The 72,089-nt window shown below is 45.2% G+C and overlaps 2 protein-coding genes across 2 annotated transcripts; one reads left to right on the forward strand and one right to left on the reverse strand.

Moving 5' to 3' along the window:
- The first annotated feature begins 46,476 nt into the window (after window positions 1-46,476).
- LOC125536807 (uncharacterized) lies at window positions 46,477-49,524 on the forward strand. Its single transcript, XM_048700074.2, has 5 exons — window positions 46,477-46,733; window positions 46,963-47,109; window positions 47,228-47,303; window positions 47,541-47,742; window positions 49,179-49,524. The coding sequence occupies exons 1-5, from the start codon at window positions 46,707-46,709 to the stop codon at window positions 49,276-49,278; spliced, it is 552 nt and encodes a 183-aa protein (XP_048556031.1). The 5' UTR covers window positions 46,477-46,706; the 3' UTR covers window positions 49,279-49,524.
- Window positions 49,525-49,618: 94 nt separating this feature from the next.
- Window positions 49,619-54,553, reverse strand: LOC125536806 (putative pyruvate, phosphate dikinase regulatory protein, chloroplastic). The gene is made up of 4 exons (XM_048700073.2): window positions 53,749-54,553; window positions 51,578-52,214; window positions 51,404-51,500; window positions 49,619-50,018 (listed from the first exon to the last, which is right to left on the reverse strand). The coding sequence occupies exons 1-4, from the start codon at window positions 54,289-54,291 to the stop codon at window positions 49,931-49,933; spliced, it is 1,365 nt and encodes a 454-aa protein (XP_048556030.1). The 5' UTR covers window positions 54,292-54,553; the 3' UTR covers window positions 49,619-49,930.
- Between the last annotated feature and the right edge of the window lie 17,536 nt (window positions 54,554-72,089).

Consider the following 72,089-nt stretch of genomic DNA (forward strand, 5'->3'; position numbering starts at 1 on the left):
ATCAAGTGTTTGTACAAAAAGTAATGTACAGAACATACCTCATTGGTTGACCAAACGTGTATACGGTAAAGGTGTTAATACCAATCCGGAATGTTGATAACTCCATCTGAATAATGCCGGTCTATATATTAAACCGGGCCGGGATAACCACCGGATTTTCTGTATAACACTGGCGATTTTGTCAAACCAGACCGGGTTAATGAACACCGGTTTATAATTGATCATGTGCCCACAACTTGTAGTTGAAAAGCATGCCGGGTCAAGGTCGCCGGTTTATCAAAAAATACTTATGATTTTCAACAAACAAAATTCAAATAGGAAACTATGCAAGGCTTTTTACGAGCTGCTAGGCTCCAAATCGAGGCTTTTCATGGGCTGCCAGGCCTCTGAGTTAAACCATTTAACAAAGACTTTTAAGATGGGCCTCCAATTAACCAATCATTGTTTTAACTGTGACAAGTTCAGGGTCTGTGAAAGATTGACCTGTCAAACGTTCGATGGGTCATACCAGGATTACCTGGACAGGAGTGGCTTACTTGATGAAGGCATGTTAACCCGGGTTTTTAGGTGAATACACCAGGCTTCCAAGCCATGGCTTGATAGCCAATTACGAGGGTCCTTTCAAACTCTTTGTTGCGTTGCAAAAAGAGCCACCAAGTAACTTTGTGAGCGATGCTCAGTGTGTGCCCATGTTTGAGGCTGTACTATGTACAACACTCTCTTTGGCTCCACAAATTTTTTCCCTTGTGGCTTAAATGCCTATCAAGAGGTGTAGCTATGGTGTGAGGACAACCAAGCCCCCTAGTGATATCCCTTCGTGGTTTAAAAACCGATCAAGAGGTGTAGCTGTAGTTCAAATATGACCAAGCCCCCTAGTGATTTTCTTGATATCTATGCAGCTGATAAAGCCGGATTAACAAAAACTTCACTTTGTCAGTTGACTTGTAAAAGCACACACAAGATATAAAAAGAACAGATACCCCACTTATAACGGAAGCTCCGGTTTATTATATGATATATACACTGTCATAAATATGTACAGATGAAGAGCCTATGGCTTCAAGTATAGTAAGGCCGAAGGAGAGCTATGTTCCATGGCCGCTTGGTCTCCTCCTCCGATTGACATGAGTCTTCATGCTCTCGAACATCAATGAGGTAGTAAGATCTGTTGTGCAGATTTTTGCTGACCACAAAGGGTCCTTCCCAAGGTGGGGATAACTTGTGCATATCAATCTGATCCTGGATGAGCCGGAGCACCAAATCACCTTCTTGAAAGGTTCTGGTTTTAACCCGGCGGCTGTGATAACGTCGGAAATCTTATTGATAAATCACCGATCGTGCTGCTGCAAGATCACGCTCTTCATCCAATAGGTCCAGTGAATCCTGACGTGCCTTCTCATTATCAGCTTCAACATAAGCTGCCACACGGGGCGAATCGTGACGGATGTCACTAGGAAGAACCGCCTCCGCTCCATAGACCATGAAGAAAGGTGTGTAACCCGTAGACCTATTGGGTGTGATGTTGATGCTCCATAACACATAAGGTAGCTCCTCAACCCAACAACCCGGCGTCCGCTTTAAGGGGACCATAAGCCTTGGTTTGATACCCCGTAGAATTTCTTGATTTGCCCTTTCTGCTTGACCATTAGATTGGGAGTGAGCCACCGACGCTAGATCAAGCCGGATGTGCTCACGTTGACAGAATTCTTCCATCTCCCCTTTTGACAGATTAGTACCATTATCTGTTATAATGCTGTGTGGAAAACCAAACCGGAATATCACCTTCTTGATGAATTAAACCGCCGTGGCTACATTACACTTGCTGACTGGCTCTGCCTCCACCCATTTAGTGAATTTATCAACTGCTACTAACAGGTGGGTCTTTTTGTCCTTAGAACGTTTGAAGGGTCCAACCATATCAAGCCCCCAAGTTGCAAATGGCCACGTAATTGGAATCATCCGCAACTCTTGAGCCGGAACGTGCGCACGGCGGGCAAATTTTTGACATCCATCACATCTCTTGACTAAATCCTCCGCATCAGCATGCGCCATCAACCAGTAAAAACCGTGGCGAAAAGTTTTGGCAACCAACGATTTTGAACCGGCGTGATGACCACAATCCCCTTCATGGATTTCTCGCAAAATCTCACAACCTTCTTGAGGAGAAACACAACGTTGAATTGCTCCTGAAACACTGTAACGATGTAACTCCCCGTTGAGTATGGTCATTGTCGGGGATATACCCCGCGGTGTAAACCGGCCGGAAGTATAACCCGGCTGGACTTGGCGGTTTACTTGAGACCCGGCTGAGACTTGACGATTCACGGGTGACCCGTTTGGACCTGGTGGTTTATGATTCACTGGTAACCCGGCGGGGGGGGGGGGGGGGGCAGACGGTGACAAGGCCCAAGGCCCAGAAGGCCGGCTCATGTTATGGTGGGCCGGTTTAAGAGGAAAGGCGTGAGGAATATTTGTCTTACAAGGAGTTAAGACCTGGACTTGTATCCAGTTTGTATTAGAGATAGACTAGTCCTAATCATAATAGGACTCCACATGTAACCCGCCCCTTCAACATATATAAGGAGGGGCAGGGCTCCCCAAAGAGGGACAAGCAAGAGAAAATGATCTTAGGGCTAGACACAAAGAGGAGAGCCGGTTTACGGCGACTCCCTTGTGATGATAATGAGACCTATCCTCAAACAGCATGTAGGGTTGTTACCGGATGATGTTTCCCGGGGCCCGAAGGTGTCTAAATCCTTGTCTTGTGTTGCGTCTCTCGATTCCGCTCAACCCCTCTCAAGCTACTACAAAGATGCATTGGCCTCACGACTAAGTCCTGATACTAAGGACATCTGCCGTGACAAATGCATGACAGTTGGCGCCCACCTTCGGGCTTGCGCATGATGGTGTTGAGTTCTTGGAGGGCGCTATCCCAGGGATCGAGATGCTCTGTCCGACTTATTGAAGAAGTTCCGGCCGGTTCGTCAGAGAGTTCCAGCTGGTTCGCCAAAAAAGTTCCGTCAGACTCATCGAAAGGTTCCGCCGGTTCATCGAAAGGTTCTAGCCGGATTATTGAAAAGTTCCGAGCACTTCGACATAAGGTTCCGTCTGAATCACCAAAAGGTTCCGATCGCCTCGACGAAAAGTTCTGTCCGAATCGCCAAAGGGTTCCAGCCGAATCGCCGAAAGGTTCCGTCTGAGTCGATAAAGAGTTCTGACCTAGATTATGAAAAAGGTTCCGACCGGATTATCAAGAGGTTCCGGTTCAAAAGTTATGGATGATCAAAAGTTCCGGACGGATTATCAGGAGGTTCCGGTTCAAAGGTTCCGGGCGGATTATCAGGAGGTTCCGGTTCAGAAGTTCTGGATTATCAAAAGTTTCAGACGGATTATCAAGAGGTTCCGGTTCAAAAGTTCCGGATGAACAAAAGTTCCGGACGAATTATCAAGAGGTTCCGGTTCAAAAGTTCCGGATTATCAAAAGTTCCCGTCGGATTATCAAGAAGTTCCGGTTCCAGAAATTCCGGCTGAAAAAGTTCCGGCCGGGTTATGTGGAGACCTCAGGCACTAGAAGACATAGAACCAATCAACTCTTTTATCAAAAACAAAAGAAGCACTATGCGTTATTCAGCGCCAGCATCCGGCAAAAAAAAATACCAGGTGCTATTTTTCCTATGTATTTTATCAGTACATGTTAATTCATTCGACAACAATTACTCTGGCCTGCAGTATTTTTACGCAGGACAACTATTAAAAGAAAAAGGGGTGATGTTATACCACGGATGCACGTTTGGTTGTGTCGCGCGGCTTCACGGACAGGCGTGTCGCGGTCCGGTTTACGTCAACATGCCAGCCAACTCGCCCGTACGCACCGCCTTGCAACGCCACGGACGACTCGCCCGTCAGCTCTAGCGGCCGGATCACGCGCCAGATTACAACATGGAGCACAATTTGCTCGGCCGCACCGGCTTATAAACATTGTGGTCGATTCATCTATGAGGGATTTGAGTTTCACCTAGTGATCATCAACTTCAGGTGATGTCCATCTAAAATATATTTTATTAGCACATATTATTTTTATCAAAGATCAGTTTATCTTTGTCTTGATATGCAATATTGTTTATGCAGGACAATTATTCACTCCAAAGGCTATGGTTGTGTCATGGATGTATAACCCGCACCACCATTATAATGCGCTAGTATCTTACCATGCCATCAAGATCGATGAATATATGTGCGAGCCTCCATTCTGCAGACCGGTTTACATCAATATGATGTGGCTAACTCGCCCATCCACGCCAGTTTACAACGCCGCGGCCGATTCAAGTGTCTGTGCCGCCTCTGAAGTCGCGGTCATATTTGTTGTCCGTCTCTCACGACCTGGTCTACATCAACCCACCGGATCACACCTGTCTGCATGAGCTATTTATTGAGTATAAAGCCAGTCACTGCTCGGGTAGCCCAGTTTTCTTTCAAATCGGAGGCAAATTATCATCAACCGCCGTTTGCACTGGATGGCTCAATGAGCAGACGCACAAGTCGCCGCCACTACAGTTTGGTTAAACTTTAAATAGCCAGTTGGAAGGAATCATTGGCCGAGTTGCTGACACGGCTCATACGGGATCATTTATAACCCGCTGCAGTCACCTCAACCTTCTGTGGATTCACATCATGCTGTCAAACACCAATGATATACAACTTATGCCGGTTTATATCATGGTCAAATAAGGAGAATCTCAAGCCAACTCCTTGAGTCGCCTTAAGACTCGGGGGCTACAATGATATGACTTAGCAAATGCTGCCGGTTTTCAGTGAAGTCAAGGGCCATCTGAAAAATTCCGGTTCAAAATGAAGAATGCTGGTTTAAAATCCGGCTGAAGGGACATATGTTCTCCCACAAAGCTCTGAAGCTTTCAAATCCGGTTTAAGAATTTCCGGTTCAAAAAAGAATTAACTTCTCGCAAGTTCGAGTTTAAAGGCCGTCAGAAAATTTCCGGCTGAAAATGAAGATTCCGGTTCAAAATCCGGCTCAAGGGAAAGATGTCTCCCATAAAGCTTTGAAGCTCTTAATATCCGGTTTAACATCTGGTTCAAGAAGAAATATCTCTCGCAAAGTTTGAGTTCTCGGAAAAGTTAAAGGTTGCCGAAGAGGACCTGTTGCCATGATGCGTGGTTCAAACATGGGTTATCCTACCTTATTGGCTTATCATATTATTGATCACATGGGGGCTTCTGTTTATAAAGCGGAGTTCGGATTACATATTGATCCGGCTATCAAGCCAATATTATCATAAGAGCACAGCTCTGGTTACTTCGGTAATCCGGCTATCAAGCCAATATTTTCACAAGGGGCCAAAGAGAGTCTGTTGCACATCACAGCTCAAACATGGGTATCCCTTGAGCACAACTCACAATATCACTTGGGGGCTATGTTCGAACCATAGTCACACCTCTTGATAGGCTTAAAGGCTGCCAGGGAAATCATTTAGGGGCTCTGGTCGTATCCGAACCATAGCTACACCTCTTGATAGGCATAAGGGCACCAGGGAAATCACTTGGGGGCTTGGTCATATCCGAACCATAGCTACACCTCTTGATAGGCATAAGGCCACCAGGGAAATCACTTGGGGGCTATGGGTTCGAACCATAGTTACACCTCTTGATAGGCATAAGGGCACTAGGGAAATCACTTGGGGGCTTGGTCGTATTCGAACCATAGTGACACCTTTTGATCCGCGCAATGCCACAATTATGACTACATAGGGGCTCTGGTCGTATCCGAACCATAGCTTAAACCCTCTTGATCATACACATACATCATCATATATTGCATCATACGTTGCATAATCATTACATCATCATAGCATTAATCATATGTGCATGGATATACCGGCGTTCATTAACCCGTCTTAGCTTTCAACTAAACTAGTTGTCACTACATAATCAATTATAATTCGGTGCTTATTGACCCAGTCTGGTTTTGACTAACAAGTCACTAGTATTATAAGGATAATCTGGTGCTTATTGACCTGGTCTGGTTTTGACTAACAAGTCGCCGGTGTTATAAGGAAAATCCGGTGTTTGTTATATCCCGGTACGGTTTATTATCATAATCCGGCAAATTAAGGAAGGAGTTCTCAATACTCAAGATTGGAGTTACCACCCTTACTACAAGAATTGGTTAAACCAACGAGGTGATTCAATGTCACAGGTATCATCTATGTCATATTTGATTATCTTTAATTACAGCTTTGGTTATAAACCCTGGCTATTTATATGGGCATTATGACCTGCCCTGCGGTAAACCGCCAAGGATTCTTGTGATCTACTTGTGTGCAAGATAAGAATGCATTCGGGTGGCTACCCACCCTGGCTTTCGAAGCTTAAGTCGCCAGGGCATATGTTATTTACACTTTGAGCAGGATTTGCAGAATTATGACATATAAATTCAAGCTCATCATCAAAATTGATGCTTCAAAAGGATTATCCATTTTGGATTTTCTCAAAGGCTATCAGCCGCCGGGTTATAAAAATTCCGGCGTACAATGGAGGCGTATTAAATCGCCATCGGCCAAGAGCCGCCGGGTATTTAAACTCTAGATTTACTTATCAACAGATGAGGTATTCAAAGTCGCTTTGGCGCAATGGCTATTATTTTATCAATGGATATGATTTATTCTACAATGGAAGGAATAGTCCCGAGTTGCTGCAGGCTTACGACCCGGCACTTGGGGGCTACATTATTTAAATTGAGATTAAATCAAATATGCAAGTCCCATGTCACTGCCAGCATGCACCATGGCACTTGGGGGCTAATGCAAAGTCATTTTTACTAGCCTTATTGAAGACCCGACTCATCACATCATAATGAGCTGGCCCTTGGGGGCTACCAATTACTCTTGTCAACAAATCAAGGTACATAGATTTTCATCTATCATTGAAGGATCCACTGCTCAGTTGGTAAAACACAAGGCTCTTAACCTTGTGGACGTGGGTTCAAGCCCCATGTTGGGGGTTACATCATATGATGTTATTTTCATTGAATATATCAAAGTCCCTGCTCATTATTGCATAATGACCCGGCCCTTGGGGGCTACACTGATTGAAGTTTTTATAAGAAATTACAAGTCCCAGGTTGCTGCAAGCATGACAACCCGGCACTTGGGGGCTACATATATGGAGTATTTAGTTTATATGATTGAGATGAACAAACCGGATTTCTTCAAAGTTGAAACACTTATTGGAGCAAGTCTTAAGTTATCACTATGTTCTCCTCTTAAGACTTGGGGGCTACAGGTATTATGCATATAAAGGAGGAATGTCTTCAGTTTATCAATTTTGAGCAAATCAGGAAGATCAATTACCTGACCCGGTGTCGACAACAATTATGACCCGGTGCCATCAATATTTATAAACCAACAATTTTGGTAATATTAAACCGGCAAGTTTTACATCTTCAAACCGGCTGAATAAACAGATAAGTATTTCAAGACCCATATTTCTTAAAACCGGCGCTTTGGAAGCCGACTCAAGTGGATTATTCTTCACAATATTTCTCTGTGAGAAACCAATGTCAGCAAATTGATTATGAAGCTGGCTTGTTAACCCGAATTTTCTAGAAGGAGGAAATGACAAGGACTTAAGGATGATCAGGTGCCGGTTTACAAGAATTCTTAATCCAGAGCACAACCTGTCAAATTTGTTCTTGTATTTATTTTGCAGCATAAGTTTATGATGGATAAATCCAAGCTAAACTTGGGGGCTAATGTCGGGGATATACCCCGCGGTGTAAACCGACCGGAAGTATAACCCAGCCGGACTTGGCGGTTTACTTGAGACCCGGCTGAGACTTGACGATTCACGGGTGACCCGTTTGGACCTGGCAGTTTATGATTCACTGGTAACCCGGCGGGCAGGACAGACGGTGACAAGGCCCAAGGCCCAGAAGGCCGGCTCATGTTATGGTGGGCCGGTTTAAGAGGAAAGGCGTGAGGAATATTTGTCTTACAAGGAGTTAAGACCTGGACTTGTATCCGGTTTGTATTAGAGATAGACTAGTCCTAATCATAATAGGACTCCACATGTAACCCGCCCCTTCAACATATATAAGGAGGGGCAGGGCTCCCCAAAGAGGTACAAGCAAGAGAAAATGATCTTAGGGCTAGACACAAAGAGAAGAGCCGGTTTACGGCGACTCCCTTGTGATGATAATGAGACCTAGCCTCAAACAGCATGTAGGGTTGTTACCGGATGATGTTTCCCGGGGCCCGAAGCTGTCTAAATCCTTGTCTTGTGTTGCGTCCCTCGATTCCGCTCAACCCCTCTCAAGCTACTACAAAGATGCATTGGCCTCACGACTAAGTCCTGACACTAAGGACATCTGTCGTGACAAATCCACGACAGTCATGGACTTGGAACGCCGGATTATCTGGAGCCAACGTTTCATCGTCTGGTAACTCACCCCGATTCATGTAAGCCAGATATGGGATCGTCCAGTCCGGTATGGCATGCATAGCTGCCACCAACTGAGCCTCCGGATCATGAACAGCCAAGTCTTCTTCGGTTGGCACTTTGACTGACGGATTATGCAACACATCAAGAAAGACATTAGGCGGGACCGGTTTACACTGAGAACCAAGACGACTTAAAGCGTCCGCCGCTTCATTCTTCCGCCGATCTATATGGTCCACCTGATAACCTTTAAAGTGACCAGCCACTGCATCCACCTCTGGACCGATATGCAGCCATGAGTGGGTCCTTAGAATCCCAAGTGCCAGACACCTGCTGAGCCACTAGATCTGAATCGCCGAAGCACTTAACCCGGCTCAAATTCATCTCCTTAGCCATCCGAAGACCGTGGAGTAAAGCCTCATATTCAGCTGCATTGTTAGTACAAGGGAACATTAAACGGAGGACATAACAAAACTTGTCACCTCATGGGGAAGTTACTGTGACTCCAACCCCCGAGCCCTCCAACTGTCTGGATCCATCAAAATGAATAGTCCAATATGTATTATCTGGTTTCTCTTCAGGTGCCTGTAACTCCGTCCAATCGTTGATGAAATCTACGAGTGCCTGGGATTTGATCACTGTGCGGGGTATATATTTGAGTCCATGAGGTCCAAGCTCAATAGCCCACTTGGCAATCCGGCCAGTTGCTTCTCTGTTTTGAATGATGTCGCCCAGAGGAGCTGAACTGACCACTGTGATAGGATGGCCCTGGAAATAATGTTTAAGCTTCCGGCTTGCCATAAACACCACATACACCAGCTTCTGCCAATGCGGATACCTCTGCTTTGACTCAATGAGCACCTCACTGATATAATAAACCGGTCGTTGAACCGGATATTCCTTGCCAAGCTCCTTGCGTTCTACCATAATGGCTACGCTAACAGCCCGGGCATTAGCAGCCACATATAATAATAATGGCTCTTTATCGATCGGCACTGCAAGCACGGGCGGTTCAGCTAGCTGCCTCTTCAGATCCTCGAACGCTTTATCAGCTGCCTCGCTCCAGACAAAGTTATCTGTTTTCTTGAGCATCTGATGTAAAGGGATGGCCTTCTCGCCAAGGCGACTGATAAACCGGCTCAAGGCTGTAATCCGGCCAGCCAAACGTTGAACATCGTTAATACACGCCGGTTTAGCCAAGGATGTAATTGCTGCAATCTTTTCCGGATTAGCCTCAATGCCTCTGTTTGATACCAGAAAGCCTAAGAGCTTGCCTGCCGGGACACCAAAGACACACTTCTCCGGATTGAGCATCATCTTGTAAACCCGGAGATTGTCAAAGGTTTCTCGTAGATCATCTATCAATGTCTCTTCCTTTCTGGACTGGACTACAATATCATCCACATATGCATGAACATTGTGCCCAATTTGTTTATGAAGGCAATTCTGAACACATCGCTGGTAAGTTGCCTGGGCACTCTTGAGTCAAAAAGGCATGGAAACATAGCAGAAGGCTCCAAAGGGAGTTATGAAAGCTGTCTTCTCCTGGTCCTTAACCGCCATTTTGATCTGATGATAACCAGAGTAAGCATCCAGAAAACACAAACGGTCACAACCCGCCGTAGCATCAATTATCTGATCAATGCGAGGGAGAGCAAAGGGGTCTGCAGGGCAAGCCTTGTTTAAATCTGTGTAGTGCACACACATGCGCCAAGTGTCGTTTTTCTTAAGAACCAGCACCGGATTAGCTAACCACTCTGGATGAAAAACTTCGACAATAAACCCTTCGGCCAACAGACGGGCTACCTCTTCACCTATAGCCTTACGTCTCTCTTCATTGAAACGGCGGAGGAACTGCCGTACCGGTTTAAACTTAGGATCAATGTTGAGTGTGTGCTCAGCGAGTTCCCTCGGTACACCTGGCATGTCAGAAGGTTTCCATGCAAAGATGTCCCGATTCTCACGGATGAACTCGATGAGCGTGCTTTCCTATTTGGGATCTAGGTTAGCGCTGATGCTGAACTGTTTGGATGAATCGCCAGGAACAAAGTCAACCATCTTAGTGTCTGTAGCCGATTTGAACTTCAACGATGGATCATGTTCTGTAGTTGGCTTTTTCAAAGAGGTCATGTCTGCCGGATCAACTTGCTCCTTATAGAATTTCAACTCCTCCGTGGCACAAACCGACTCAGCATAAGCCGCATCACCTTCTTCACACTCCAAAGCAATCTTTCTACTTCCATGTACTGTGATAGTCCCTTTATGACCTGGCATTTTAAGCTATAGATAAACATAACATGGCCTTGCCATAAACTTAGCATAAGCCGTCCGCCCAAACAAGGCGTGGTACAGACTTTTGATCTTTACCACCTCAAATGTCAATGCTTCCGACATTGAATCATAGTCATCTCCAAAAGCCACCTCCAGAGCTATCTTGCCAACAGGATATGCAGACTTACCAGGCACCACACCATGAAAGACCGTATTTGACGGTTTAAGATCCTTATTTGTCAGCCCCATACGGCGGAATGTATCATAATACAAAATATTGATACTACTTCCTCCATCCATGAGTACTTTGGTGAACTTGTATCCCCCAACTTGAGGGGCCACCACCAGGGCCAAGTGACCTGGATTATCAACCCGGGGTGGGTGATCATCTCTACTCCACAAAATAGGCTACTCGGACCAGCGTAAATACTGAGGTACTGCTGGCTCAACAGAGTTTACTGCCCTTTTGTGAAGCTTCTGATCATGTTTGCACAAACTAGTAGTGAAGACATGATATTGCCCGCTATTCAGCTATTTGGGATTGCTCTGATAACCCGACTGCTGCTACTGTTGATTCCCCTGATGGTTGTAACCTCCTTGGTTGCCTTGGTGCCCTTGATTGATGTGTCTGGTTTGGCTGCCTTGAAACCCTAAACCGGAACCACCACCTCCGTAACCCGGTCCATGGAAACCTCCTCCTGAACCGCCGGGCGGGCCGTTGTCATATTGGAACATATTGGAATTCTTAAAATCCCGCATGATATAACAGTCCTTCCAAAGATGTGATGCCGGCTTCTCCTTCGATCCATGCTTTGGACAGGGCTGATTTAACAAGCGCTCCAAATTGGGGCCTGAACCTCCACCCCTCTGGGGCTGCTTGCCCTTACGGCGCTGGCCATTCTCCTGCGCGTTGGTATTTGCAACAAAGTCCAAGCTATTGTCGGCCTTGCGCTTACCACTGTTTCCATGGCCTGCCGGATTATGCTGTTGGCCCTTGGCATTGCCATTCTTCTTACCTTTCTCCGGTTTGTGCTCCTCTGAATCCGGATCCTTGGTATTATCTGAATCGGCGTATTTGACCAAAGCAGCCATGAGTGTTGACATATCATTGTAGTGGCGTTTGAGCCTTCCCAATTTCTGTTTTAATGGTTTGAAACGACAATTGCCCTCTAATGTTAACACTGCAGTGTCTGCATTGATACAATCTGATGAATGCAAAATTGCTGAGACCCGTTTGACCCAATGGGTCATGGATTCCCCTTCCTCTTGGACACAAGCGGCCAGATCCACGATTGACATCGGCTGCTTACACGTATCCTTGAAGTTCTGGATAAACCGGTGCTTCAATTCGGCCCATGATCCAACAGAGTTGGTTGGCAAACTCTTCAACCAAGTGCGAGCTGTTCCTTCCAACATCATGGTGAAATATTTAGCACATACTGCCTCATCCACATCTAACATCTCCATTGCCATCTCATAGCTCTCCACCCACGCCTCTGGTTGCAAATCGGCGGTGTAATTTGGTACCTTACGAGGCCCCTTAAAATCCTTGGGCAGTCTCACATTACGCAAAGCGGGGGTTAGACACGGCACCCCTAAGGAACTGAACATCACTCCTGGCTCCACGGAGGCCGTGGGGTGAACCGGAGTATGCTGTCGTGCTCCATGTCGAACCGCCAACTCGGCCTCCCAACATGTGCGGCCATGGTCCACAACATCTTGCGCATTAGAGCCTCCCCCGGCCGGGTTGTTCCCCCGTGGTGAATTTCGACGGCGTGCACTACTGGACACGGCCGGTTCATCCTCCACGTGTCTGCTATAGCTCTGGCTTGGACGGGGAGTGGAATGAATCCTCTCACGACTGTGTGAATATGCCTGCTGTTGATTTAGTGTTGTTTGAAGGAGATCCCTGGCCCGACGTGCTTTCACTGCAACTGGTGACTCGCCGTCGGTTGGAGGGCCGCCAGGCGTGAAGCGGCGGCCACAATGTTGTACAACGGGTTGGCATAATGCCCAGGCGGTGTTGGTACATACTGTGGCACAACGTTGTTCTGGCGAGGCGGGTCCGTCGTGCGCGGTTGAACCGGCACTCCTGTTCCCGACGCCCCCGCCCGGTTTAGTGTGGGTTGGCTACCAGCTCCTGCTCCTGGTGTGTTGAAGAGATTCTGCGGCTCATAAACCGACGAGAGATGTGATAGATACCTTCTTCTCATGACTTCCTCTGAAGCATTCTGATCCAGTCTAATCCGGTAGGCCTGTGCTTCCAATTCAGCCCGCTCTATAGCCATCCTAGCATTCTCTGTTGCCAGGTCCGCCTTAGCCTGGGCTATCTGATCTTTTACTTTTGCAATCTCCGCATTGTGCTGATCCCTGGCTGCTGCATCCACCTCCGCGGCCATCAACGTTGCCAAAGCATCGAACAAATCAAACAGGACTTGGGCCGGAGGTGGCGCCAAGCTTCCTGCCCCTGCTGGTGTGGCCGTTGTTGAACCGGAGAGCATTGCTGCGGCGGTAGATGAATGAGGCGCCGATTGTGTGCCGGCCATGAAGATGGCGTCCCGGTTTGGTAGATCGGGGGAATCCGGAATACTGTTGCCCTCGGATCCTCCATCAATCCGGCTGTCCTTCAACTGGTAAAGTGATTCGGTCTCTCCAGAAGACTCGTCATCAGAACAGACCACGGTCTCTCCATCGGACACCGGTCCATCCTCGTACCTCGATCCATGGATGACACCCACGAAAACATGCCTTGCCTCGGGCTGAACCGGCGAAGGACTTGCACGCCGAGCTGTTTCGATGATGTCGGTGCAGATGTCCGGCTCAGGGGCCGGTTCGCCGATCTTGCCGATGAAGACGTGAATCCCACCAAAGGGGACCCAATACCCGTATTCGATTGAATCGGCCTCGGGACCCCATCCTGCGTTGTCGATGTAGAGCTTGCCGCGACGACTCTTCATCATCCGGCCCACAGCGTATCCCTTAAGTCCATCAAAGTTGCCCTTCAAGAACTCAAAACCATCGTGCGATAGCCCCGCGGTGGGCGCCAACTGTCGTGGGTTTTTCATGGCAGATGTCCTTGTGAAAGGACTTAGTCGTGGAGCCATCGCTACGGGTTAGCTTTAAGGGGTTGAACCGGACAAGGGGACATGGGGAATTTTATACTAGTTCGGCCCCTTTGAGGAAGGTAAAAGCCTACGTCTAGTTGTGATTGTTATTGCTAGGGTTTCGAAGGCCAGGGAGCGAATCCGCTTTGTCTGGCTCTCGAGTTATTATCTGTCCCTAAACCGCTGTCGGGTCGTCCCTTTATATACATAGGTCGACGCCCGCCAGTTTACAGAGTCCCGAAGCCGGATCATAAACGTATCCAGTTCGGTCTCTATCCTTCCTATCTTACAATACAAGTTACACGACTAAGCCGGTTTACATTTACAGGCTTTAACCCGCCTTCGGGCCTTGGGCCTCCATGAAGCGCCATCATCCTTGCATCTTTATGGGCTTCTAATCATCAGGGAGTCAACCCGGCTACATAAGGCCGGTTTACCTCCAGTAGTAATATCCCCAACACGTACCGTAGGATGTCAACCAGATGAAACAAGTCCCCTGGCTTGTCACCGCGAAGATGCGGCCTAGATGGCGCACGGCGTCTTCGAACGTGTAGGAGTACAAATCTGCCGCCGCCAACATGCACTAGCCTCTGCCGTTACTGCCTCCTGCATTGATGGCAATCCTTATGTCGAACACCGCGATGAGATAGTAATCGTCGAAGCCGCGTTGCTTTGTTGGCGGGTCTGCAATTGCTATCTTCTTCAATCTCATGTAGGCATCATCATACGTATTCTTGCCCAGCCAGCCCGGAAGGCCGATCCCAATGGTGGAGAAGGGGTCTACCGGAACGGCCGCACTGATGTGGATGTTGTGCAAAATCATGGTGGTATCCGGACGGAGGTATGCAAGCCAATCTTCGTTGGCACCGACCCAGACCTATATATAAGACGGTGGGCAGCGGAGAAATTACGGGATGGAAATGGAATAACTAAGTACTACATGATCAAACTCCATTACTAACCTGCTCATCGGCAAAATCTGACTACCTCTCAACATCGTCAACTCTAGCGGAGTCAATGTGCAACCATGGCCAGGGAGCGGTGGACTATTTGAAGAATTGTCCCATAGAAGAACCTTCTCCTCGAGGACGCATGGAAGACCAACAAGCATGGCATTTTCCCAAGCCTGTTTAAGCAGCGTCTTGAAAAAGTTGGTGCAGGAAGCACCGACTCTTGCGGCGGTGAGGACGTCGGAGCGGCGTGCGATTTCTCCTAGAGAATCATCGTCCAAGGTCTCCCAGCCCCGACGAGGAGGAGAACCGCCTGGCGGATCCATGGGAGCAGCGACGAACTGCCTTCTCTTCGGGGGGAGGGGAACTGGCGAGGAGGAGATAAGAGCGTAGTAACCGCACGGCCTCGTCCCTTCCAACTGTAGATCGTTCCTCAACGAAGGGGTGAGGCTATTATTTACTACTCTAAATAATAGCACTAGTAAATGATAGCACTAGTAAGAAATTTTTGGCACTAGGTAGTAGTTTTTGGTACCATGGAGTACTAGTACTAGCATTATGGAACGTTATGGGATTGCATTATACTGTAAATAATAGCACTAGTAAGAAATTTTTGGCACTAGGTAGTAGTTTTTGGCGTGGATTAAGAAATTTTGGGTATGTTTTTGCCATTTTTTGTACACGCCAACTAGTGTCAAAAAACGTCGTACATTATGTGACGGAGGAGTACGTACTCGTACAATAGCAGTACTAGTACTACTTTTCTCAACTAGTAGTGCGATGTACTGTACTTCTAGTCTAGTCTTGTATAGTGCACCAGTTTTGAACTCTTGAATCTCAGGGCCAAGGAGCTACAGTTGGAAGTCGAGGGTACTACTGTTCTCTAGAACCATCGTTGTACTATCAATGCAGGGGAAGTACACCTGCGTAGTGGACTAGTGGGTACTCTCGGTGCTCTATTCAGCCGCTCCTCTCACGTAGCTGGCCTACTCAGCCGCTCCTCTCATGCACACACTAGCAGCCTGTTTATCAGCGACGGTTACTGCGGGGGCAGAACATTTGAGTTATTTGATACAGCAAGACTAGGCTTTTCGCTTCCATTTGTGGAGGTGTAATGGATCTCGTCGAACTTTGTTAGTAGTTCCTTCTTTATGAATGAGATGAAGCAAAGATTTTGCCTCCGTTTCAAAAAAAACACGGCAAGAGGAATTTCTTTTATAGTAGAGCCGATAATGGAGTGAAGTCCATGCATGCAACGCCACAAGCTACAGAGTAGTAGTAGAGCACTTTACGTACAGAGCCATATTGCACAGTTCCCAATGCCCCGCCAGGCTTTTCCGACTCCTCGGGCTTAATTGGGAGGCGCTAGTTTAAATATGCTACTAGCCGGAAGCTGCAAGCGAGGTGCGGCTAGGGCGAGCACGCGAGCCACGGGATGCTGGGAAGGAAAACCTGTTCACGTGGCTAGGCTGTCCAGTGCACCCAGATTGTGGGGCCGCACGTCCGTTTGACTTCAAAACTCAAACTACACGTGTAAAATATTAGCTCACAGCGAAGTGTAGTAGTACTATTTTTAAAAAAAAGGCCGTCGTGCGTTGGGCCGGGATCGAACCCACAAAACGAGGTATACACTCCCGCGACCACTAGTAGTACTCGTTGGAGTACAACGCAACCTAGAATCGCCTTTTGTCGCTAGTAGTACGTACATTGTTCCTTACAAGAAACCCCTAAGAGCATGGTTAATAGTATAGCCAGCTGCTGGCTATAAGCCAGTGCCATGTCATCTACAGCCCATCTTATAGCCAACATGTAGTAGTAGTTTATTTCTTATAATGTTATGATAAGAAAGACTTTGTTGCTAGGAAACATGGTAAAGAAAGAGAGCCTTGGGTTCAGAAACCCATGCCTTTTCCTCCCAAACCATCCAAGAAAAAGGATGATGAGGATATTGAGCGCTTTGCTGAAATGATTAGACCTATCTTTTTGCGTATGCGATTAACTGATATGCTCAAAACCAATCATTATGCTAAGTACATGAAAGATATAATTACAAATAAAAGAAAGATACCGGAAGCTGAAATTTCCACCATGCTTGCTAATTATACTTTTAAGGGTGGAATACCAAAGAAACTTGGAGATCCTGGTGTACCAACTATACCATGCTCCATTAAAAGAAACTATGTTAAAACTGCTTTATGTGATCTTGGAGCCGGTGTTAGTGTTATGCCTCTTTCTTTATATCGTAGACTTGATTTGAATAAGTTGACACCTACTAAAATATCGTTACAAATGGCTGATAAATCAACTGCTATACCTGTCGGTATTTGTGAGGATGTGCATGTTGTAGTTGCAAACGTTACTATTTTAACGGACTTTGTTATTCTTGATATTCCCGAGGACGATAGTATGTCTATTATTCTTGGAAGACCCTTTTTGAATACTGTAGGGACTGTTATTAATTGCACTAAAGGCAATGTCACTTTTCATGTTAATGGTAATGAGAATACGGTACACTTTCCGAGGAAACAACCTCAAGTTCATAGTATCAACTCTATTGGGAAGCGCGCCGAACCGGATCCAGATCCAGATCCAAATTTGGATCGGTTGACTTTCTTTGCCCAAAACCCTAATTTTTTAGCAATGTTCATCGCATCGTAACTCCGCATCCGTAGCTCCGTTTTGGACATATAGCATATCAAAATGTTCATCTCAGAGAGTACATCATTTCATCTCATTGCATCATTTTCATTTGAGTTCATCTTGGTGCCCGAAATGCTGTTGGAATAGTGCTATTTGAGATAATTGTCAGATCTGCTGCTCCAATTAGATATTTGTCATTTTTGCCATGATTATTGTGTGCATGATATGCCCCTGAGCTCTACATGTGTTTTGTTATATGTTTTGCCATCTATCCAGAGGTGCAACCCATGTATTTTTGTGATGTGTGTGGTGACTAGCACAATCTTGCAAAGTGGAGCATTCGTTAATGCTGATTTCAGGGACTTAGCTTTTCCACTAAGTCCTTGGACTGTTTATCTCATTATGCCATATGTTCATGTTGTTTCCTAGTGATCCGTGCCTCTTTTGAGTATGATCACTAAGGATGTTTTGTTAATCTTGTAGTGCTCTATCCATAAATGTCTTTGTTTGCAATTATGGAGCACCCTAGCTTGAGTGAATCGAGCTCTACTTTTGTCATTTCGTGAATCTGGGCAGATTGTCTACTTGTTAGCGATTTTGCCGAGGATGTTGTAGTTGATCCGTGCATGCTATGTTATTGTTCTTGCCATGTCTAGCTTGCATTTTGTGTATTCTTGATGGGTGTATACTTAGATTGTCATGAATTGCTCTGTAGTGAGTGCATCGAGCTCGTAAACATGCCTACTTGATATCTGTTTTCAGCATGCTCCGGTTTTCACTAAGTCTGAAAACTGATTATGTTTTTGCCATGTTCACATGCTTGCAAATGTATTTTCTGATCCCTTTTGGCTCAAGGTAACTAAGGGACTTTTATTAAGATCTTTGAGTAGCTCCATGCCATGCTTTACTTTGCCATGTTCAGGTCCTGTAGCATATTGTTGTCATGCTCCAAAGAGTGCTACCTGATCTGAAATTCCAGACAAGTGGGAGACTGAAGGAAATATGCCCTAGAGGCAATAATAAAGTTATTATTTATTTCCTTATATCATGATAAAAGTTTATTATTCATGCTAGAATTGTATTAGCCGGAAACATAATACATGTGTGAATGCATAGACAAACAGAGTGTCACTAGTATGCCTCTACTAGACTAGCTTGTTAATCAAAGATGGTTATGTTTCCTAACCATGGACAAAGAGTTGTCATTTGATTAACAGGATCACATCATTAGTTGAATGATCTGATTGACATGACCCATTCCATTAGCTTAGCACCCGATTGTTTAGTATGTTGCTATTGCTTTCTTCATGACTTATACATGTTCCTATGACTATGAGATTATGCAACTTCCGTTTTCCAGAGGAACACTTTGTGTGCTACCAAACGTCACAACGTAACTGGGTGATTATAAAGGAGCTCTACAGGTGTCTCCAAAGGTACATGTTGGGTTGGCGTATTTCGAGATTAGGATTTGTCACTCCGATTGTCGGAGAGGTATCTCTAGGCCCTCTCGGTAATGCACATCACTTAAGCCTTGCAAGCATTGCAACTAATGAGTTAGTTGCGGGATGATGTATTACAGAACGAGTAAAGAGACTTGCCGGTAACGAGATTGAACTAGGTATGGGATACCGACGATCGAATCTCGAGCAAGTAACATACCGATGACAAAGGGAACAACGTATGTTGTTATGCGGTCTGACCAATAAAAGATCTTCGTAGAATATGTAGGAGCCAATATGAGCATCCAGGTTCCGCTATTGGTTATTGACCGGAGACGTGTCTCGGTCATGTCTACATTGTTCTCGAACCCGTAGGGTCCGCACGCTTAAGGTTACGATGACAGTTATATTATGAGTTTATACATTTTGATGTACCGAAGGTTGTTCGGAGTCCCGGATGTGATCACGGACATGACGAGGAGTCTCGAAATGGTCGATACATAAGGATTGGTATATTGGAAGCCTATGTTTGGATATCGGAAGTGTTCCGGGTGAAATCGGGATTTTACCGGAGTACCGGGAGGTTACCGGACCCCCCCCCCCCCCGGGAGCTATATGGGCCTAAGTGGGCCTTAGTGGAAAAGAGAAGGAGAAGCCCAAGATGGGCCGCGCGCCCCTCCCCTCCCTTGGTCCGAATAGGACAAGGAGAGGGGGCCGGCCCCCCTCTCTCTTTTCCCCCCTCCGCGAATCCTATTCCAACTAGGATTGGGGGGGGATCCTACTCCCAGAGGGAGTAGGACTCCTCCTGGCGCGCCTCTCCTAGGCCGGCCGCACCCCCCCCCCTTGAGCCTTTATATACGGAGGCAGGGGCACCCCAGAGAGACACAAGTTGATCCATGTGATCATATTCTTAGCCGTGTGCGGTGCCCCTTCCACCATAGTCCTCGATAATATTGTAGCGGTGCTTAGGCGAAGCCCTGCTGCAGTAGTACATCAAGATCGTCACCACGCCGTCGTGCTGACGGAACTCTTCCCCGACACTTTGCTGGATCGGAGTCCGGGGATCGTCATCGAGCTGAACGTGTGCTAGAACTCGGAGGTAACGTAGTTTCGGTGCTTGATCGGTCGGGCCGTGGAGACGTACGACTACATCAACCAAACGCTTCCGTTGTCGATCTACAAGGGTACGTAGATCACACTCTCCCCTTCTCGTTGCTATGCATCACCATGATCTTGCGTGAGCGTAGGAATTTTTTTGAAATTACTACGAAACCCAACAGTGGCATCCGAGCCTAGGTTTTATATGTTGATGTTATATGCACGAGTAGAACACAAGTGAGTTGTGAGCGATATAAGTCATACTGCTTGCCAACATGTCATACTTTGGTTCGGCGGTATTGTTGGACGAAGCGGCCCGGACCGACATTACGCGTACGCTTACGCGAGACCGGTTCTCCCGACGTGCTTTGCACATAGGTGGCTTGCGGGTGACAGTTTCTCCAACTTTAGTTGAACTGAGTGTGGCTACGCCCGGTCCTTGCGAAGGTTAAAACAGCACCAACTTGACAAACTATCGTTGTGGTTTTTGATGCGTAGGTAAGATTGGTTCTTGCTTAAGCCCGTAGCAACCACGTAAAACATGCAACAACAAAGTAGAGGACGTCTAACTTGTTTTTGTAGGGCATGTTGTGATGTGATATGGTCAAGACATGATGCTAAATTTTATTGTACGAGATGATCATGTTTTGTAACCGAGTTATCGGCAACTGGCAGGAGCCATATGGTTGTCGCTTTATTGTATGCAATGCAATCGCGCTGTAATGCTTTACTTTATCACTAAGCGGTAGCGATAGTCGTGGAAGCATAAGATTGGCGAGACGACAACGATGCTACGATGGAGATCAAGGTGTCGCGCCGGTGACGATGGTGATCATGACGGTGCTTCGGAGATGGAGATCACAAGCACAAGATGATGATGGCCATATCATATCACTTATATTGATTGCATGTGATGTTTATCTTTTATGCATCTTATCTTGCTTTGATTGACGGTAGCATTATAAGATGATCTCTCACTAAATTATCAAGAAGTGTTCTCCCTGAGTATGCACCGTTGCGAAAGTTCTTCGTGCTGAGACACCACGTGATGATCGGGTGTGATAGGCTCTACGTTCAAATACAACGGGTGCAAAACAGTTGCACATGCGGAATACTCAGGTTATACTTGACGAGCCAAGCATATACATATATGGCCTTGGAACACGGAGACCGAAAGGTCGAGCATGAATCATATAGCAGATATGATCAACATAGTGATGTTCACCAATGAAACTACTCCATCTCACGTGATGATCGGACATGGTTTAGTTGATTTGGATCACGTAATCACTTAGAGGATTAGAGGGATATCTATCTAAGTGGGAGTTCTTTAAGTAATATGATTAATTGAACCTAAATTTATCATGAACTTAGTACCTGATAGTATCTTGCTTGTTTATGTATGATTGTAGATAAATGGCCCGTGTTGTTGTTCCGTTGAATTTTAATGCATTCCTTGAGAAAGCAAAGTTGAAAGATGATGGTAGCAATTACACGGACTGGGTCCGTAACTTGAGGATTATCCTCATTGCTGCACAGAAGAATTACGTCCTGGAAGCACCGCTGGGTGCCAGGCCTGCTGCTAGAGCAACACCAAATGTTGTGAACGTCTGGCAGAGCAAAGCTGATGACTACTCGATAGTTCAGTGTGCCATGCTTTATGGCTTAGAACCGGGACTTCAACGACGTTTTGAACGTCATGGAGCATATGAGATGTTCCAGGAGTTGAAGTTAATATTTCAAGCAAATGCCCGGATTGAGAGATATGAAGTCTCCAATAAGTTCTATAGCTGCAAGATGGAGGAGAGAAGTTCTGTCAGTGAGCATATACTCAAAATGTCTGGGTATAATAATCACTTGATTCAGATGGGAGTTAATCTTCCAGATGATTGCGTCATTGATAGGATTCTCCAATCACTGCCACCAAGGTACAAGAGCTTCGTGATGAACTATAATATGCAAGGGATGAATAAGACTATTCCCGAGCTCTTCGCAATGCTGAAAGCTGCGGAGGTAGAAATCAAAAAAGGAGCATCAAGTGTTGATGGTCAACAAGACCACTAGTTTCAAGAAAAAGGGCAAAGGGAAGAAGAAGGGGAAGTTCAAGAAGAACAGCAAGCAAGTTGCTGCTCAAGAGAAGAAACCCAAGTCTGGACCTAAGCCTGAAACTGAGTGCTTCTACTGCAAGCAGACTGGTCACTGGAAGCGGAACTGCCCCAAGTATTTGGCGGATAAGAAGGATGGCAAGGTGAACAAAGGTATATGTGATATACATGTTATTGATGTGTACCTTACTAATACTCGCAGTAGTACCTAGGTATTTGATACTGGTTCTGTTGCTAATATTTGCAACTCGAAACAGGGACTACGGATTAAGCGAAGATTGGCTAAGGACGAGGTGACGATGCGCGTGGGAAACGGTTCCAAAGTCGATGTGATCGCAGTCGACACGCTACCTCTACATCTACCTTCGGGATTAATATTAGACCTAAATAATTGTTATTTGGTGCCAGCGTTAAGCATGAACATTATATCTGGATCTTGTTTGATGCGAGACGGTTATTCATTTAAATCAGAGAATAATGGTTGTTCTATTTATATGAGTAATATCTTTTATGGTCATGCACCCTTGAAGAGTGGTCTATTCTTATTGAATCTCGATAGTAGTAACACACATATTCATAATGTTGAAACCAAAAGATGCAGAGTTGATAATGATAGTGCAACTTATTTGTGGCACTGCCGTTTAGGTCAGATCGGTGTAAAGCGCATGAAGAAACTCCATACTGATGGACTTTTGGAACCACTTGATTATGAATCACTTGGTACTTGCGAACCGTGCCTCAAGGGCAAGATGACTAAAACACCGTTCTCCGGTACTATGGAGAGAGCAACAGATTTGTTGGAAATCATACATACAGATGTATGTGGTCCGATGAATATTGAGGCTCGTGGCGGATATCGTTATTTTCTCAGCTTCACAGATGACTTAAGCAGATATGGGTATATCTACTTAATGAAACATAAGTCTGAGACATTTGAAAAGTTCAAAGAATTTCAGAGTGAAGTTGAAAATCATCGTGACAAGAAAATAAAGTTTCTACGATCTGATCGTGGAGGAGAATATTTGAGTTACAAGTTTGGTGTACATTTGAAACAATGCGGAATAGTTTCTCAACTCACGCCACCGGGAACACCACAGCGTAATGGTGTGTCCGAACGTCATAATCGTACTTTACTAGATATGGTGCGATCTATGATGTCTCTTACTGATTTACCGCTATCGTTTTGGGGTTATGCTTTGGAGACGGCCGCATTCACGTTAAATAGGGCACCATCAAAATCCGTTGAGACAACGCCTTATGAACTATGGTTTGGCAAGAAACCAAAGTTGTCGTTTCTGAAAGTTTGGGGCTGCAATGCTTATGTGAAAAAGCTTCAACCTGATAAGTTCGAACCCAAATCGGAGAAATGTGTCTTCATAGGATATCCAAAGGAGACTGTTGGATACACCTTCTATCACAGATCCGAAGGCAAGACTTTTGTTGCTAAGTTCGGAAACTTTCTAGAGAAGGAGTTTCTCTCGAAAGATTGAGTGGGAGGAAAGTAGAACTTGACGAGGTAACTGTACCTGCTCCCTTATTGGAAAGTAGTGCATCACAGAAAACTGTTTCTGTGACACCTACACCAATTAGTGAGGAACCTAATGATAATGATCATGAAACTTCAGAACAAGATACTACTGAACCTCATAGATCAACCAGAGTAAGATCCGCACCAGAGTGGTACGGTAATCCTGTTCTGGAAGTCATGCTACTAGATCATGATGAACCTACGAACTATGAAGAAGCGATGGTGAGCCCAGATTCCGCAAAATGGCTTGAAGCCATGAAATCTGAGATGGGATCCATGTATGAGAACAAAGTGTGGACTTTGGTTGACTTGCCCAATGGATCTTCAAGAAGAAGACTGACGCCGACGGTAATATTACTGTCTACAAAGCTCGACTTGTCGCAAAAGGGTTTCGGCAAGTTCAAGGGATTGACTACGATGAGACCTTCGCACCCGTAGCGATGCTTAAGTCTGTCCGAATCATGTTAGCAATTGCCGCATTTTATGATTATGAGATTTGGCAGATGGATGTCAAAACTGCATTCCTGAATGGATTTCTGGAAGAAGAGTTGTATATGATGCAACCGGAAGGTTTTGTCGATCCAAAGGGAGCTAACAAAGTGTGCAAGCTCCAGCGCTCCATTTATGGACTGGTGCAAGCCTCTCGGAGTTGGAATAAACGCTTTGATAGTGTGATTAAAGCATTTGGTTTTATACAGACTTTTGGAGAAGCCTGTATTTACAAGAAAGTGAGTGGGAGCTCTGTAGCATTTCTGATATTATATGTGGATGACATATTACTGATTGGAAATGATATAGAATTTCTGGATAGCATAAAGGGATACTTGAATAAGAGTTTTTCAATGAAAGACCTCGGTGAAGCTGCTTACATATTAGGCATAAAGATCTATAGAGATAGATCAAGACGTTTAATTGGACTTTCACAAAGCACATACCTTGACAAGATTTTGAAGAAGTTCAAAATGGATCAAGCAAAGAAAGGGTTCTTGCCTGTGTTACAAGGTGTGAAGTTGAGTCGGACTCAATGCCCGACCACTGTAGAAGATAGAGAGAAGATGAAAGATGTTCCCTATGCTTCAGCCATAGGCTCTATCATGTATGCAATGCTGTGTACGAGACCTAATGTGTGCCTTGCTATAAGTCTAGCAGGGAGGTACCAAAGTAATCCAGGAGTGGATCACTGGACAGCGGTCAAGAACATCCTGAATTACCTGAAAAGGACTAAGGATATGTTTCTCGTATATGGAGGTGACAAAGAGCTCATCGTAAACGGTTACGTTGATGCAAGCTTCGACACTGATCCGGACGATTCTAAATCGCAAACCGGATACGTGTTTACATTAAATGGTGGAGCTGTCAGTTGGTGCAGTTCTAAACAAAGCGTCGTGGCGGGATCTATGTGTGAAGCGGAATACATAGCTGCTTCGGAAGCAGCAAATGAAGGAGTCTGGATGAAGGAGTTCATATCCGATCTAGGTGTCGTACCTAGTGCATCGGGTCCAATGAAAATCTTTTGTGACAATACTGGTGCAATTGCCTTGGCGAGGGAATCCAGATTTCACAAGAGAACCAAGCACATCAAGAGATGCTTCAATTCCATCCGGGATCTAGTCCAGGTGGGAGACACAGAGATTTGCAAGATACATACGGATCTGAAGGTTGCAGACCCGTTGACTAAGCCTCTTCCACGAGCAAAACATGATCAGCACCAAGGCTCCATGGGTGTTAGAATCATTACTGTGTAATCTAGATTATTGACTCTAGTGCAAGTGGGAGACTGAAGGAAATATGCCCTAGAGGCAATAATAAAGTTATTATTTATTTCCTTATATCATGATAAAAGTTTATTATTCATGCTAGAATTGTATTAACCGGAAACATAATACATGTGTGAATGCATAGACAAACAGAGTGTCACTAGTATGCCTCTACTAGACTAGCTTGTTAATCAAAGATGGTTATGTTTCCTAACCATGGACAAAGAGTTGTCATTTGATTAACAGGATCACATCATTAGCTGAATGATCTGATTGACATGACCCATTCCATTAGCTTAGCACCCGATCGTTTAGTATGTTGCTATTGCTTTCTTCATGACTTATACATGTTCCTATGACTATGAGATTATGCAACTCCCGTTTGCCAGAGGAACACTTTTTGTGCTACCAAACGTCACAACGTAACTGGGTGATTATAAAGGAGCTCTACAGGTGTCTCCAAAGGTACATGTTGGGTTGGCGTATTTCGAGATTAGGATTTGTCACTCCGATTGTCGGAGAGGTATCTCTGGGCCCTCTCGGTAATGCACATCACTTAAGCCTTGCAAGCATTGCAACTAATGAGTTATTTGCGGGATGATGTATTACAAAACGAGTAAAGAGACTTGCCGGTAACGAGATTGAACTAGGTATGGGATACCGATGATCGAATCTCGGGCAAGTAACATACCGATGACAAAGGGAACAACGTATGTTGTTATGCGGTCTGACCGATAAAAGATCTTCGTAGAATATGTAGGAGCCAATATGAGCATCCAGGTTCCGCTATTGGTTATTGACCGGAGACGTGTCTCGGTCATGTCTACATTGTTCTCGAACCCGTAGGGTCCGCACGCTTAAGGTTACGATGACAGTTATATTATGAGTTTATACATTTTGATGTACCGAAGGTTGTTCGGAGTCCCGGATGTGATCACGGACATGAAGAGGAGTCTCGAAATGGTCGAGACATAAAGATTGATATATTGGAAGCCTATGTTTGGATATCGGAAGTGTTTCGGGTGAAATCGGGATTTTACCGGAGTACCGGGAGGTTACCGGACCCCCCCCCCCCCCCCGGGAGCTATATGGGCCTAAGTGGGCCTTAGTGGAAAAGAGAAGGAGCAGCCCAAGATGGGCCGCGCGCCCCTCCCCTCCCTTGGTCCGAATAGGACAAGGAGAGGGGGCCGGCCCCCCTCTCTCTTTTCCCCCCTCCGCTAATCCTATTCCAACTAGGATTGGGGGGGAATCCTACTCCCAGAGGGAGTAGGACTCGTCCTGGCGCGCCTCTCCTAGGCCGGCCGCACCCCCCCCCCCCTTGAGCCTTTATATACGGAGGCAGGGGCACCCCAGAGAGACACAAGTTGATCCACGTGATCATATTCTTAGCCGTGTGCGGTGCCCCTTCCACCATAGTCCTCGATAATATTGTAGCGGTGCTTAGGCGAAGCCCTGCTGCAGTAGTACATCAAGATCGTCACCACGCCGTCGTGCTGACGGAACTCTTCCCCGACACTTTGCTGGATCGGAGTCCGGGGATCGTCATCGAGCTGAACGTGTGGTAGAACTCGGAGGTGCCGTAGTTTCGGTGCTTGATCGGTCGGGCCGTGGAGACGTACGACTACATCAACCAAACGCTTCCGTTGTCGATCTACAAGGGTACGTAGATCACACTCTCCCCTTCTCGTTGCTATGCATCACCATGATCTTGCGTGAGCGTAGGAATTTTTTTGAAATTACTACGAAACCCAACAGTGGCATCCGAGCCTAGGTTTTATATGTTGATGTTATATGCACGAGTAGAACACAAGTGAGTTGTGGGCGATATAAGTCATACTGCTTACCAGCATATCATACTTTGGTTCGGTGTTATTGTTGGACGAAGCGGCCCGGACCGACATTACGCGTACGCTTACGCGAGACCGGTTCTCCCGACGTGCTTTGCACATAGGTGGCTTGCGGGTGACAGTTTCTCCAACTTTAGTTGAACTGAGTGTGGCTACGCCCGGTCCTTGCGAAGGTTAAAACAGCACCAACTTGACAAACTATCGTTGTGGTTTTTGATGCGTAGGTATGATTGGTTCTTGCTTAAGCCCGTAGCAGCCACGTAAAACATGCAACAACAAAGTAGAGGACGTCTAACTTGTTTTTGTAGGGCATGTTGTGATGTGAGATGGTCAAGACATGATGCTAAATTTTATTGTATGAGATGATCATGTTTGTAACCGAGTTATCGGCAACTGGCAGGAGCCATATGGTTGTCGCTTTATTGTATGCAATGCAATCGCGCTATAGTGCTTTACTTTATCACTAAGCGGTAGCGATAGTCGTGGAAGCATAAGATTGGCGAGACGACAACGATGCTACGATGGAGATCAAGGTGTCGCGCCGGTGACGATGGTGATCATGACGGTGCTTCGGAGATGGAGATCACAAGCACAAGATGATGATGGCCATATCATATCACTTATATTGATTGCATGTGATGTTTATCTTTTATGCATCTTATCTTGCTTTGATTGACGGTAGCATTATAAGATGATCTCTCACTAAATTATCAAGAAGTGTTCTCCCTGAGTATGCACCGTTGCGAAAGTTCTTCGTGCTGAGACACCACGTGATGATCGGGTGTGATAGGCTCTACGTTCAAATACAACGGGTGCAAAACAGTTGCACACGCGGAATACTCAGGTTATACTTGACGAGCCAAGCATATACAGATATGGCCTCGGAACACGGAGACCGAAAGGTCGAGCGTGAATCATATAGCGGATATGATCAACATAGTGATGTTCACCAATGAAACTACTCCATCTCACGTGATGATCGGACATGGTTTAGTTGATTTGGATCACGTAATCACTTAGAGGATTAGAGGGATATCTATCTAAGTGGGAGTTCTTTAAGTAATATGATTAATTGAACCTAAATTTATCATGAACATAGTACCTGATGGTATCTTGCTTGTTTATGTATGATTGTAGATAAATGGCCCGTGTTGTTGTTCCGTTGAATTTTAATGCGTTCCTTGAGAAAGCAAAGTTGAATGATGATGGTAGAAATTACACGGACTGGGTCCGTAACTTGAGGATTATCCTCATTGCTGCACAGAAGAATTACGTCCTGGAAGCACCGCTGGGTGCCAGGCCTACTGCTGGAGCAACACCAAATGTTGTGAACGTCTGGCAGAGCAAAGCTGATGACTACTCGATAGTTCAGTGTGCCATGCTTTACGGCTTAGAACCGGGACTTCAACGACGTTTTGAACGTCATGGAGCATATGAGATGTTCCAGGAGTTGAAGTTAATATTTCAAGCAAATGCCCGGATTGAGAGATATGAAGTCTCCAATAAGTTCTATGGCTGCAAGATGGAGGAGAGCAGTTCTGTCAGTGAGCATATACTCAAAATGTCTGGGTATAATAATCACTTGATTCAGATGGGAGTTAATCTTCCAGATGATTGCGTCATTGACAGGATTCTCCAATCACTGCCACCAAGCTACAAGAGCTTCGTGATGAACTATAATATGCAAGGGATGAATAAGACTATTCCCGAGCTCTTTGCAATGCTGAAAGCTGGGGAGGTAGAAATCAAAAAAGGAGCATCAAGTGTTGATGGTCAACAAGACCACTAGTTTCAAGAAAAAGGGCAAAGGGAAGAAGAAGGGGAACTTCAAGAAGAACAGCAAGCAAGTTGCTGCTCAAGAGAAGAAACCCAAGTCTGGACCTAAGCCTGAAACTGAGTGCTTCTACTGCAAGCAGACTGGTCACTGGAAGCGGAACTGCCCCAAGTATTTGGCGGATAAGAAGGATGGCAAGGTGAACAAAGGTATATGTGATATACATGTTATTGGTGTGTACCTTACTAATACTCGCAGTAGTACCTGGGTATTTGATACTGGTTCTGTTTCTAATATTTGCAACTCGAAACAGGGACTACGGATTAAGCGAAGATTGGCTAAGGACGAGGTGACGATGCGCGTGGGAAACGGTTCCAAAGTCGATGTGATTGTAGTCGACACGCTACCTCTACATCTACCTTCGGGATTAATATTAGACCTAAATAATTGTTATTTGGTGCCAGCGTTAAGCATGAACATTATATCTGGATCTTGTTTGATGCGAGACGGTTATTCATTTAAATCAGAGAATAATGGTTGTTCTATTTATATGAGTAATATCTTTTATGGTCATGCACCCTTGAAGAGTGGTCTATTCTTATTGAATCTCGATAGTAGTAACACACATATTCATAATGTTGAAACCAAAAGATGCAGAGTTGATAATGATAGTGCAACTTATTTGTGGCACTGCCGTTTAGGTCATATCGGTGTAAAGCGCATGAAGAAACTCCATACTGATGGACTTTTGGAACCACTTGATTATGAATCACTTGGTACTTGCGAACCGTGCCTCAAGGGAAAGATGACTAAAACACCGTTCCAGCAATGCCCAACCTTGGTTTTACCATTTGCCACCTAGCCTCTTTTCCCTTGGGTTTCCGGAGCCCGAGGGTCATCTTATTTTAAACCCCCCCGGGCCAGTGCTCCTTTGAGTGTTGGTCCACCTGTCAGCTCCCGGTGGCCACCAGGGGCAACTCTGGGCTGTCCTACCCATACCTAAGACAATCTGAGTGTGCCCTGAGAACGAGATATGTGCAGCTCCTATCGGGATTTGTCGGCACATTCGGGCGGTGTTGCTGGATTTGTTTTAACCTGTCGAAGTGTCTTGAAGAACCGGGATACCGAGTCTGATCGGAATGTCTCGGGAGAAGGTCTATTCCTTCGTTGACCGTGAGAGCTTGTCATGGGCTAAGTTGGGACTCCCCTGCAGGGATTTGAACTTTCGAAAGCCGTGCCCGCGTTTATGGGCAGATGGGAATTTGTTAATGTCCGGTTGTAGACAACTTGAACCTTAACTTAATTAAAATGAATCAACTGTGTGAGTTGCCGTGATGGTCTCTTCTCGGCGGAGTCCGGGAAGTGAACACGGTGTTGGAGTAATGCTTGCGCAGGTTGTCCTCTAGTTTCTCGCTCGCGCTTTGCCTCCTCTTCTCGCTCTCTTTTGTGAACAGGATAGCCACCATATATGCTAGTCGCTTGCTGCAGCTCCACATACGTTCCTTGCCTTACCTATTAATCTTAAATAGTCTTGATCGCGAGGGTGCGAGATTGCTGAGTCCCTGTGGCTCACAGATTACTTCCAAACCAGATGCAGGGCCTGATGATTCCGTTCTAGATGACGCGCTTGAGCTCAAGTGGGAGTTCGACGAGGACTCACGCAGATACTACGTGTCTTTCCTTGATGATCAGTAGTGGTGCCCAGTTGGGGTGATCGGGACCTCGTCGCATGTTGGGTTATCTTTTATTTTGGCGCCGTAGTCGGGCCATGAGTGTTTGAATGTTGTAATGCTATTTATGTACTTTGATTGACGTGGCGAGTGTAAGCCAACTATGTTATCTCCCCTTTTATTATCTATATTACATGGGATGTTATGAAGATTGCCTAACTTGTGACATTGCTTTCAATGCGGTTATGCCTCCAAGTCGTGCCTCGACACGTGGGAGATATAGCCGCATCGAGGGCGTTACAAGTTTATAGTATCAACTCTATTGGAATAATGCCATCGATTATATTTGGAGGTTTTGAATTTCCTCTTCCTATTGTCAAGAAGAAATATAATATTCTTATTGTTGGGGATGTGCATATCCCCGTTGAGGTAACATAGTGTTATTTGAAATTCTCCAGTTCCATGTTATTCGGAATGAGTTTTTAACAAGACTTGATCAACCTTGTTAGTGGATTCCTTTTGATGATCATGAGATGGATGAAACTAGAAGGCACAACCTTCTGTACCCCACTTTTACTTTCTGATATTTATATTAAATAAAATACAAATAAATATTTTTTCTGTCTGTTATCTGATTATCCGTGCAATATAAAAATACCTCGAACAGAAGTTCTCCAAATGCCCTGAAATTTAAATATGATTTTTTCTAGAATATTGAGAATATTCGGCACTAAGAACACAGCAGAGGGGGCCAACCACCTGCCCATGAGGGTGGAGGGCGCGCCCTACCCCCCTGGGCGCGCCCCCTGCCTCGTGGGCCCACGGTGGCCCTCCTTCACTTATCCTTTCACCCATACACTTCTTCTTCCTCCCACAAACGCGAATAACCAGCTCAAACCCGAGTCCAAGCTCGTTTTGCTGCCATTTTTGATCTCCTTGCTCAAAGCACCTCTCACAAAACTGCTTGCGAAGATTGTTCCTTGGTATGTGACTCCTCCATTGGTCCAATTAGTTTTTGTTCTAGTGCTTTATTCATTGCAAAATTTTGCTGCTTAGGTGACCCTGTTCTTCAGCTTGCATGTCAAATTTATATGGTTCCAAGTAGTTTTGATGCATGATATAGGCTCTAGGCACTTGTAGGAGTAGTTGTTATCAATATTATTGAGTTTGGTTTACTTTTATTTTGAAGTTACTAAAAATTTCAGAATTTTTTAGAAATGATGAGTTGACTTTTGAGGGGCTCATCGAGCCAAAACTCGAAGGAAAAGGCACCAAACCTAAGTATAATCTGCCTCGCACCACGGAGGTTCGGGCGTGTGAATGGCCTTCCGATGATTTTTTGAGAGCAGCCGGTATTTATGAAGATTTGCATGAATTGGCTAAGAATGCAGGCCTCACCGCTTTCCTCCACGACCAATGCGATCAGCATCTCTTACTCAGAAATATCTTTGTGCAAAACTTTCATTTCCATTCTAGGAGCTCACCACCTACGGTGGAGTTTTATTTATATGATGAGCATAAGGAGATGTCACTTTATGATTTTTGTCGGGTTTGTTTAGTCCATTTTGAGGGCAAGACAGAAGAACCACATCGCGATGATGTGGAGGGGTTTATTGATACTATCACTGTAGGGGAAACAAGGAAGGTTTCCGATGCACGAATCACTAGCATACATTTTCCTATTTTACATTATTTTGCATTATTTGCTAGTCGTTGCTTAATTGGTCGTGGAAACGGTGGAAACCTTAGTATCCCTGATATTATTATTTTGCTCCACGGTTTATATGGTGATAACTCTGTTAGTATGGGCGGCATTATTGCCAAATGGTTAAGTCTGAACCGTACAAAGGGCCCCATCTTTGGAGGCATCTATGCTTCACGCCTAGCTGCACATTTTAACATACCTATTAGGCATTATGAGAAAGAAGAAAAAGTGTTGCATCGTGTTATCTAGATTATAAAAGTATGGTGGCACATGATTTTATTGTTAAGAATAGGGAAGGAGAGCTTAAATATCAATTGTTCTTTAATAAACATCATCCTGAGACTATTACCCTGCCTGCTCCTTCTTTGTTTGATTTATCTATAGGCCAGTACCTTGTTCCGTTGAAGGCTATTCACGCCTACTGGAACCCTGCACTAGCCATGGATCCAGAGCCGGAACCACAGGTTGATCCTTCACGACAGTCTAATTACCAGTGGGATCCAGAGATGATTGTCAGCCAGTGGCAATCGGAGTCTTCCTCTTCTTCTTCTCAGTACGACCCCAACAATTACTATGGATATCCGCCAGGCCAGCCATGGCCATAGACCAACTTAGGCCAAAATCCTAAGCTTGGGGGAGTACGTATTTCCCATCGACATTACATTTATGCTCACACACTCATTGCTAGATGTCGGTGCTCATACTTTTTCATTTGTATCATCCATGCTAGTTTATTTCCTTTTATGCTTTCTTCTTGTGTGTTTAATAAACCTTAAGAAAAACAAAAAAATTAGTTGTAGCTTTTAATCAGTTTAATTTCCATGCTTGTGGTAGTAATTAAAAGAAAACCCAAAAAGATTTCCTGTTCTTCTTTTGCTTGTTGGGAGCTTTCCCGTGTAAATAGTTTTATTTCTTTTCTTTTCTTTGGGGGTCAATAGGAGAAGACCATAATTAAATTGTTGAAGTGGCTCTTATATGCATTATTGTTTATCTGACAAAAGAGCCCATATTGCCTTGTCTTGTCCTGTTTATTGAATGCATGCAGATTCCAGCTTAGTCCAATGCACATGCACTATTATTATTATTCACATCGTTCAGTCGTGCAAGTGAAAGGCAATTATGATGATATATGATGGACTAGCTGAGATGAGAAAAGCTGGTATGAACTCGACCTCTTTTGTTTTTGTAAATATGATTAGTTCATCGTTCCTGATTCAGCCTATTATGAATAAACATGTTTGCAATGACAACTAGAGATCATAGTTTCTTATGCCATGCTTGATTAGCTATGAGTTATAATGGTTTACCTTGCGTGCCAACATGCTATTGAGATAGTTATGATGTGGTATGATAGGGTGGTATCCTCCTCTGAATGATTGAAGTGACTTGACTTGGCGCATGTTCACGCATGTAGTTGAAACAAAATCAACATAGCCTTCACGATATTTATGTTCATGGTGGACTATATCCTACTCATGCTTGCACTCGGTGTTGATTAATTTTAATGCATGTTCATGACTGTTGTCGCTCTCTAGCTGGTCGCTTCCCAGTCTTTTGCTAGCCTTCACCTGTACTAAGCGGGAATACTGCTTGTGCATCCAATCCCTTAAACCCCATAGTTATTCCACATGAGTCCACTATACCTACCTATATACGGTATCTACCTGCCGTTCCAAGTAAATTTGTATGTGCCAAACTCTAAACCTTCAAATAAATATCATGTTTTGTATGCTCGAATAGCTCATGTATCAACTAGGGCTGTCCGTATCTTCCATGTTAGGCAGGTTATTCTCAAGAGGAGTGGACTCCGCTCCTCACTCACGAGATAAATGGCTGGTCACCTGGATGCCCAGTCCCATGCTTTATGCAAACTAAATCAAAATAATTGCAAACAAAACTCCCCCTGGGACTCTTGTTAGTTGGAGGCACTCGTTGTTTCGAGAAAGCCATGGATTGATGCTTGTTGGTGGAAGGGGGAGTATAAACTTTACCATTCTGTTTGGGAACCGCCTATAATGTGTGTAGCATGGAAGATATCTCCATCTCTTGGTTGTTATGTTGACAATGAAAGTATACCGCTCAAAATATTATTCATCTCCATTTCAAAACCGAGCTCTGGCACCTCTACAAATCCTTGCTTCCCTCTGTGAAGGGCCTATCTATTTACTTTTATGATGAGTCATCATCCTCTAATTAAAAAGCACCAGTTGGAGAGCACCGCAGTCATTTGCATTCATTATTGTTAATTTACATTGAGTATGACTTGACTGGATCTCTTCTACCATGAAGTACAATGTCTAGTCAGTCCTTGGTCTTTAAAGGTGCTCTGCATTTATGTTTTGCGGTCTCAGAAAGGGCTAGCGAGATACCACCTTGCTATATCATATTATGATTGTTTTGAGAAAGTGTTGTCATCCGAGATTTATTATTATGGCTAGCTAGTTGATTATGCTATTGATATGAGTAAACTTGAGACCTATGCGTTATTGCAAATGTGGTTAGTTATAATCTTTGCTGAAAACTTGAATGCTAGCTTTACATATTTACAACAACAAGAGCAAACAGAGTTTGTAAAAGTTTTTGTTTATCACTTTCAGTTTGTCAACTGAATTGCTTGAGGGTAAGCAAAGGTTTAAGCTTGGGGGAGTTGATACGTCTCCAACGTATCTACTTTTCCAAACACTTTTGCCCTTGTTTTGGACTCTAACTTGCATGATTTGAATGGAACTAAACTGGACTGACGCTGTTTTCAGCAGAATTGCCATGGTGTTATTTATGTGCAGGAACAAACGTTCTCAGAATGACCTGAAACTTCACTGAGCAACTTTTCAGAAAATATGAAAAATACCTGCAAAAGATGAAGGCTAGGGGGCCCACCACCTCTCCACGAGGGTGGGGGCGCGCCCCCTTACCTCATGGGCCCCCTGTTGCCTCTCCGACTCCAACTCCATATATTGTGTTTCGGGGAGAAAAAAATCAGAGAGAAGAAATCATCACGTTTTACGATACGGAGCCGCCGCCAAGCCCTAAAACCTCTCGGGAGGGCTGATCTGGAGTCCGTTCGGGGCTCCGGAGAGGGGAATCCATTGCCATCGTCATCATCAACCATCCTCCATCACCAATTTCATGATGCTCACCGTCGTGCGTGAGTAATTCCATCGTAGGCTTGCTGGAAGGTGATGGGTTGGATGGGATCTATCATGTAATCGAGTTAGTTTTGTTAGGGTTTGATCCCTAGTATCCACTATGTTCTGAGATTGATGTTGCTATGACTTTGCTATGCTTAATGCTTGTCACTAGGGCCCGAGTGCCATGATTTCAGATCTGAACCTATTATGTTTTCATCAATATATGAGTGTTCTTGATCCTATCTTGCAAGTCTATAGTCACCTATTATGCGTTATGATCCATTAACCCCGAAGTGACAATAATCGGGATACTTACCGGTGATGACCGTAGTTTGAGGAGTTCATGTATTCACTATGTGTTAATGCTTTGTTCCGGTTCTCTATTAAAAGGAGGCCTTAATATCCCTTAGTTTCCGTAAGGACCCAGCTGCCACGGGAGGGTAGGAAAAAAGATGTCATGCAAGTTCTTTTCCATAAGCACGTATGACTATATTCGGAATACATGCCTACATTACATTGATGAACTGGAGCTAGTTCTGTGTCACCCTAGGTTATGACTGTTACATGATGAACCGCATCTGGCATAATTCTCTATCACCGATCCATTGCCTACGAGCTTTCCATATATTGTTCTTCACTTATTTACTTTCCCGTTGCTATTGCTATCATCACTACAAAATACCAAAAACATTACTTTTACTACTGTTACCTTTTGCTACCATTACCACTACTATCATATTACTTTGCTACTAAATACTTTGCTGCAGATATTAAGTTTCCAGGTGTGGTTGAATTGACAACTCAGCTGCTAATACTTGAGAGTATTCTTTGGCTCCCCTTGTGTCGAATCAATAAATTTGGGTTGAATACTTTACCCTCGAAAACTGTTGCGATCCCCTATACTTGTGGGTTATCACTTGCCAGAGGGGACGTCAAACACGCATTTCTCCGGATTGAGTCGTAGATCCACCTTGCGCAGGCTGGCGAACATTTCCTCCAGATCTTCAATGAGAGTCCTTGCCTTCCGAGATTTCACCATTATATCGTCAACATAGGCCTTAGCGTTCCTCCCGAGCTGCCGGCCCAGAGCGATGTGCATCAGCCGCTGGAAAGTTGCTCCGGTGTTACGCAGCCCAAACGGCATGCAGGTGTAGCAATACACCCCGCGTGGGGTTAGGAAAGCCGTCTTCTCAACATCTTGCACTGCCATCTTGATTTGGTGATACCGTGAGAAGGCGTCCAGAAAACACAGCAGGTCGCACTGGGCGGTGGAGTCGACGATCTGATCGGTGCGCACAAGCGGGAAGAGGTCTTGGGGGAAAGCCTTGTTGAGGTTGGTGAAGTTGATGCACATGCGCTCCTTCACGCCCTTCTTGGGGACGACAACCGGATTCGCCAGCCATTCTGAGTACTACACCTCCCGAATGACACCGGCTTCTTGCAGTTTGCGAGTCTCCTGGACGATGAACGACTGCTTTTCTATGGACTGCCGCCGCGCCTTTTGCTTCACTGGGCGGACGTTAGGGCATACCCTTTGGTGATGCCCAATTATCCCCCTCGAGAACCCGATCAGATCCTTAGGCTCCCATGCAAACACATCTTTGTTCTTGCACAAGAAGCTGACCAACGCCTCCTCTTGATTTGAAGGGAGGCCGGCACCTATGGTGAAGGTGGCACCCGATGCCCCATCCTCATCAAATGATACTTGCTTCATCTCGGCACGATCTTGGAAGAACAACTGCTTCTTCTTTGCTGGCGCAGCTCCCGGAGCCTCTGGGGCTCCTTCCTCACCTAGCCGCGCGGTAGCCGCGGCCCTGAAGGCGAGCTTGAGGGCCGACAAGGCTTCCTTGGCGTCCCCAGCCACAGTGAGGACGCCGCTGCTCCCCGACATCTTCATGAGATTGTAGGCGGGGTGGGTCGCTGCCATGAACTAGGCCAAGGACGGGTACCCGAGGATGGCGTCGTAAGGAGGCCAATGCGGGCGATGTCGAAGTCAATGAGCTCGGTGCGGTAGTTGTCGTGGGTCCCGAAGGTGACAGGGAGGCGGATCTGCCCCAAGGGACTGGTGGAGCCGTCGACGACCCCGGAGAAGGGTTTGGTCAGGCGGAGCCGGCCATGAGGCACATGAAGCAAGCTGAACGCCTCCACAGAGAGCACATTGAGGCCGGCTCCACCATCAATGAGGGTCTTGGTGACCGCCACATTGCAGATGGTGGGCGTGCAGAGCATCGGGAGCGCGCCGACGCCCGTGGTGCTTGCAGGATGGTCCCTCAACTCGAAGGTGAGGTCTGCCTTGGGTGTTGCCCAGCCCGGCGGAGGCCCCGTTGCTTGCGGGCGGCACCCACCTGGCGAAGGAACTGCTTGACGTGGCGGTCCGAGGGCGGTGCCCGCAAACCACCAAGGAGGTCCCCGACGGCATGGTGCGTCGGAGCCACGAAGCATGTGGCGAAGAGGCTGCGCAGTTCTTCCCAGGAGGCCACAGAAGACCCCGGCAAGTTGAGCAGCCAGGCGCGCGGCGCGCCTGTGAGGGCCATTGGAAGCCAGTTGGCCATGGCCTTGTCGTCGCTGCCGGCCGTCAACACAGCTTCCTCGTACGCCTGGAGGAAGCCTGCCGGGTCCGCCGCGCCGTCGTATCAAGGCGGCAGCTCCGGCCTGAATTTTGGTGGCCACTGCACTTGCCGCAGGGCGGGGGTGAAAGCTCGGAGGCCCTCGGCCTCTACGAAGGTGCGCGCCGATCCGGTCGATGGAGGAACGTTCGCCATGAGAGCCGACAGCGGAGCGCAGTGGACAGAGCGGTGGATCTTCGACGCACCCCTACCTGGTGTGCCAAATGTCGGATTTCAGGCTGCATAAACCCTTGAGAGGTTCGAACTCTGGGGTGCGTGCGAAGAACTTGTCCTCCCCAGTCTTCCTACTCACTAATCTCATGGCCTAGCTTAACGAACCGAATCGGAAAGAGACACAACAGTTTACCCAGGTTCGGGCGACCTTGCGGTGTAAAACCCTACTCCTGCTTTGTGGTGGATTAGCCTCTAGGGGCTGAGGATGAACTAGTACAGTGGAGAACAACCTCAGGAGGAGAGGTATTCTTGTGCTCGATGGGCTGGTGGGTGTGAGGATGATCTGAATCCCCCGTCTATGCTGGTGGCTAGGTCCTATTTATAGTGGCCTTGGTCCTCTTCCCAAATGAAGGCGGGAAGGGATCCCACAACGGACAAATTTGAAGGGAGACAACTAGTACATGCTATCCTGACAAAAGTAGTCTTCATCTGCAAAAGCCTCTGGTGGTGACGCTGCGGTGGGCTCAACGATGACATCCGTCCTGCCGTCCTGGCGGTCTTGGTCTTGTTGCACCGGAATGGAAACCTTTGCTTGATTCCTCGGGACTCCGCGCCTGCACTTGCCTCCTTAGCACCAAAGAGGAAACTGGTACGTTGTGCCCGCTGGCGCCCGCCTGGCCTTGGTCATCATGGCTCACGTCATCTGAACCTCGCGAGGTGTGGCTTGCATAGATATCTCCGCTCCTCGGGAGCCAGCCTGGGGAGGCCGCCCCATGTGGAGGTCTTGGTGTCGTCCTCCTCGCGAGGCTTGGCCCCTCGCGAGGGTCTTGAGTTGTTGATGTTGAAGCTGGGCCGTACCAGGCGGTCGATGGAGCCACGCCGTGGGCCGCAGGCAGGCAAGTCTGGGTACCCCCGTTCCCAGAACGCCGACACTTGCGAACCATGCCTCATGGGCAAGATGACTAAAACTCCGTTCTCCAGAACAATGGAGCAAGCCAATGACTTATTGGAAATAATACATACCGATGTATGCGGTCCGATGAGTATTGAGGCATGCGGCGGGTATCGTTATTTTCTGACCTTCATAGGTGATTTGAGCAGATATGGGTATATCTACTTAATGAAACACAAGTCTGAAACATTTGAAAAGTCAAAGAATTTCATAGTGAAGTGGATAATCATCATAACAAGAAAATAAAGTTTCTACGATCTAATCGCAGAGGCAAATATTTGAGTTACGAGTTTGGCCTTCATTTAAAACAATGTGGAATAGTTTCACAACTCACGCCACCTGGAACACCACAGCGTAATGGTGAGTCCGAACGTTGTAACCGTACTTTATTAGATATGGTGCATTCTATGATGTCTCTTACCGATTTACCACTATCGTTTTGGGGTTATGCATTAGAGACAACCGCATTCACATTAAATAGGGCACCATCTAAATCCGTTGAGATGACATCGTATGAATTGTGGTTTGGCAAGAAACCTAAGCTGTCGTTTCTTAAAGTCTGGGGTTGCAATACTTGTGTCAAAAGGCTTCAGCCTGATAAGCTCGAACCCAAATCGGAGAAGTGCATCTTCATAGGATACCCTAAGGGAACAATTGGGTACACCTTCTACCACAGATCTGAGGGCAAGATCTTTTGTTGCCAAGAATGGAACCTTTCTAGAGAAAGAGTTTCTTTCGAAAGAAGTGAGTGGGAGGAAAGTAGAACTTAATGAGGTAATCGTACCTTCTCTCTAATTGGAAAGTAGCACCTCAGAGAAATCCGTTCCCGTGATGCCTGCACCAACTAGAGAGGAAGCAAATGATAATGAGCATGAACCTTCGGATCAAGTTGCTACTTAACCTCATAGGTCAACCAGAGTACGATCGGCAGCAGAGTGTACGGTAATCATGTTCTCAAAGTCATGTTATTAGACCATGGCAAACCTACGAACTATGAAGAAGTTATGATGAGCCCAGATTCTGACATATGGCTTGAGGCCATGAAATCTAAGATATGATCCATGTATGAGAACAAAGTGTGGACTTTGGTGGACTTCCCGATGATCGGCAAGCCATGGAGAATAAATGGATCTTCAAGAAGAAGAATGATGCTGATGATAATGTTACTGTCTACAAAGCTCGACTTGTCACAAAAGGTTTTCGACAAGTTCAAAGGGTTGACTACGATGAGACTTTCTCACCCGTGGCGATGCTTCAGTCTGTCCGAATCATGTTAGCAATTGCCGCATCTTATGATTATGAAATCTGGCAAATGGACGTCAAAACTGCATTCCTTAATGGATTTCTTAAAGAAGAGTTGGATATGATGCAACCAGAAGGTTTTGTTGATCCTAAAGGTGCTAACAAAGTGTGAAAGCTCTAGCGATCCATCTAAGGACTGGTGCAAGCATCTCGGAGTTGGAATATACGCTTTTGATAAGGTGATCAAAGCATATGGTTTTATATAGACTTTCGGTGAAGCCTGTATTTACAAGAAAGTGAGTGGGAGCTCTGTAGCATTTCTAATATTATATGTAGATGGCATATTCTTGATTCAAAATGATATAGAATTTCTGGATAGCATAAAAGGATACTTGAATAAGAGTTTTTCAATGAAAGACCTCGGTGAAGCTGCTTATATATTGGGCATCAAGATCTATAGAGATAGATCGAGACACTTAATAGGACTTTCAAAAAGCACATACCTTGACATAGTTTTGAAGAAGTTCAAAATGGATCAGTCAAAGAAAGGGTTCTTGCATGTGTTACAAGGTGTGAAGTTGAGTTAGACTCAAAGCCCGACCATTGCAGAAGATAGAGAAAAATGAAAGGCATTCCCTATGCCTCAGCCATAGGTTCTATCATGTATGATATGTTGTGTACCAGACCTGATGTGTGCCTTGCCATAAGTCTGACAGGGAGGTACCAAAGTAATTCAGGAGTGGACCACTGGACAACGGTCAAGAACATCCTGAAGTACCTGAAGGACCAAGGACATGTTTCTCGTTTATGACAAAGAACTCGTCGTAAATGGTTACGTCGATGCTAGCTTTGACACTGATCTGGGTGACTCTAAGTCACAAACCGGATACGTATTTATATTGAATGGTGGAGCTGTCAGTTGGTGCAGTTCCAAGCAGAGCATCACGGCGGGACCTACGTGTGAAGCGGAGTACATAGCTGCTTCGGAAGCAGCAAATGAAGGATTCTAGATGAAGGAGTTCATATCCGATCTAGGTGTAATACCTAGTGCATCGGATCCAATGAAAATCTTTTGTGACAACACTAGAGAAATTGCCTTGGCAAAGGAATCCAGGTTTCACAAGAGAACCAAACACATCAAGAGACGCTTCAACTCCATTCATGAACAATTCAAGGATGGAGACATAGAAATTTGCAAGATATATACGGATTTGAATGTGGCAGACCCGTTGACTAAGCCTCTTTCGCGAGAAAAACGTGATCATCACCAATACTCCATGGGTGTTAGATTCATTACAATGTAATCTAGATTATTGACTCTAGTGCAAGTGGGAGACTAAAGGAAATATGCCCTAGAGGAAATAATAAAGTTGTTATTTTATATTTCCTTATTCATGATAAAAGGTTTATTATTCACGCTAGAATTGTATTGATCGTAAAGCTTAATACATGTGTGAACACATAAACAAACATCGTGTCCCTAGTGAGCCTATACTAGACTAGCTCGTTGATCAAAGATGGTTAAGGTTTCCTAACCATGGACATGAGTTGTTATTTGATAACGGGATCACATCATTAGGATAATGATGTGATGGACAAGACCCATCCATTAGCTTAGCATAATGATCGTTCAGTTTTATTGCTATTGCTTTCTTCATGTCAAATACATATTCCTTTGACTATGGGATTATACAACTCCCGGATACTAGAGGAATACCTTGTGTGCTATCAAACGTCACAACGAAAATGGGTGATTATAAAGATGCTTTACAGGTATCTCCGAAGGTGTTTGTTGAGTTGGCATAGATCAAGATTAGGATTTGTTACTCCGAGTATCAGAGATGTATCTCTGGGCCCTTAAGGTAATACACATCATAAGCTTGCAAGCAGACGACTAAGGAGTTGGTCACGAGGTGATGTATTACGGAACACGTAAAGAGACTTGCCGGTAACGAGATTGAACTAGGTATGAATATACCGACGATCGAATCTCGGGCAAGTAACATACCGATGGACAAAGGGAATTAGGTGTCTTTTCATAACGGTTCGACCGATAAGGATCTTCGTGGAATATGTAGGAGCCAATATGGGCATCCAGGTTTTGCTATTGGTTATTGACCGAAGAGTTGTCTCGGTCATGTCTACATAATTCTCGAACGTGTAGGGTCCGCACGCTTAACATTCGATGACGATTTAGTATTAAATGAGTTATGTGATTTGGTGACCGAATATTGTTCGGAGTCTCGGATGAGATCACAGACATGACAAGGAGTCTCGAAATGGTCGACATGTAAATATTGATATATAGGATAGTATTCGGACACCGAAAGTGTTTCAGGGGGTATCAGGTACTTATCGGGTCACCGGAAGGGGTTCCGAGCACCCCCGGCAAAAGATATGGGCCTTATGGGCCAAGAGAGGAAACACACCAGCCACAAGGGTCTGGTGCGTCCCCCATATGGGCCGGCCTAAGGAGGGGAAGGAAAGGGGAGAAGGGAAAGGAAATTGTGGATTAGGATTCCCACTTCATTTCCTCTCCCCCCTCTTTCCTCCCCCCTCGGTTATATATGGCAGGGAGGGCGCGCGGCTTGGGAGGGACTCCAAGTAGGATTCCTCCTACTTGGGCGCCTCCTATGGCTGCTCCTCCCTCCCTCCTACCTATATATATGTGGGGGCGCCCTAGCACACACCATACAATTGCCTAGTCGTGTGCGGCGCCCCCCTCTACCGTTTACGCCCTCGGTCATAATTTTGTAGTGCTTAGGCGAAGCCCTTCGGAGATCACTTCACCGTCACCGTCATCATGCCGTCGTGCTGACGGAACTCGTCTACTACCTTGACGTCTTGCTGGATCAGAAGGCGCGGGACGTCACCGAGCTGAAGTGTGTAGAACGCGGAGGTGCCGTGTGTTTGGTACTTGATAGGTTGAAGCGCGAAGAAGTTCGACTACATCAACCGCGTTGAGAAACGCTTCTGCTTACGGTCTACGAGGGTACATAGACACACACTCTCCCCCTCGTTGCTATGCATCTCCATGGATAGATCATTGCGTGTGCGTAGAATTTTTTTTGTTTTCCATGCAACGATTCCCAACACCCCGACCTGCCCGCCGCCGCTGCATCGCTCCTTCGGGTCATAGTGCCGCGGCCCGCGGTCCACTCCGCCATCACCGCGCGTCGACTTTTTGTGGTAAGCGCCGTGCCGCCTTCCCTGACAAGGGAACGCCACCATTCGCGCCGGTCTTCGTCACACTGTCGAGTTCCTCGCCCTACCTCGAGCACCGCCGTCGCGCTACTAACCTAGCCGTTGCCGCCACTACCTCCGTAGCCGTCGCCGCCCGTCCACCCCCTTCGTCTTCGTCCAAGCACCAGCCCGTCGCCAGCGTCGCCGTCATCTACTCTGACCACTTTGTCTACTCCGCCTACCTTGGTGACATCGGCCCCGTGCCGTTGGACACTGCAATCATCATCGAGTTCTTCTTTGTTAGCCCCTCCGACTTCTCCGACATGGCGTATAGCTCGTGCAGGTCCCTCGTCTACGCATGCTTGGTGCTGGCAACACCGATGCGTGCCTTCGTCCATGACGTGTCCCCGGGCCTGGCAAGGCTGATGCGGCGCTTCGTCAACTTCGTCTTCATCCGTCTATGCATGCTCGGTGCTGGCAACACTGATGCGTGCCTTCATCTACGACGTGACGCGTCGTTAACACCGTCTTCTTCATGATGCATCACTACTTCGACAACACTGCGCCCATGACTAACTCGGCGCCTCCTTGCGCCCGCAGCTCCACGGTGAATTCCTCGACACCAGCCACCCCGACTCGACATCGACCACGACATTCTTCTCACGGCCACCTCGACCACGGCTCCACCACCTACGCTCTCGGCTACTCCGACAAACGGCACAAAGGGCTACCGCCTTGCTTGAGCAACCTCGTCGGTTGCCACTCCAGCCACGACTTCCGTGATGCATCGACTGTTACGACTGTGGGGGGTGTCCATTGGCTTGACTTTAGATTCTTCTCCAGTCTCATCGTCTGCATCGCTACCGTTGTGACTGCGGGGGAGGGGGAGGTGTTGAGTATCATTGTTATTTAGGAAACGCAGGATAGCATAGGATTTATTTACCTTAACTTGTACTTCAAGATGACCATATACTCCTATATATATGCTCACGAGGCTCAAGCAATACAATAACGACTCTACCAATCCCTCCCTGTCCCTTCTAACACGTATTCTATGGGAAAGAATTGGAAGCATGCACAAGAACTCCATGTTATTAATAAGAGAAACAAACAGGTTAAAATTTCACAAATGTTAACGTCCACACGTGTGACACGAAGCAACATGGCCCAAACGCCTCCAGTACCATTCATTTTGCCACATCAAAACAGATGACATCAGCGGAAATCTTTTTCGTTTCGGCTTAAAAATGTTTTATCTCCTAATTAAAAATTCCAGTTAAAAATCCGTTTTCACCACTAAAGCCGTCTCGACGAGATCTTCAAAACTATATCTCATGTTGATATGTTTTGACGAATTTTTTTGGCCAAAAATTATCATGATGTTTACACTGTAGTTGCCATAGTATTACACTAAAGTTGCCATGTGACAATTTTAATTTATAGAGCACGGCAATTTTAGTATTTTGACCATGGCAATTCTAGAACTTTGACCATGAAAATTATTTTTTGTATGAACCATGGCAATTTTAAGTGCATGTATCATGGAAATTTTAGTTTATGGTTCATGGTAAGTCTAGTTTCTTAATTCTCTGTTTTATAATGTGTCAAATTTTATTTTTAAATGTAGAAGAAAATAGCTGAAACATATCATGACAACTTAAGTGAAAACACCATGGCAATTCATATGCAATAAACATAGCAACTTTTAAAAGTCGCCGGAACATATTGATATGAGATCTACTTTGGAAGATCTCGTCGCGATGGATTTAATGGTGAAAATGGATCTTCAATCGGATTTTTATTAAAGAGATAAAATAGTTTAAAAACTGGAAATTCAAAAGGATTTTCACATGCATGCATGCGGTGACATGGCGTAGTCTGTGTGTTATAGGGTGTGTGGGCGGGTGTCGCTCCCACCACACGTGTGGGCGTTATCAGCGTCCTAAAATTTTCACTAGACCAAAATTACACTTTTATAAAAGGGAAAAGCTTACCGTCATCCGGCGGATCGCAGCGACAGCGTTTGCCACCTCCCTTGCATGACACGCGTCCAGCGAGGGCATAACGCCAAACGCGCTTCTGCAACAGAGCTATGTTTCTGAAACATATGCGGTGCTGCAATGGTCTACGGTGAGTCATGTTTTACAACAAAACATCTGTCGTGAAAATTTTCTGCAACCAGACCTCGGTTGCAAAAGAAATTAGAACAAAACCTCGATTGCAAATTTTTTTGCAACAAAATAGCTGTTGTAAAAAATTTCTGCAACAAGACCTATGTTTCAGAAATAATTCTGCAACAAGCCCCATGTTGCAGTGGTGAAGACACGCTCGCTCGCTAGATATGGCAAATCCGACGGCTCGCGACCCGGCTGATCTCGGCGGACGCGTAGCATTGCCTTAGGTTGGTTGTAGTGGAGAGTATCATATACTAGTATCATGCATATGATACTAGTCTATGATACTACATCACTAATGCATAGTATCATATGTTGGTATTATAGATGACTACATTTATTGCCATGCATGACACAAAGTAGCATATCATTTAATATGATACGGTATCATGATATGATACTCAAGCCTCTCTTTCTTCATTTAATCCTATGTCACCTCATCAAAATTGCTTAGTTGGCATGCATGATACTATCTATGATACTCTTATTGCGGGCAGCCTAAATTGATTCTAAATTTTATAAATCGATCAGGACCTAATAAAATCTTACCAATCTATCGAGACCTAGATGGACCCCACAAGAGATATACTACCACATGGGTGATTTCTAAACAATTCCGTCCGTGGGTGCCCACAAAAAATCCAGCAGTATATATGACAGAAGCGAAGCTGTACTGTGAACATCATCTTCTCTCCATGCTCGCGGGCAGAGAGAGAATCTAATCTTTGGTCCTCAACAAAAAGAGCAAAGCGACGGTCCTTTCCCTCCGGTTCCTCGTTTTTGTAGTATTCCGCCATTCAATTCTCCGCCTTCCCGAGGGACTACCATAACTCACTCAGAAACAACAAAAGAGAAGACATACTCCTGCGGGAAGAAGCGTGCACGCCGAACGTCGTCACCAAGGCATGGGGGACGCCGCCTCCAACCATCCCGTAAGTCTCTTCCCGTCAAATCTTCTGCCCGTCAATCGGCTCTAGTCGCCGCACGGTGTTCTTGCTTGCCCCGGCCAACTGGAAGCGATTTGGATCTTCGCATGAATCGCTTGCCCTTTTTAGGCTGTGATGAATATCTCTTTGTTTGATTTGATTGAAGAACTTCGGTTTCATCGCCGGTAGATAGGTTCTTGCTTACAGGACAATAACACTTCTGTTCCTTTTCTAGGTTCTTGCGCAGTCGAGCTCCGACGCCGGCCGCGGCGCCGCGACCGGTGGGTTCATCTCCCTCGACGTGGCCGCCCTCTCGTCGCTCGCCGGCGACGGCCCGGAAACGACGCCGGCAGCGCCGCCGGCCTCGACCCCGAGGACACCTGTAAGTCTGTTGGAGGCTGGCCGGCGGACGACGGCGATATGCGCGTCCAGATTTCTTTAGGCCGTCGTCCTAGTGTTTGATACTATCCCTATCTCTAATCGTGCTGTGAACGGAACAGAGGGTGGTGAGGTCGCTCTCGCGGAAGGGGTCAGAAAGGAAGCAGGCCGACGGCGACGCCGCCACTGGCACCATAGGTTAGCCTGCCCAGTTGATAATCTGCCTTCGCATTTCGGACCAAAAATTATTATTTTTTCTTTTTGTATTTCACGAAATTACGACTCAATTGCTACCTTGTATAGCTTATTAAGTGACTAGTGACCAGTGACACTGACGTTAACCGCACAGTTTCGAGTTCTGACAACGAACGGACGGGACCGGTGGCTTGTTAGTAGGCGCTGATGAGACGTTCGGTTTGATCCGTTTGTGTGCAGGAGGCGGGGTAGGGACGGGCGAGAGGCCGCCGCTGTCCCCGCTCTTGGTCCATGTGGCGGCCGCCGACGAGATGCTGAACGGGCACCGGCTGGTGAACACGCCGGGGGGCGCCGGCACGCCGGGAGGGAAGTCCAGGCGGCTGGGGCGGCGTCCGGCGCCGTGGCTGGATCCCCGAAGGGTCGTCTTCCTCTTCGCCACGCTGTAAGAATCTTCTTCCCCTTCCCTTGGTTTAGTTTTTTGTGATGCTTAGATCCAATCACTGAACCAGCCGGCAGCAGAGTGTCAAAAGTGTCGACTAGAACTAGGCAGTGTTGCAGGCTCCTCCCCTCCGTAGTACGCACACGTTTCACTTGGTGAAATGAAATCTATTCTCCGGACATGTTAGGCGACGTAGGGGTGATGGATCAGTGGCAGTACGCTCTCATTTGTCGTCGCCGCTGGCGACTTTTTGGCCCCAAAACCCGCCGTGCTTCGTTGCCATTCATGGACAACACGAACCATCATTAGGCGGAGCTGTTAAGCATTCAGTGAGTGTACCTTGCAAGTTCACTGGCAGTTGTAATACGCAAAGCGAATCCTGTTGGCGTCTTGTGGCGGCTTAGCAGCAGACAGTGGTAGCTAGCACATCAACCGGACCTAGCAATAGCAAATGCAACTAATCGATCTGACGCGACGGCTCTCCTCCAGCTTGAGGAAGGGAGCCGATGGTGGGATCATTATCGGCAATAATTCGCAGCGTCTAGGACGGTTCCGTCGCGACCGGTGATGGTGCACCTCCTGCGTGCGTGGCGTGCGGAAATCCCGCGCAACAACGGCCGTGGTTTCTCGTTGCCAAGTCCCCGTTGCACAACTGGTTGGCACCTTCGCCTTCGCCACGGTGATCGAGAGACGAGAGGACGATTGACCAACAACCAGCCAATTTAGTACTCCTACTACTAGTATTTTTAGAAGGATGCCGATAGATTATAAAAGTTACAAGGCACCTTAAAAATAGTCTGAAATGTCTAAAACCATCGTCCACTACTACAACCGCCAGAACAAGCCGTGAAGGCATTGCTCTCGCCGCTTCCCTACAAAGCCGGCTTGTCCTTGTTGATGACAACAGGGAAGTCTCTATGCATGTGTCCCAAAGAATCGATACCCTGGAGCCGCCATCATCACTGTTGAACCCTTTAATAGATTTGAATTACCTCACACCAAATATTGCCATCACACACAACGAGAAATTCCAACCTCGACGCCCCAAGGAGACTATAGAAATCTATGTTGCCCAGACGGACAAACTTGAGGAGGATCGAGCCCGAAAGATAAATTTGAGGAAGAAGCGCTGCCCATGCAGAGACTAAAAAAATCCAAACTAAACTACTAGGCAGAACCGGATCCTAGAAGGGAGTGTTCGCCCCAGCCGTCGAGGAGAAGGGGAGAAAAGGTTCCGTTGATCTGGAGTAGCCTAGTTTAGTACTATTTGTTTCTGATTTGGCTTTAATTCATCCACTTGTGGTAGTAGTGTTTGCACCCAGAGCAGAGCAGTGATAAAAAAAACAAAAGGATGTCAGGAGTACAGTTTCATTGGTCAGCAGGTCCTCTCCAGTGATAATCTCTGAACTCCAACTGATTTTTCCTTCTTGTTTATGCAGGTCCAGCGTGGGGACCTTGATTCTGCTCTACTTCACCCTTTCCATGAACAAGATGGACAGCGCCGGAAGCGGCACGGGAGCCGACAGCGATGCACGGTGAAACACCAGCCTCATAGCGCAAAGAGATTTTCGCGTGTTCATCGCAGGGCCGGGTTTTCAACGTGTGATCTGTAGAGATTGTGACGGGGACTGATATTTACCAGAATTCGGGTGAAAATCGTGTGGTGATATGAGAAGGCACAGCAGAATACATAGCAGACGGTAGAGAAAAGATTAGGCCGGTTGAGGTCCTGATGGAGAAGTTTGTGATGGCAGTCCTCCCTTTCTATTCTGGTTTCTTCTGTTATTCCCCCCTTTTTTCTGTTCTCATTGCTCAAAAGAAAGAATACAAGTAGCTTTGGTGCGACTGCGATAGGGTTTTCTCTCTTACACATACTGCAAACATAAGCATACACAAATATACACTGGTGTTTTTGGAATAATTGTCTTTGCCTGGGTCATTTCTAGAAGAGGTTGTACATGACATGAGTGCTTGACTTGAAAGGAAAACTAAACCAATGAACAACCAACACATGACAGCACAGGCTATGATTATTTAAAAGAAGAGCAGTTTTAACATGGCCGCTCTTACCTTCTATCCACAATGACTCTAGTCTAACCGCGGAGTTGGGACACACAACAAGTACCGAATAGTAGGCTACTAGGCTCTATAGTTTCTGATTTCGCCTCGCTGCTGCAGAAGCAGAACACGTTCATACGTCCATGGCCAATACTTTTTCAGGTTCAACAGGAGTGTTGACCTTCTCTGACAGAGAATCATAGACTCGAATTGGAGCCACCCTGCAAGAACACAAAGCATATTCCTTGAGATATTCATTTCAACACATAGTCGTGATGCTATGAAAACATCTTGGAGCATATCCAGGATATTTCAGAAAGAAAACATGTAGTTGGACAGCTTGAAACCATTTTGCACGATACAAAGAGAGCAAGAGGCAATTTATTGACGTAAGAGACTATCTTAAAAATTCAATTTAACTTTGTAGTACCAAACAGAAACAAGATAACAAGAACAAAAACAATGATTATGTGAGAACCGAGCGTCACTCGTTGGCTAGCAGTGTGTGTGTGCACTCGCAGCCCACCCGTGTTCGAGTCCCGGACTCTGCGCAGTGTGCTCGTGATTGCTCCTCCTATCAAAATATGCCGCCAAGGGCTAGTACTGGCTGGTCTCGTTTTAAACAAGGATTGTGTAAGGACTATTCGTCAATTGAAAGTAGCGCCTTCCAAATTTATCTTCACTTTGTATAAAAAAGAAACAGGATATCAAGTACCAAACAATGATTATCTGATTAGTCTTTTAGTCAGCCCTTAAGCTGCTGCGGCTACCAAATAGCCAGACTCCTGATCAGCTCAACCAGACTTCTGTTACCACAGGTCTGGCTCAAGGTGGCCCTGGTCTGGCAGAGAAGCTACATTTTGGTTGAAGCACATCTCACCAGATATTTATTGTCTACTTTCAGCCACAAATCCATAAGATAAGATAAGTAGTTCAAAAGGCAACCACAAAGTAGAAGGCAGCATACTTCCAAAAAACAAGGGTTATCAAATTTGAACAACTCATAAATAAATAAATAAACAAAGTAAAGAAAGATCACAAGAAAAGAGTAAAAGTAGTGCTAGTGCATGATGTTGTTACTGAAATTGCTTTTAGATGGTCTTCCTATCGAATCTAAGAGTGAACACATCCTTGCGCAAATGAGTGATCAAGCTTAGGAGGACAAATCGTTGTGATGTCCCATGCACCCTGTCTATGCAGAGCTTTTTCAGGAGGATAAAGGACATTGTGGTCCACATCTAACCATTTTATACCCACGGAGAATCCTAGTTCTATGCAAGAAATGTATTACTCTGATTTTCATTTTTCTAACAATCTCAGTTCAACCTACAATTTACTTAACAAACTAAATAGTTCAATAACTGAAAATAATTTAAGGAACAAAAAACTAGAGAACGAATTATACATTTATTTCCTGCTGCGCTATACTGTGAACGCGTTATCTTTCAGATACAGAAGCCACCTAGAAGGTGGTCAGTGGTCACAGAAAGCAGGATGGTAAGAGCTAATAATAACATGGTCAGCTAAGGTACTGCTGACATGGCGCTTATCAATGCACACATACTTTACAAGGCGCGGTAGAATAGATAGAACATGGTGCTAGTACCGTTTTGATATGCGTGGCATGGAGCACTTCTGTTTCCTGTCATGATATATTCTAACAATGACAGCAGCTGTTTCCTCTACGGCTTTTCCAGTGACCTCTGCACGAAAAATATATGGTTATAACATGAGAAAAAACAAATTAGCTCTCCATAAAAGACGATGAAACTGATCTTACGGATCACTGGCCATGTTGGGTGCCGAACAAAAATTTGATTTGCATGGTCGAGCTCCTGCCTCACATGCTCCATTTCAGCATAATTGCTCTTCTGCCCATGAAATCCTAGAGTGCTTGCTCTCGTCTTTCTGATTGCCTGAAGAACCACGGGGTTTATCGTTAACCCAAAGATCTTATCCTGGTCGATCTCAAATAGGGCCTTTGGAAGATCAATACCCATCACAATTGGGACGTTTGCCACTTTGTACCCTTTTTGTGCTAGATAAATTGACAATGGTGTTTTCCCAGTACGTGAAACACCAACAAGCACAATGTGTGCACGGGCAAGGTTCTGTGGCTGAGCACCATCATCTTGTTTGATTGTAAAATCAATCGCTTCAATTCGTTGGAAGTAATCCTCAGAAAGTTGACCCTTTCGGCTAGCAGAGCTTCGTGAAATCCCAGATGGAGCAACACCAATATGAGAAGCTATGGCATCAATAGTAGGACGAAGAACATCGGTGGATGGAACACCCCATAAATCACAAGCCTTCTTAGTTGCCTCAGCCATTGAAGGATCGGCAAGGGTATATAGAAGCAATGCTCCTTCTTTTGCTGCTTGCCTTACTATCTCAATAAGGTTATCCATGTCATCAATCTAAAGAAAATTAGAAGCAATGTGTAAGAGATGCTGATTACTTCCGACAAGTGATGTGCAGTTAACTTTTTCTTAGCCCATGCTTGTGCTAAGCTTGGGTGAATAGTGTCAAATAACAGTTTCTGAACAAAGACTACAATCATGGTTTTCGAGTCGCGCGACTAGTCACGACTAGTCGTCGACTAGTCGATGAGTCGCAAAAAAATGTCGACTCAACTTAGTGTCGACTCGCGACTAGTTGCAACTGCAGGCTCGACCTTTTCCGAGTCGCTACCCCAGAAAGACTCATGACTACAATCAACTGACTGATTTTGTTCAATAAAATGAACCAATCCAAGCAAACACGTAAAACAAAATAGTATGGCCAACTGGCAATATTTTGACCATGTCAGACCATCTACCTGGTGTAAAGTGCGGCGAATATCAATTTGCACAAATAGAACATATAGATATGCATGAAGCAACTGTACAATTCTCAATTTGCACATGAACATTCAGCCTTATTCAACTGCACGGTCCGTTTTATTTCTTAAAATGTCAAAAAGATCTATTGCGTAATTCATCCGAAGTTTCTGTGAGGGATTTTTCCTCCATTGGAACATATGCGACTTTTCTTCTTAGTATTAGCGTATTTCATGGGCAATACCAACTTTTGCAGAGTAAGATTGATATTGTAGCTTTCATGCTCAAATACTCCCTCTGTAAAGAAATATAAGAGCGTTTCTGTGAGTGATCTAAACGCTCTTATATTTCTTTACAGATGGAGTGCATGATAGTGTCATGCTAACCCAAATAATCCCCCAGCACTGAAGTTCAGAGGCAAACCTTAAATGTAAAATGAACCAAAGTATCCCCAATTAAACCACTCTGACATTGCATAGCAAGCCACAGGGGAATACAAGCTACAGGTATTACAGTAATTCGTCTGAAAAGAGATAATTTCGGTGCACAAATTATGAAATTAACCACAAAGCAAAGTTGCAGGGCTGCCCTGGTATGCCCATAAAATGTTCGATTTCATCTCTAAACTTGAACTCTTCACACAAATTTACTGATGTAAATTCTCACACTTACCCCGTTATATTGAAAAGTAGAAACATCTGGCAAAGCAACTACTCAGGCTGGTTGTAATGGGGAGTATCATATACTAGTATCATGCATATGATACTAGTCTATGATACTACATCCGTAATGCATAGTATCAAATGTTGGTATCATAGAGGACTATATTTATTGCCATGCATGACACAAAGTAGCACATCATTTAATATGATATGATACTCAAGTCTCTCTTTCTTCATTTAATACTATGCCACCTCATCAAAATTGCTTAGTTAACATGCATGATACTATGTATGATACTCCCGTTACGGGCAGCCTTACGACGGTACAGTAATCAGTAGGAAACCGAAATCCCGAATTTCTAGCGAGACTACAGGCATTTCGTAAACCAGACATCGCACTGGAGCGCGGGGATCAAATCCAATGTCACGAATTGAGGTAATAAAGGGCAGCGAAAATGACGGATGTTTACCCCCGAGAATAGGTGGGTGCTTGTGGCGCAGCGTCGGTCCACGAGGCAGTGCTCGAATTGCCCGAGCACGGCATTCACCGAGTGCTCCAACGTCGAACCCGTCCCGTCCGACACCATGTAGATCGAGTTCCCCGCTGCCTCGCTCCCGACCCCGACCACCTCGTCACCATCATCGTCCTCCTCCTCCGTCGCCGCGGCCTCTTCCTCGGATGACGGCGGCGACTTGGTCCGCACCGAGAGCGCCGCGGTCGCCCGCATGGCCGGCAGCTCCAGCCTCCGCCCGGACCGGAGCGCGCGCGCGCGGGACCAGCGGCTCAGCTGCGAGCTCGCGCGCGAGCGCGGCTGGGAGGCGGAGGAGACCGCCGCCTCCTCTTGCCCGGGCGCGCCAGAGAGCTCTTGGTCCGGTCCCGCGCTTAGAGGCGGGCCGGTGGCGGTGTCGGGGAGGCATGAGGCGGCGGTGGGGGAGGGGCGGAGGCCGTGGGGCCGAGGGGAGGGCGGGAGGAGCACGGACGGCGTCGCCGCGCCGAGCTTGGCGCTCATCATGGGATCAGGCGATACACCTAGAACACTGAGCAGCGTGCGACGTGTGACCGAGAGGAATTGGGTTCGTTTTTCGCAACGTTTTTGCGTGCCGTGACGACTGACGCGGTGGTGTTTGGCATGGCTCCAGGTTTGGTTCGGTCTGCGAAAGACAACGGGCTGATGCCATGTCTGCCGCCAGCTGATTTGGACTTTTGGTGCAGAGATTGTTGGTCTTTTTTTCTTTTCTACTACTAGATCAAGTCTGGCTCATACATTAGCGTTTTTTTTTTGCTAAAAAACATAGCGTTTTCTTTTAACATTACAACTTCAGCGTTCACAACCTCCTGAATACAAGCAGGAATACAATTTTTTTGCGAATACGCAGGATGCGTATCATTTCCATTGATAGAGGGGTGAAAAATACATGGTAGCAACCATCATAGAGCATACACTAGGAGGCGCTTACGATGGTTCTAGTGAGCATCAAGAGAAGGGGTTGCTTTGATCCCCAAAGTGAGATTTCCCTAAAAGATTTCACAGTATCGTCCAATATCTTTATGTCCGGTTATGTACAAGATCGCATCTAAAGCTATTGCAAATCGGATAAGGAGTTGTCTTGATGAAGTTATAGGGGAAGAACATAGTGCATTTATCCCTAGACGCTTGATCACTGACAATGTGTTAATTGCGCATGAGTGTGTATGCAATGAAGAGAAAAGACAGGAGGGAATGCGGTGTGTGCAGTGAAACTTGACATGATGGAGGCTTATGATAAGGTTGAATGGCATTATCTCGACCATCGTCCTTTAATTCTTGACACAGATTATTTTGCTAGTAACTTGTTTAATCGTCGGAATGGTCGTGTGAGACAATTTGAAGCAAAATGGCTGAAAGAAGATACTGTTGAGGAGATTGTGAAGACTGCTTAGGAAAAAGCAAAGTTGGCGGGTATTGGTCCCTCTCTCGCAACACGGACTAGAGCGGTGCATGATGATTTACATTCTTGGGACCAAATTACTTTGAAAGGACCAAAGAGGAGAATAAATAAGTTTTAAAAAAGAACTAGAGAGGCTGAAACGTGGTCCTGTTAGTGGTGAATCTCGCTCAAGGCAAAAGAAAATTCTAGTACTCATTGGAAATCTTTTGGACCAAGAGAATTTTTTTTGGTTACAGAGAGGTTGAGCGAACTGGCTGCTACATGGGGACCGTAATACTTCGTTTCTTCACAATGCTGCAATGGCCAGGAAAAAAAGGAACAATATTAGAAGACTTCTGGATGATACTGCTGTTTGGCAACAAGGAAATGATCTGAAGGAACATATTATGGGTTATTTCTCCAATCTTTTTACATCGGAGGTTTTATACCCAAATCAGGAAGTTTTGTCTCTTGTCCGGAGTAGAGTGACTACTGAGATGAATAATGCCTTGCTTGCCCCTTATACTGCTGATGATGTTCGTAAGGCTCTTTTTGATATTGGCGATTTAAAGGCTCCGGGGCCAGATGGTCTTCATGCTATTTTTTATAAAAGATTTTGGTCCATGCTAGGGGATGATTTGGTGGATGAGGTCTTGCAAGTAGTGAATACTTGCACAATTCCATCGGGTTGGAATGATATTGCGATTGTGTTGATTCCCAAGGTCAACTCACCCGAGAAGGTAACCCGGTTTAGACCTATCAGTCTTTGCAATGTGGTAAACAAAATTATCTCCAAAATGTCGTCGGCGCGTTTGAAGGTTTTACTGCCTGATATTATCAGCCCGACCGAAAGTGCTTTTGTGCCTGGTAGAATAATTACAAGCAATGTTTTAGTGGCTTATGAGAGCTTTCATACTATTGAAAATAAGAGGGTGGGAAAAGAGGGTTTATGCGCTATCAAGCTTGGTATGCACAAAGCTTACGATCGATTCGAATGGCCTTTTTTGAAGGGAATTATGTTGAAACTCGGTTTCCAGGAGAGATGGGTAAATCTTATTATGAAATGTGTCTCTACTGTTGAGTATATGGAACGGATTAATGATGGAGAAACTGAAAGTTTCAAGCCTACAAGAGGCTTAAGACAAGGTGATCCATTATCTCCCTACCTTTTCTTATTATGCATGGAGGGCCTTACTGCTCTCTTGGCGCATGCGGAGGAGATTGGGAATATTTCGGGAGTCAAGGTTTGCAGAGAGGACCCTACTATCACAAATCTCCTTTTTGCGGATGACTCATTGATCCTCATGAAAGCTAATCAACAAAATGCGGAGACAGTTAAATCAATTTTGGACTTATATTGTGTTGCGTCTGGACAAATGGTGAGCATTGAAAAATCTAGCATATTTTTTAGCCCAAATACGAGTGGGGACATTAGAGAACAAATTTGCTCAATTTTGAATATCATGATCGAAGCTCTCAATGATAAGTATCTGGGCCTGCCTGCGCATGTGGGGTTAGATAAGACTGATTGTTTTCAATATCTGATTGATCGCATTATTATGAGAATTAGCGGATGGAAAGAAAAACTCTTATCCACTAGAGGCAAGGAAGTTCTTCTCAAGTCTGTTGTTCAAGCTATCCCAACTTATGCTATGTCGGTCTTTAAAATTCCTAAAAAAATTGTAAAGGAATAACTGACGAGATGTCGCATTTTCGGTGGGGTGATGACGACAACCAGAGAAGGATGCATTGGATGGCGTGGTGAAAAATGTGTCCTGAAAAGCCAAGGCGGAATGGGCTTTCGTGACATTCATTGTTTTAATTTGGCGATGCTGGCTAAACAAGCTTGGCGTCTCCTTGAGAACTCAGATTCCTTGTGTGCCACCATTTTGCGAGCTAAGTATTTCCTTGATGGAGATTTATTGAACGCAAAGTTAAAAAAGGATCATCCTTCACATGGCAAAGTATTATGACGGGGGTTATACCTTAAAACATGGCTATATTTGGTGAGTTGGAAATGGTCAGAAAATTGACATTTGGGAAGATGCTTGGATCCCTAATTGTGCTAACGGAAAAGTCATCACTCCAAAGGGGCAACATTTGTTATCAAAAGTGTCGGATTTCATTAACCCCTCTTTGAACAGGTGGGATGAGGATCTCATCAGACAGATCTTGTGGCCCATTGATTCACAGTGGGTCCTTGCTATCCCTCTGCCTCTGTTTGATATGTCAGATTTTGTTGCCTGGAGTTATACTAAGAGTGGGATTTTTTCTGTTCAATCTGCATATTTTGTTGAGTGGGATTATCAACATGGAAGGAAGCTTCGTCGTACTAATGGAATGGGTTGAACAAACTTTAATCCAATTTGGTGTAAGATTTGGAATTTATCTTGTCCAGCGAAGCTGAATTTTTTTATTTGGCGGACGCTACATGGTACTCTTCCATGTCGTGTTACGCTTACTAATAGACACATGAAAGTTTCACCTTTATGCCCTTTTGTGCTTCTGGTTTAGAAGACACAAAGCACCGATTGTTTCAGTGCCAAAAGGCAAAAGAGGTCTGGAGAAGGCTTGGCTTAGATAAGATCATTGCTCAAGCTTGTGAAGTTGATCGTGCTGCAGAGGCGGTCCTCGGTTTTTTGTTGCACATGCCTGACCAAGATTTATCTCTTATGGGGTTCCAGAATATTTGGGAGATGATTGCCATTACGTCTTGGTATTTGTGGTGGGAAAGACGTAAATTAGTGCACAAGGAGAGAATTCAAGATGCAAAACATATTTCAATAGGGATACAAGCTCTTACGGCTAATTATGTTGTTGCTTCTAGTTCAAGGGCTTCTATGAAAAGAGAGGGTTGGATTCGTCCCCCGATGGGATTTGTGAAACTTAATGTTGATGCTTCTTTTGATCATGGTCTTCTTAAAGGTACGGTTGAGGCTGTCCTGAGGAACGATAAAGGGAATTTTATTGTAGGGGTACTTGGAAAATTGATCATTGCGTCGATGCTCTAACAGCGGAAGCTTGGGCTCTCAGATTCGGTCTTTCACTAGCGCAACGTGCGGGTTGCAATCGCCTTGTTATTAATTCTCATAATTTGGAGGTTATTGAAACGACGTCGCAGCTGGGTACACATCTCGTCAGTACCCCCATTCCTCGTCAGGAGTGGGCAGAGGCCCTTTGTGCCATACTTGCGCCTGAGGTCGGCCGCACCGTACTTGCATTGGACGCCTGCCGCACCGTTCACATGGGTCGTGTCGTTCGCCTTGTCCGTGGCCCGCTCGATGCCAACGCGCTGGTCGGTAGGCTCAACCGCCTCCTTGGCCCAGGTGTCCACCTGGGTGCAGTAGAGGAACATGGCCGTCGCATCCTCGAGCTGGTGATCTCCGATGAAATAGCCAACTTGGAGCTCGAAATCACGCTCCAGATGTACCACGAGTGTGTCGACCGCTTGGACGAAAGCCTGCACGAGTTCAGGCAGAGCCAAGAGCTACCATAGGCAAGGGCTGCTGGTCATGGTCTCATGGACGCGTTTTACTTTGTTGAGTCGTTTCGATGTGGATAACTATGTATTCATAGCAATCATAGTATCGTTTTGTTTCAATGTGTGTACTCTGTTTTCCGTTCTTATATGTTCTGTTCAATGTGTGTATATACGCTTTCCATTCTGTATATGTGGATGATAACAGCTATTCTGATCACGGGATCAAAATAATATTCTAATCACAACCTGAACTTCCCGTGTAACGCGCCTGAACTTCCCTCTCTACGAACCCGACCTTCGGGCTATCTTCGCAACCGTGGCTTCCCCCGCGAATTATTCCGGTCGGTAGTGTTGTCTGGGATATGACTGTAATCCAGATACTCATACCTGCATCTAAATGCTCATTTTGATTCGTAATTTTGCATTTTGGCGGATTCACTCTCGGGGCGGATGAACTTGTGTCTGTTTATAAGTTTAATGCATTCACTGGATGTTCTAGAACCTCCAACATGATGGGAATTTGGTGTAAGTACGAGTTTCGTGGACAATTTGTCGTTAATTTCAACGGATTTGATTTCGGGCTCTGTGTTCTTCGTCCGCGGGAGTGGTTCCACGGCTTCTGTGGATTTGTTATTTTTATTTGAATGTAGAGGGCAGATTTGATTGCAGTAGTGAGATTGGATCGTTCATGCGTTGTTAATTTGATCGGGCAGGCGAATACACCCCTGAAATTGGGCGATTGGATCTCGTGTCGGCCCGTGTTGGTTTTGGTTCTTCAATGAGACAGCTTGGTTGATTTATCGTTTTGATGTCAGGGCGCAATAGGATATCGTTTGAGGTCGTGGACTGAGAAGGTGTAGTCACCCAAGTGATTAAATCTGAAAACCAAATTCGATAATGCGTATTTTTCAGTGATTCTACTGTCTGTGTTACAGAGTTGGACTTCTGCACCTTTTGTGCTCGAACTTCCCTTGTTTTAATTCATGTTTTTTGGGTGATGCTGCAATACGATCTGTTCGGTTGGTGTTGTTATAAAAATTTTGTGTTTGTTTCTTTGTTTTTAAGAGTACACATATACGTAAATGTGAAGCTGGTCCATAGATACACAAATCATCCTTTTTATATTTATTCTGTCTTCGGGACTAGTTTTTTGGTTCATCCACATTCTGTGGTAGTAGTTGGACTTCTATGGTACCAGTGATTGAACTTCCTGATTTCCACATTGCAAGGTGGTGCAACATCGCGCTCTATTTTTTTTTTAATTTTTAATTTTCAATTTTCTAATTTGGGTTTTAGTTTGTTCTGTGGCAACTATGGGATTATTCCCAAATATGCATGCATACCTTACTTACTTTTTTTGTAACATGTTTGCATACTTCAAACAGTGGTAGAACTTCAGTATGTGTTTAACGTGAACTTACAAGATTTTTGCTTCTGTGTAATTTGTCTTTCTACATGTTCATTTGATGTTTTTTCAAAACACCGAACTTCTGTGTTTTTACAACTTGAACTTACCTTTATTTAGAACATTTGATTAGTTAACTTACGCCTTGTGCATTTTGTTTCTTCGACACTAAACATTATTATTCCTAAGGTGCTTCTTTCTTGGTTTTTTATGTCACAACAAAACTTTTCATGAATGCAGGTCCATCTTTTTGACATTGATATTCCAGGACAGATTACATTCCAGAAATCAAAAACCCTTACTAGATTTCTTCTGCAATTTGTTGTAACTAGTGTGTAAGTGTGGGGCTGGACCACAGGAACACGCATCCTCTTTTCCCTTAGTCTATGTTTCGGTATAGTTTTTTGATCATCCACTATCTTCAGTAGGATCTGGACTTCTTTTTTATTAATGGTTGAACTTCTGGTTTTGGAGATTGCACTCCACATTTTGCAAGGCAAAGGTGCATAATGCTCTATATTTTCTTTGTTTGGTTTTCTTTGTAATTTTAATTCTCCAGATGTTTTTTTAGACTTTTGTCTCGTGAGCAATCATGGGATTAGCCCAAGTATGGGCCGAGATAGGAACGAGCCGGAGCAGGCAACGACGCGGCATGCCGCATTGTCGCATGCTGAGGCGAGTCCGTCATATTCGTGACCCCACTATCTATCTTAGGGTTTTTAGGGTTTAGGGTGCGTGCGATGGGGGTGGAAATAGAATAACCGCATTGTGTCCTGTCAAATCCTAGCGCGCAGCAATGCGGTAGCGCGAGGCCGAGCATGGGGGGAGGGGGGTCGGGACCCCCCTCCCCTCCCCCTGCGAGGCCGAGACAGGAATGAGCCGGAGCAGGCGACGACGCGGCATGCCGCGTCGTCGCATGCGGAGGCGAGTCCGTCACATCCATGACCCCACTATCTATCTTAGGGTTTTTAGGGTTTAGGATGCGTGCGGTGGGGGTGGAAACAGAATAACCACATTGCGTCCTGTCAAATCCTAGTGCGAGGCTGAGCAGGGGGGAGGAGGGGTCGGGACCGCCCTCCCCTCCCCCTGCGAGGCCGAGACAGGAACGAGCCGAAGCAGGCGACGACGCGGCGTGCCGCGTCGTCGCATGCGGAAGTGAGCCCGTCACATCCGTGACCCCAATATCTATCTTAGGGTTTTTAGGGTTTAGGGTGCATGCGGTGGGGGTGGAAACAGAATAACCGCATTGCGTCCTGTCAAATCCTAGCGCGCAGCAATGCAGTAGCGCAAGGCTGAGCAGGGGGGAGGGGGGTCGGGACCCCCCCTCCCCTCACCCTGCGAGGGCGAGACAGGAACGAGTCGGAGCAGGCGACGACGCGGCGTGCCGCATCATCGCATGCGGAGGCGAGTCCGTCACATCCGTGACCCCACTATATATCTTAGGGTTTTTAGGTTTAGATATGAACTTCATCTGTTTTTGTACTTGAACTTCTTCTTTTTGTTTCTTTAGGGTTTATTTATTCTAATTCCTTTACTTCTTTTATTAGAGTACTTGAACTTCTGTTCTTTATTTTTTGAACTTCTTTTTCTCTTGTTTTTTAGGGGCATATTTATGTATGTATGTTTCTTCCTTCAGTAGTGTATTTGCCATCTTTTTTTTGGTTTTGAGGATATCAGCTGTGCTGTTTTGTGATCTTATCTCATTATAATCGATGCATTCAAATGGTGGATTTATTTATCTACACATGTATTTACTATTTTAGCTATTGGGGGGTAAAGCTGTAAATTCAGTGGCGCTGCAATTCCCATGAGAGAGATGCATTAACTGAGTATCTCCCATCGCCACGATCTGTCAGAAAACCCCTCCCCCCTCCCTGTGTCGCTCGCACTCTCCCCCCTCTCTGTCGCTCAGCTATCTTCCTCACCTCCAACTCCCCCCGATTTCTCCGCCCCTGTCCCCTGCCCTCGTGTTGGAGTAACCGGCGCACGCCCCCGCTCCTATTTCTCCGCCACGCCTCGCTCTCTCTCGCCCAGCCCGCTCTCTTCTACTTTGAAGCGAGGGCGGCAACTGCCTGCGCGGTTGCAAGGTGCGCGTGGCGTCGTGGGGAGTGGAAGAAACCGACGCGGATTTGTGCGTGCGGGGGTCATCTAGAGAGGTACAAGTGCTGCCCCCCTCCTAATGCTTGCTTCTAGTTTCGCCAGATCTATCGAGTCCGGCTCCTGTGTGCTCTCGTGTCCGCATCCTACCCCCTTCTTCTGATGGTTTGGTGGGAGATTAGGTAGGGTTCTTGTGCGTGTGGTGGTTGGATTCCATTTCCCCGTGGTCAGATTTGTCTATGAGATGCTTGTGTGTGCTATTTTATCCGTTCAGAGATGAGTGGATTTCATTTCCCCTTTGGTGATTTCAGCATTCAGATGCATGTAAGAGAGGGTGTGGTGTGATGGTTGATGGCAAATCTGATGTATATAATTGTCTTAGTATTGTTGATTTTGAAGTCTAGATTGTGTCTGGCACATGCTATTTAGTTTATGGATTCTTTTTTTGTTTGTGCTTGCCTATATGTGCTACTGTTCATGTTTTCATGCTTGTTGATATGTTCTAGTTGTTTCATCCTAGGGTTTCATTTAGTTGTTTTTTGTATTTGTTGTATTATTTTCTACCTGCTAACTATATGCAATCAATCCCCTGTTTTTAGCAGGTTGTTCTAGTGTTTGGAGTTGCATTCATCAAGGCGGTTGTGTTATCATGGCTTCAAAACCTTCTCCAGGTATCTTAATGTAGTTGTATCTTGTATTTTAAATATCATTATTCTCATATATGTCTGCCCATATCTTCACTTAGTATTCATGTTGGACTGCCATTCTTAATAGTGTGAACTTCTAGGAATGGTTATGTGTATGCTTTTTACCATTAGTTTGAGTTAGTAGAGTGTTTGCTTACTTTGTAGTTGATGATTTTGCAGGTGAAACTTTGTCACCAAGTGTTGTTGGACTTCCCAGATGTTTCATTTTTGCAGTGTATATCTTTTTTTTGTTATCATGTTGATGGTATTGATATTTAGTTTGCCTGTGAAATACTGTTTGTGGTCATGCTACATCTTTTTTATGTGCTACTTGCTTGGGTCACATAGTTGAATTTCTGGTTTTAATTATTGTTTGATTGTAATGAAATTTGGTTGAACTTCTGTTATGCACATTTTGTTTTACTGCTTTGTTATGTATCGTTGAACTTCTGGACATTCATGATATATGTAGTAGTCCCTCTGGTGTAGATTGTTTTTATATTTAGTTTGTAGATTTTTAGTTTGTTTCTTGTGTTTACTGCTTTGTTAGGTATTGTTGAACTTCTCGGTATTGGACATTGTTGTAAAAGTAGAAGTTCCTTTGGTGTAGGATTGCGGATTAGAACTCAGCTGCCTTTTTACTTGCATTTTTTGTAGTTGGTGATGAGTTGAATAGTTCTGAAAAAATGCCCGCGATCAAGATGGAGCTTCAGAGGTTAATACTGATGCTCCAATATCTGATGCGGCTAAATCACCCATTATCCCTTTGACTGTGATTGCCGAGGTTGCTTCGAGCCTTGAGAATTTTTCAAGCCTCGAGGATCTTGCTTCTGCAGCTCTTGCTTCACCTAGTATGTGAAACCCCTTTTCTTTTCATTTTAAAGTTTTGAGCCATGTTTTTTTAGCTTGTTCATGTCGTTTGTTTTTGTTTTTGTTCCTGACTTCTATTTTATCTTTTGCTTCGATTTTTTGTGTTCTTTGCAGATGTGTCCACAGAGGAGGAAGCTGTGAACACCATCAATGATGTTTTATCTGAGTTGGGTTTATCAGAAACCCCTGCTGCTGCTGAGGAGGGGGCTCCGTCAGTCAAAGGTTGTGATTCCATTTCGGATCCTTTGTGCTCTCTTCAGATGCCAGAGACGCAGTCGCAGTCTGTTGTTGGCACTGAACCTATCACGCAACCCGAGGATGTGCCTCTTCAGCTTCTCCTGGAGGACCAACGTAAGAGGAAGAATCAAGAATATTTTTACAAGAAGAGGGCGGCCCGCCTTGAGAAAGGTTCCGATGTTCCTGGGTCTGTTCATGCGGCTGAGTGCACTATTGAGGAAGACATGTCGTGTCGCAGTGATGGCACGGTTGTCCGTGTTAAGAAGAAAATCAAGAAGACTTCCTAGTAGTTGGTGAAGTTACTCCTCGGAGGAGGTCACGTGTTTCAAGGCCTGCAGAAGTTGTTGAAGATGAATGGTTAGGCCTTGGTGGTACGCCACACCGTAGTCCTCGTGTGCTTGCCACTGCCGCGCCTACACCTTCTCCGCTTGGTGCTGGTGCATCTGGTAAGGGGAAGAAATGCAGCGTGAAGCGCAAGGTTCCACCTGCAAAGGTCAACAAGGGTGTGAAGAAGCGTTCTCGTGTTAATCCAGATGACAAGGATGATGCTGATTTCAATGCTGATGATGAGGACGACGACGATGATGATGCTGCCGCTAATCAGGTATGAATGTCTCATGTTTACTGTTTTTTAGAGCATTTGTCGCTATTGCTGTAGTTTTACTGTTTTTAGCACTGCCTTGGCGTACATAGTTGACCTTCCGCTCCATATAGACGAATAAATTAGCTGACGTGCTTTGCTTTTATGGTATTTCTGCCTTTGTGTACATAGTTGGACTTCTGGGTATTTCTGCCTTTGTGTACATAGTTGGACTTCTGGGTATTTCTGCCTTTGTGTACATAGTTGGACTTCTGGGTATATACATGAAGAAATTAGCTTAACTTGTTGGTATACATGTTTGATTACTGCCTTAGTGTATATGGTTTAACTTCTGCTTTTTAAATTTCCAACATTTTTGAAAGCATGTTAACTTGGGTTCATACATGGTTGTACTACCTATGTATATATAATTGGACTTCTGATATACATGTTTGATTACTGCCTTGGTATAGATGGTTGAACTTCTGCTTTGTAAATTTCCAACAATTTGAAAGCATGTTAACTTCTGGTCATACATGGTTGTACTGCCTATGTAGACATAGTTGGACTTCTGATATACATGTTTGATTACTGCCTTAGCATACATGGTTGAACTTCTGCTTTGTAAATTTCCAACAATTTGAAAGCATGTTAACTTCTGGTCATACATGGTTGTACTGCCTATGTATACATAGTTGGACTTCTCAGATGTAGTGCGTATGTAGTCATTAGTGGAATTTTGGTGAAGGTTGTGTGTCTCATTGTTCTTCCTTTTTTCCTTGTCAATGTATGTTTTTTTTTAGTATCAGCTTGTGCAGCGGCCTGAGAGGAGGAAGAGAGGAGGCAAAGCGCCTGAAGAAGTTGGCCAAGGAGGAGGTGAGGCGAAACGTTTTAACAAGACGGTTCGCTGCTCACTGAAAGAGGTCAAGACGTGTGCGGAAATGCTACAACTTAGGCACAAGACGAGGGTTATCAATGTTGTTTTTGGTTGTGTGTTTGACTTGAAGGTTGATTCCAACATTTCTCGTCCTTTGATGGGCAACATCTACACGAGGATTGACCCTTCAACCATGATTTTGGACATGGGTGAGGTGAACAAGGTTATACGTATTACAAGTGATGCTATTCACCATCTCTTTGGGTTCCCTCAAGGTAATCGTACCCCCCTAGGCCCTCGAATGATGGTTTCGATGATGTTGTTATGAGGTTGAAGGGCAAGCTTGGGTATGCTAGGAGTGACGACATCAAGACAAAGGATTTGCGGAATATCCTCGCTGAACTTGTGAAGGATGAGACGAAGGATGATCTTGCTCTGCAGGTGTTTTACCTTATTGTTTTCATGAAGGTGGTTATCCCTGGAATGTCTACACGAGTGTCCAGGGAGGCAGCAATGGCCGAGAACCTTGTGTTTGAGGACATGGCAGACATGGACTACTGCCAGTTGGTTGTTGACGATATTCGGAGTGTTGTTGTTAGGTATCAGCAAGGTACTAGCAGAGGAAAAGCTGTCACAGGCTGTGCCATCGCGCCGCTTCTTATGTATCTGGACTGCCTTATCATTGGCAAGACGCCTAATATTGACTTGAGGACCCCTCGCATCAATTTCATGGATCAGGCCAAGTTTCTTGAGCTTGCTGCGGCTGACTTGGTCACGAAGGGTGATGATGACCCAGCCAACTAGGTGTTTGGGAGACTGCATGTGAGTGTTTCTATGCATTATTCTTTCCTGTGTAGTTTAACTTGAACTTCTGGTATTGTCTTGTATATTTTTTGTTCCCATGTTCCTTCATTCGTTTTCTGATGCGTTGACTTTTGTTTTTGTATGCAGTGGAAGACACAGGCTGAGGTTGCGTTCTTTAGGGTTATTGAACGTCCTGTTCTAACTATGCCTCGTTCTGCCGGCCTAGGGAGTGGAACTTCCCCAATATTTGAATTCTCCCGGGATGTTAATACCGGTGCCCCCCTATAGATCCAGGAGGTTCTTCTGCCCGTGTGAGTGCTGCAGGTGGCGTTTCTTCCGAGAATTTGTTTGAAGCTGCCAATGTTTCTCTGGTTAGGATTGACAGTCTTCTTGAAACTGTTTGTGGGGAGTTGGCTCGTGTTCCTTCAACTGCTGAGCGTCTTAGTCGCATTGATGGGATTCTTCCTCCCGGACACGGATTTGATGCTGAGTCTTCGAAGGGGGTCTTATCTATTGAAGCTAAATTTGTTGAAGAGCTTTGTCAGAGCACTTCCCACCTCCAGACTAGCGTTGTGTTGTTCAAGGAAATGCAGGATGCTCGTTGCAAGCCTTTTGAAGATGAGGCAAGTGTTGTTGTGAGACAGATTCAGAGGCAGGATTCTGTTTGTTCGGGTCATGAAGGAGGCCACGTGGAGCGTACCAAAGAGGTTTGTTTATGTTGGCTTTTGATATTTCTTTGTAGTAATGTTTAATGTTAGCTTTCAGTTATTACTGTTTGTAGTCATAGGCGACCGTTATTGATTTCATGTGTCGTAAACCATTTCTTTTTAGCACTAGTGTTCCTATGTGACCTTCTCTGTTTATATAACCTGAAACTTCAACTGCTATAGCACCTGAACTTCCATGACTGGCCCTTTTTTGTTCCCTTTTGTATCTTAGAGTAGTTTGATATCTGACCTGCTATTTTTACTGTATTTGGACTTCCATTATATGTCAGTTGTGATAGCTGACCTTCTCTGATTATGCAATCTGAACTTCTGTTGACTAGGTATTTGTTTTCTACATGATTTTTTTGTAGGCTGTTGATGGTCATGCTAGGGTTGAGGAGGATGTTTTACCTGCACATGAAGCTGCTCCTGTGCATGAGGTTGCCCCTGTGCATGAACCTGCTCCCGCTAGTGGTGTAATAGTTGATGAGGTTCATGGCAGTGAAAATAAGGTACCATTTTTTCTTGTCCATTTGTCTTGTTGCCCCTGAGACGGACTTGCTGCCCCTGTGCATGAGGTTCAGTCAGCCCTTTGTAATGACTTTCTGTTTCTTTTTGCAGCAGCAGAATGATGATGTTAGTGTTCCTCCAAAGAAGGTTGCAGACATGTCCGTCTCAGGCACCGGCTGCTCCGACGGGGTGGTCATGACTGAACCTCAGTCGTCCATTGGCGCTGAGGTTTCTGATGCTGAGCAGGGCAAGACAATTGGAGACATCATTTTGGAGAAGGATCATGTTGAGTCTGCTGTTGAAACTGGTGGTAGTGCTGCTGCAAGCCCGGAGAAGTCTCCTGCAGCAGAGCCATCAGTTGATGTTGATGCTGTACAGGCACAACCCAATGTTTTTCTTGTTTCAGATTCTCCAGTTGCTTCAGCTGCTGCTGGTGTCCTTCCCGACGACGCTGCAACGTCTACTGGAGGCGACGATGAAGATACCGAAAGCGATAGCTATGGAGAGGAGGTTGATCATTCCAGTGCTGCCACTGGTCTAGGCAAGGATCCATGAAGAGAGGAGCATGCTTCTCTCTTCTTTCCCCATCCCCTTCCCTCTTTGTTGTTTGGTTTAGTCCATGATACCCCCTGTGAACTGCGTGTGTGGTCTAAGTTGAACTTCTGGTTTTGTTGTTTGTCGTGTGGGTTGTAAAGAATGTTAAGTGAATCTGTTTTCTATGTGGGTGGAGGTTTGTAATGTATGGGTTGTGATGTCTATGATGCTGTGGTTTTATCTTTTCTGATGTAGCAGCTGAGATGTGCTTATGTTTTGAATGTTTGTGCTTGAATGTTGGTCTTAATTGAAACTGTCGTGAATCTATGTGCTTTGGAGTGTTGCTGTTAATTGCTATTTTCTTTTTGGTGAGCAGATAGCGACCTTGCTGTCGTCCGAAAGAAGGTTGATGACTTTTATTACAGTGTAAGTAGGCTTAGGAATGATCGTTCCAAGAGGTGAGTGCAGCTGCTCAATATTTACATTATCCATGTACCCCCTGTGAACTGCCTGTGGTTTCATACCTGAACTTCTCAACTCTATGTACCTGAACTTCTTTATTTTTACTTCTCTGGTGCTGAACTTCTGGCCTCTTTTGTACTGTACTGCCTGTTGTGATATAGCTGAACTTCTGTGCTAACATGTGTTATGAACTTCCTGAGTTCCTGCTGCTGAACTTGTTTTACTTTCTATTCGCTTTGTTTAGAGAAATGATTATGTTCCGAAACAAGGAGTGTGAAGCTTCTGTTCAAGAAGTCACAATATCTTTTGGTCCTCGCGGAATGCTTACATCTAATGTGGCTGAGTGTGCACTCTACTGTCTACGTGCAAAGTACCAGGGATCGGATAAACTCATCCTGCCGTATTGGGTTTGTGTAAGTCAACCATACAATGATTTCTTTTCTGTTTTGTTCCTTACCATTTTAGTTAAAACTTGTTTGTCTCATTTTTGTATTTTTCATATGTTGGTGTTGTCTGCATTATTTTAGGACAAGATTTTCAGAGGTCAATTTGATTCCCGTGTGAGGAAGTACTTCATGGCGAGTGGTCCAGATAGCATGGATGCACATGATTTGGTATGCAATATCTTGTTCTTTGCCTCTGTATTAGTTTTGCAGTACGATCCACTGTGTTAATATTTGTTTTATTTTTCTTTTGTACCATTCTGATATTAATTCTTAGTTTTTAATGATTCGTGTGTTTATGATGCTTCAGGTTGTTTTCCCTACTTTTGACCCGCCTGAGATTCCTGCTTCCATGGGTGGTGTCGGTCATTGGGTGTCGATATTCCTTGACCTGAAGAATTCAAGGTTCTAGCTTCTCGATTCCTACTATGGACCAGGAGATGAATGTGCGGTATGCCTGTTTCGGCGGATGACCGACAACATCAAGAGGCTTTGGAAGGATGCCAGCAACGATAGGGAGACATCCTTCAGTCCTCTCACCATCGACAATTTCCCTCTGGATAGGATTGATGTCCCCCAGCAGCAAAACAAGTATGAGTTCCACTTTTTCTCTTTATCACATCTGTTTAACTGTAGCTGTACTTAAGCTGTGACGTGTTTAATTTGTTGCCTTTCTTTTTCTGTTCTAACACTATTCTTTTACTTCGTTTGATGGCAGTATCGACTACGGATTCTTCATGCTTACGAATGTTAATTCGTATCATGACGGGGTTCTTGCAAATTATTCCCATGAGAATATCGGGGATATCAGGAAGACGTGGTTGTACACAATCGCTTCTTCTAACCTGTTTGAGACAGACTTCCAAGCTCTGTTTGGCTACTACACATGTAAGTATTTGGAACTTGGACTGCTTACCTGCCCTACATCTTTTATTATACATGAACTTCATATTTTTCTCTAAAACTTGGACTTCTGCTTGAGATCTGGCTGGGCTGCTGGTTTCGGAAGGAGAGGAGCATTTTCTTTGTACATGAACTTCATTTCTATCTTTTTTAATTTTGCTTGTGTGTTTTGTTTCAGTAATTTCTGTCCTTCCATTGCTTAAATCTACATGAGCATTTTCTTTTCTAATTGAACTTCAGAGATGATGCCTTTCTATGGTTTTGTTAGCTGTGGTTGAATGATTTCCAGTTCATCGGTTTATCTTGAACTGTGCCTCTGGTTGTGCCTGAACTTCATTTAGTTTTTTACTGCAACTAATTTTTTTAGGTCAGCTTGAGTAGTAACCTTGTCATCTTTATTAGTTGGACTGCACATTGTGATGTTCCTGAACTTTAGTTGTATTTTAATGGTGATGTTTTCTCTTCCTTTTTTCTTTGACAATGGATCCGTTGGAGTTACCGATTACCACTACTCATTCCTCGGGTCACAGGAATACCAGCCTAGGGAGGAACCAATTAGTATAGCTCCGATAGAAGATGATAGACCTCGGACCCTCATTCCTTCCAAGTTGGGGAAGCAGGCTGGTGGTATTCGTGGTACTCCAAAAACCCCTTGCTACAGGAAGGTTGATGCAGTCGAAGCAGCCGAAGCAGAAGTGATTTCGTCCGATGATGATCTTGAGAAGATTGCTTACCCGAAGAATGCTAAATGTGCTGCTGGTACTATTGCTGCTAGAGGTGGGAAGAACGATGTCATCACCAGGAGGAAACCGGTAGTTGAGTCTGAGAACATAACTTCCTCCAAGAGAGCATCAAGATTGCCTTTGAAGTGGCGTTCTCCTGTCGCTCCCCTGAAAAAATACAGTTACCCTCATCTATCCGAGGCCCAGAAGTTGAAACAGTATGTGCTGAGTAAAGACGGTCTGGAGAAGTATTCTGAGTGAGTTTTCTTCTTCTTTAACTTTGTTGCTGCCAGAGATGCTACTCCGTGTCTGAAACTTCTGTTGTTGTATAATATGTGGGCTTCTCTTCATTTCTCCCTTGCCTTGGAGTTATAGTGTCTGAACTTCTGTTGTTGTATTGTCTGAACTGCCGTTGTTGTAGTATCTGAACTTCTGTTTTATGTCTCCTCTTTGCCTTTTGATTTATAGTGTCTGAACTTCTGTTTGTTGTTGTATCTGAACTTCTAATATATTTTTTGCCATCCTTTTGTATTCCGCAGGAGAAGCTACTGCATGTTTACCATCCCTGCGAATGTGATTGACCTCACAAGACGTGTCCTTTATACGCTTTTCGATGAAGGACAGCAGATGGAAGGAGACATAATGGATTATCTCATAAATTTGTGGAAGGATAAGCCAGAGACCTCTGAGATATTCACTAATGCTGACAGGGTTGTACTTAGTCCCTACTTCATACAGGTTTTAGTTCTTTGCACCCCTATCTCCTTCTTTTTGCCTTAGTTTTGTTGTAGTGGCATTTGGGAGGTGTTTTAATTGTGTTTTTGTGAATGCACAGTACTGCCTGGAGTATGATTTCTTTGGTGCAACAGTTCCAAAGTTTGATGCAAAAAAAATCTGCTAGTCTCCTCCCAATGTTTGTTCGCAAGGAAGAAGACCTTCTTAACGCAAAGCTGGTTAGTTTTTCATAACTCTTGCTTTTTTTAATTTCATGTGCATCCTTTTGCTGAGTTTGTCAGGAAGTTTTTGTTCATGCCGGTTCTTCAGTACATATGCTTTTATGGTTTGTGTTCACCGGTCCTTTCATTCTTGGCAGGTTTTCTTGATTCTATTCAAGCCAATTGGCACAATGGCGCACTACCGTGTGTACATGGTGAATAGATATCGTGGGAGCATTGACATCCTTGATTCACTTCCTTACGATAATATGAAAACGTCGCGATCGAGTTTCCACGGGGACTGCCAAAATATCGTGAGTGTTTCTTAGCCTGAACCTCCTTTCACATTCTCTTGTTTGACACAAAGTTTATTATGCCTTGTGTTGACAAAATATGTTGCTATCTCTGTTTTGGTAATACTGCTTGAACTGACTATCATTTAGAAGTCAAACTTCTGCTATTTTGTTTAGGTGGATCTTATGCAAGTGTCACTTTTTTATGTACCTGAACTTAACTATTTTGGTTAATATGTTTTTGACTTTATCTAATTTTGTTATTTCCGGCAGATCAAGAGATTTGTTGGGTTGCTCGAGGAGGTGTACGGCAAGGCTGCGTACAAGGCGAGCAAGCAGCCTAACTAGGTGACCATT

This window comes from Triticum urartu, chromosome 2A (assembly GCF_056163025.1).
Source record: "Triticum urartu cultivar PI428250 chromosome 2A, HENAU_Tu73, whole genome shotgun sequence".
Lineage (NCBI taxonomy): Eukaryota > Viridiplantae > Streptophyta > Magnoliopsida > Poales > Poaceae > Triticum > Triticum urartu.

Coding starts and splice junctions, on each gene's coding strand:
- LOC125536807 (XM_048700074.2), top strand. CDS start 46,707: ATGGGGGACGCCGCCTCCAACCATCCC. Junction 46,734..46,962: donor ACGCCGCCTCCAACCATCCC/GTAAGTCTCTTC, acceptor TTCCTTTTCTAG/GTTCTTGCGCAGTCGAGCTC. Junction 47,304..47,540: donor CGCCGCCACTGGCACCATAG/GTTAGCCTGCCC, acceptor GTTTGTGTGCAG/GAGGCGGGGTAGGGACGGGC.
- LOC125536806 (XM_048700073.2), bottom strand. CDS start 54,291: ATGATGAGCGCCAAGCTCGGCGCGGCGACGCCGTCCGTGCTCCTCCCG. Junction 52,215..53,748: donor GCACCCACCTATTCTCGGGG/GTAAACATCCGT, acceptor AATTTTCTTTAG/ATTGATGACATGGATAACCT. Junction 51,501..51,577: donor CCCAACATGGCCAGTGATCC/GTAAGATCAGTT, acceptor TTTTTCGTGCAG/AGGTCACTGGAAAAGCCGTA.